This window comes from Capsicum annuum, chromosome 8 (genome assembly GCF_002878395.1).
Source record: "Capsicum annuum cultivar UCD-10X-F1 chromosome 8, UCD10Xv1.1, whole genome shotgun sequence".
Lineage (NCBI taxonomy): Eukaryota > Viridiplantae > Streptophyta > Magnoliopsida > Solanales > Solanaceae > Capsicum > Capsicum annuum.
The window spans coordinates 154,309,602-154,370,523 of record NC_061118.1 but is presented as its reverse complement, the minus strand read 5'-3'; the positions used below and the strand labels follow the sequence as shown (position 1 = coordinate 154,370,523).

General features: G+C 35.1%; 3 protein-coding genes and 2 long non-coding RNA genes across 13 annotated transcripts; 2 read left to right on the top strand and 3 right to left on the bottom strand.

Moving 5' to 3' along the window:
- Positions 1-12,353: 12,353 nt before the first annotated feature.
- Positions 12,354-17,472, bottom strand: LOC107839630. Of its 2 annotated transcripts, none has more exons than XR_007043626.1 (2): positions 17,074-17,472; positions 12,354-12,746 (listed from the first exon to the last, which is right to left on the bottom strand). It is a non-coding gene; the product is annotated as an uncharacterized LOC107839630 (long non-coding RNA). The 2 variants fall into 2 exon arrangements; XR_001665119.2 differs by lacking the exon at positions 17,074-17,472 and adding an exon at positions 12,974-13,610.
- A 1,873-nt stretch (positions 17,473-19,345) lies between these two features.
- On the top strand, positions 19,346-31,367 carry LOC107839629. Its single transcript, XR_007043625.1, has 3 exons — positions 19,346-19,641; positions 25,869-26,061; positions 30,514-31,367. It is a non-coding gene; the product is annotated as an uncharacterized LOC107839629 (long non-coding RNA).
- Positions 31,265-33,510, bottom strand: LOC107839628 (60S ribosomal protein L22-3). Its single transcript, XM_016683202.2, has 3 exons — positions 33,364-33,510; positions 33,006-33,276; positions 31,265-31,573 (listed from the first exon to the last, which is right to left on the bottom strand). The coding sequence occupies exons 2-3, from the start codon at positions 33,236-33,238 to the stop codon at positions 31,429-31,431; spliced, it is 378 nt and encodes a 125-aa protein (XP_016538688.1). The 5' UTR covers positions 33,239-33,276; positions 33,364-33,510; the 3' UTR covers positions 31,265-31,428.
- A 7,394-nt stretch (positions 33,511-40,904) lies between these two features.
- On the bottom strand, positions 40,905-42,657 carry LOC107839626. The gene is made up of 3 exons (XM_016683201.2): positions 42,328-42,657; positions 41,773-41,863; positions 40,905-41,268 (listed from the first exon to the last, which is right to left on the bottom strand). Exons 1-3 carry the CDS (start codon positions 42,398-42,400, stop codon positions 41,133-41,135), a joined length of 300 nt encoding a protein of 99 aa, XP_016538687.2. The 5' UTR covers positions 42,401-42,657; the 3' UTR covers positions 40,905-41,132.
- Positions 42,658-47,048: 4,391 nt separating this feature from the next.
- LOC107839625 (serine/arginine-rich splicing factor SR30) lies at positions 47,049-56,927 on the top strand. Of its 8 annotated transcripts, none has more exons than XR_001665115.2 (15): positions 47,049-47,198; positions 48,620-48,708; positions 49,588-49,653; positions 50,310-50,384; positions 50,478-50,589; positions 50,697-50,743; positions 50,843-50,900; positions 52,208-52,257; positions 52,364-52,420; positions 52,502-52,611; positions 52,687-52,770; positions 55,016-55,146; positions 55,547-55,580; positions 55,689-55,766; positions 55,856-56,188. XR_001665115.2 is itself a non-coding variant. In XM_047394715.1 (15 exons), exons 3-15 carry the CDS (start codon positions 48,625-48,627, stop codon positions 56,634-56,636), a joined length of 876 nt encoding a protein of 291 aa, XP_047250671.1. In that variant the 5' UTR covers positions 47,082-47,198; positions 47,302-47,338; positions 48,620-48,624; the 3' UTR covers positions 56,637-56,927. The 8 variants fall into 8 exon arrangements, 7 of the variants coding, with proteins under 7 accessions (XP_047250670.1, XP_047250669.1, XP_016538686.2 ...); XM_047394715.1 differs by lacking the exons at positions 55,016-55,146; positions 55,856-56,188 and adding exons at positions 47,302-47,338; positions 56,616-56,927 and having other exon boundaries at positions 47,082-47,198; XM_047394714.1 differs by lacking the exons at positions 55,016-55,146; positions 55,856-56,188 and adding an exon at positions 56,616-56,927 and having other exon boundaries at positions 52,699-52,770.
- Positions 56,928-60,922: the final 3,995 nt, after the last annotated feature.

Below are 60,922 nucleotides of genomic sequence, written 5' to 3'. Positions count from 1 at the left end.
GATAATAATGTCGCGGAGTGAATCCTGGCGCGTGCTCAGGTGACTCAGTAAGAGCAGAGAATTGCGCCTGAGAGAGCGGTGGGCAATTAGAGATATTTCCAAAACCTTCAGGAAGCGGAGGAGGAGGCATTCTGCTGGCCCATGCTCGGTGTAAATCTATCAATTGTTGCCTGAGCCTTACTACCTCATCATTATGTTCAGAACTTTCTTCCCTATGATCCTGATCCGGGTCAATGAGTGAATTTTCAATCTTCCTGCTAGCCATGGCGAGCTTTGCTTTGGATCTAGTGAAGTATGGGTAACTAGCCAGAGTGCTGCAAACCTACCACTGTTATCTGAAAGAACATGCTCATCAAAGACGACATCCGTCAGGATTAGGGCACACAACAAGCACGGGAATCACATTGGTAAAATTGTCCTAAATTCATGTTCATTTCTACCAGCTTTTGAGAGTAGCGAGGTCATTTTAACATCATCCTGATTTTTGTCTATACTTTTTTTTTACCTACACTTATTATTATTATATTATTATTATATTTTTTCATATCCATCTCTGCTCTTTTCTTTTCTCTCGTTATCTACCTTTATTTTATCATTCTTTATGGCTTTTGTTTTTCTTTAGAAGAGGAAAAAATAATGAAAAACAATGAAACAAAATGATTAGATCGAACCCAAAAGTAGGTTGCCTACGTATCATGTTGTACATGAATCAGATCTTGCGTAGTTCGGGCAGCATGTGCATAAACATTATCCTTTTTTTTTTTTATGAAAACGAAAATAAACAAACCAAGGAAAGACGTAACATCAAAACATTTTGAAGAAAGAAAACAATAAAACATACAAAAGTTTGGGACCACTTTAAAACTAAACAACAAATATGAAACCCAATTATAGACCCCTAAGACGACGTAGGTGAAATTACCAATAAAGACTCTAATACCAAAAACAACTTGACTTCAACTTAAAACAGATACCACCCTACAATGACAGACACATGAAAGACTCAAACTGAATAAAGATAAGAAGTGCTCTTTCAGACTGGTGCTCTGCGTGATGACCCTGGCTGATATGGACCTGGCTCTAAAGTTCTCTTTCTCCCATTTAAGCTTTGTAGCATATCCTATAAAGACACCCTGATACCGGGGAGGAAGCTTCGGGCCCGTATTCCTACTTCATGAGAAGTGCACTTAGAAAGATTATTTTGACACCTTTCTACCGTCTTGAACAAATCTGCTATCTAAACCCTCAGTGTTTCCACTTTGGACCCTACACTTTCATCCTGATGATCGTCTACTATGCATTCTTCCTATATTCTCCCTCTAAGCTGTGCTGGTAAGGGTTGACTGATACCCCGAGGGATAGATTGAAGCCAGACCTTATATCCCTGAGTGTGTCCCGAATCATCCGAACTTCCTTTGAGTGTGTCCACACCTATCTTTGTTGCATGCTTCCAAAATTGCTCGTACTTGCTCTCACCTAAGGCTTGGTCCTTGAAGTACTCAACATCCTTCAGAAGATCCACTGCTGGTGGCACGTCCTGCAGCCTACCCAACTGGCACATTACCCTAGAAGAACAGTATGGTCTAGCGCAATTGAGCCCTAACATAACTAAAGGGAGCTGCGTCTGACAACCCAACAATACTATTTTTGGGCAAAGCCACAGATAAGTCCACAAAACATTATCCCTGGTTCTTAACTCAAGAAATTCAATCTAAGCGTCGACTCCCATGGGTAACGAGAATTTATCCAAACGCAACATGGGGTCCATGGCTTTCACTCGATTGGGAATACAACGATCTAACACATCTGGTCTAACTAAAGAAGGCGCATGCAAACGCTCCATCATCCATAACTGCAATATCAGGTTGCTGCCCTAAAAAAATCTCCTTCCCCCTTTCACTTCGATTAAAGCCTTATATATTTCTATTAAGATCATGGGTATGAGAGTGAACCTGCCCTTTTGATTAATGCCCTTGTCGTTTTGATCCTTATGAAATAGGGCCATCACCACAGATTGCAAACGAGTATTAATACGTCTTTCTTCTAGTGAAAACATTAAAGTACCTAACAAAGCGAGGGTGAAGACTTCAAGACGCTTTCTCTCCCACTTCTCCTTAGTCACATGAAATTCATCCCAAAAGCAATCAAAACCTTCTAAGGGCCCGAATCTAGCAAACAAAAAATCTAGGGAAACCCACGAATCACTTAAGCAACCCAAACGGATACCCTTACTTTTCAAACCACAAGACTGCAAAAATCTCAACTAGAGGTTGTATATAACACGTGTACTACGAACTTGTTGTAGAAAGAAGGCCGGGGGGTGGACTCATGATGACAGATATAAAGCGGTAACACATAGGATAAATACTATAAACAAAGAGAACGAAAACGCACAAAAGTGAAAATAACACAAACAATAACCACAAACAATGCTTATACATTCGTAATGCCAAACAAAACTGATACGACTCAAAAATAAGCTCGAATTCTCATACTGTCCCCAGCAGAGTCGCCAGAGCTGTCACACCCCTTTTTTTCGTACTCCGGCTAAGGAATTCTGTTGACCGAGGGGAAGGTGTTAGGCACCCCTCGATCTCGTGGTTCAACCACGGTCGCTTGATAGAGTGTATTGATTATTTTGGCATTACGAAAGGTATAAACCACACAAAAGCACACAAAATAATCAAACAATAGACAAAACAAAACAATCCAAAAATATAAAAGTCCAGTCCAATTATACAGTCCAAAAATAAATAATGCGGAAATATAAATCTAGTCTACTCTAGACTACGCTCTACCGCTTCACCCGACGCCTCGGACCTTCACCACGAACATCTTCCAAGTACAAGATACTTCGGGGCATTCCCCGGTGAATAAATATATACAGATACTTCGGGGCATTCCCCGGTCAAATTAATACAATAGATGTCAATGTATAAATCCAAACCATTCCACAAACATTTCACCATTCAACAATCACAAATCCTACATCTTGCCTACCCAACCTACCTTTGCCTAAACGAATCTGCGTATCACGATACTACCAAGTTCAATTAGCGCTCGTTTCAAACTGAACACACAATGAAATCAACTAATCCAAATCACCAATTATATCAAATTTTAATTCTCGCCCCCAAGTCCACTTTAACCATATTTATATCTAAATCAAATTAAACCAAAAGTCTTTAATCAATCCAAATTCACCATTTTTATCAAATTCTCAATTCCGCCCCAATTTTTATTTTAATACTAAATTTTCACAATTCACCATTTCTATTTCAACGACCCACAATCACTTTTCAACGACATTAAACAACGAGTCAATATCAAAATAACAACCATATCACCAATCAAAACAACGTCCATTCATCACCAACAAGTATCAAACAACACCCGAAACTTAATCCAAACACCAAAGCATAGTAAACAATAAAATAGAAGAGGAAAAGAGTAGAATTGGACCTTTCGATAGTCGATTTCGTTGATAATAACATTTAAGAAGGCCCGGACTTCAGAACTTGGAACAGAACCTCAATAGTGACGAATCCCAACTTCGATATCAAGGACTTTGAAACCCAAAACTGGTCGAGATAAATAGAAAACAAAATCCCAAACCAGGAATGACAAACGATGAACCTAAAGCCCAATTTCGATAATGAATCACCCAGATAGACGAACCCGAATCTACAAAAATCCAAGAGGAAACGAACACTCGTACGACTTGAACCCCGGTGAGTTAACAGTGGCCAAAAATCGACGGAAGTAGGTTAGATTCTGGCAAGTCTTTGACGTCTTGATGTTTTTCCAGCTAATCGGTCAAAGAACACAGTTTCGGCGACCCCCTGGCATTTTTCGATCAGATTTTGGCGCTGATTCCAGTGGGATTACACCGATTTCGCCGTCTTTTCACCAAATCTCTCAAAATTTTCTCCATTTTTTACTCCGTTTCTTGTTATTTCTATGGAGAAGAAAGGGAATTTTTCCTTCTGATGTGCTATGAGTGGAATTATCGATGACCAAACTATAAAAAAAATGAAGCTTTGCCTTTGTGTTCCCCTTTTTTGTGTGTCTGTGAACCCAGAAGAAGAAGAAGAAGAAGAAGAAAAGAATGGTGTATATTGTTCTTCATGGTCCAAAATGGAAGAAGATGAGTCTGTGTATTGTGTATTTTAATGATGATAGAGTGGTTCGGTTTTTTTTTGGAGAAGAAAGGGAGAAAAAAAAATTTTGAGATGTGCTGTGTCCCCCTTTGTATTCCAGTGAAGATAAAAATTTAAAGGGGATTGGGTGGGGTAGGGTATGGGGGCATGGGTAGTGATTTGTTGTCCAAAATTGATAGGAGGAGTGGTTAATTTTGTTACAAAAGAATAATTGGGGATTAGATTTGTTAGTGGGTTTGTTATTTTTGTATTTTTATGGGATATAATTATACGGGTGAGGGCACGTGGTAAGACAGGGATAAAATGTGTAACTTGGGTCTTCGAGAGGGACAAAATTAGGTGTCTACAATGACCAATCTTGCCTTGTATCGCTCAATAGAGCCATCAGACTTATATTTTATTTTGTATACCCATTTACAAGGAATAGCCTTTTTATTGGGTGGAAGAGGTACAATATCCCATGTTTGATTAGCACCAAGGGATTTGAATTCTTGCAGCATTGCTTCCTGCCAGGCAGGGTATAATGTAGCTTGATGATAAAACTGAGGTTCCTGGATGTGCAGTTCACTAGATGGAAATTTTGAAGTAATAGAAGTAGATGTACAAATATATTCAGCAAGATGCGAAGGTTTGTGAGTTATTCTAGAGGATTTTCTATTAGGAAGAAGTGCAGGGAGCACGGATTGAGAAGGAGCAGGATGGACAGATGTGTCAACAGGTTGAGGAGGTGTAGAAGAAGGAGAGGTGGGTTGAGGTTGAGTTGAAGTAGGAGGAAGAAAGTCATCAAAAACAGGAGTGGTACTTGAAGAAAGTAAAACAGGAGAATGGAAAGGGAACACATTTTCATGACAAATGACATCTCTAGAAAAGAAAATTGAGTGGGAACTAAGGTCCAACAGTTTGTAGGCTTTCTTATTAGAAGGGTAACCCAAGAAAACCGATTTGATAGCTCTAGGTTGTAGTTTGTCCCTACAAGATTTAGGGGTAGAAGCAAAGCATAAGCAACCAAATGACCTTAAGTGAGAGTAGGAAGGAGGATGTCCATATAGTTTTTCAAGTGGAGAAATATTGTTCAGAATAGTGGAAGAAAGTCTATTAATGAGATAAGTGGCTGTTAAAATACACTCCCCCAGTATTTTATAGGTAGATTGGATTGAAAAAGTAAAGACCTAGATACTTCCAGTAAATGTTTGTGTTTTCTCTCAACAACATCATTTTGTTGAGGCGTGTGTGGGATAGTGGTTTGGTGAAAAATGCAATGTGTTGCAAAAAATTATTGACATGCATGGCTACCTCCTAGTTCAAGAGCATTATCAGATCTGATAATTTGAACAGTATAAGAAAAATGAGTTTTAATCATGAAAACAAAAGCTTGTAGTACAGACAAAGCATTACTCTTACAAGACAAAAGATATGTCCAAGTAACCCTAGTAAAGCCATCTACCAGGGTGAGAAAATAACGGAAGTTGTTGTAAGTTTTGGTGTTGTAAGGGCCCCAAATGTCAACATGGATTAGTTGGAAAGGCACAGTGGTTTTAATGGATCTTAAAGGGAAATGATATCTTTGTTGTCTAGCCATGGGGCATATTGGACAGATAAACGATTGTTTAGAAGAAAATTGGACAGGCAAGTTGGAGATTGACTTTATTTTATGATATGGCAAATGACCTAGCCTTTGGTGCCAGCATATGTTATCACTAACAAAAGGAGAAACAGGTAAACATGTAGTATTATTATGAGTGTTAGTGAGAAAAGTATTACAATGAGAATTAGGAGAAACAATGGAATTATTACAAATGGGAGTCAGATTATTGAAAGAACTATGTACAGTAGATGGAAATGAAGTATTGGCATGCTCTTAATGTAGAAAATATAGCCCATTTGCAGCTTTACCAATTTCCAGAGGCCTCTTCAGAGAAGGGTCCTGTAAAAAACAAGTAGAAATGGTAAGAACAATTGAACAATTAAGCTGAATAAGTAATTGATGAATAGATATTAGGTTGAAGTGAAAAGAATGGACAAGAAGTACATTGTGTAAAATTAAATCATGTCTGAACAGAAAAGATCCAATTGATACGACTTTCACTTTGTACCCATTAGGTAAGGTGATTAAGTGTGGTGTGGACAAAGGTTGAATGTTATGTAAAAGGTATTTGTGAGGTGTCATATGATTAGTAGCACCTGAATCTAGTATCCAATGACTAAAGTCATCTAGATGTGAAGTAGCACAAACAAAAGAATCTGTAGAATTTATCACAGAACTGTTAAGCATACTTGCAAAAACACTAAAAACACTACAATCACCAGAATTATCTGCAGTAGAGGGAGATGCATGATGAAAACTGAGAAGATATTAATAGTGCTGATACTGATCTTGGGTGAAACCAGGTGGGATGGTAGAAGATGATTCAATGTGGGATTTTTTAGTTTGAACAAAGGATGCTGAAGCAGAACTAGAAGCAGGAATTTTCTTGTTCTTGGAGAACTTAAAATCTGCAGGAAATCCATGTAATCTATAGCAATCTTTAATTACATGACCAGTCTTCTTGCAGTATTTGTATGAAACAACAGTGTTGTTGGAAAGATTTCTTACAGTTCTGCCAGTAGGTCCCATGTGATGCCCAAAATGACTTTTTTGGGGTCAAATTGGAACCTTTGATTATAACTGGAAAATTGACCTTTCTTATGTTGAGGATGAGACTGTAAAAGCAGAGGAATCACTGGAAAAACTCGGAGTAGTACAAGGGTTCTCCTTTTGGTGTTCATCATGCTGTAACATGGAATAAGCTTTGCTAAGAGAAGGTAAAGGGGACATCATGAGAATGTTTGTTTTGCATGAGGATAAGAGTCATTCAAGCCACTGAGGAATTGAAACAATTGTTGTTCCTCGAGGAGTTTTGGTAATGCTCCACAAGTGTAAGTGGGACCCACATAGGCAGTGTTTAGTTCGTCCCACAAACATCTCATTTTTGTAAAGTATGTTGCTATATCTGATGAACCTTGAGACACTCAGAATGGACCAAATGACACTGTCTCAACCAAGACTGACCCGGATTAATTTGTATATTTTGTATAGGCCCAAATTTCTGAATTTTCATTTTTTGATGTATTAAATAAAAGAATCACTGAGCTGATTGGACAAAGAAAAGAATAAGAAATAAAAATATCTTCAATCAAAGTTGATCGCAAACACAACCACAAAAGGTATCAAAATTTGGAGAAATATTACCGTCCTTCTTCGATAACTTGAAGAAGTAAAGCCTTGATCAACAAAAAATTGTATATTCACCAAAAAACCACAAAATTAAGTCGAAACGCCGGAAAACCAAAAGATCGCCGGAAAATTACGCCGCAGAAACCCTTCGAGGGTAGTATCGATTGGTAGAGGGCGTCGAGGACTATACATAACCTGTCTCTGATACCATGTTAGGCGATGAAATCGAGCAAATCGCCATGGATTACTCTGTGTAAAACCCTGATTGAAAATAGAGAAAGAACTAAGAAAGAGAAAGTAAAGTTGAAGATATTTTTATTTCTTATTCTTTTCTCTGTTCAATCAGCTCAATGATTCTTTTATTTAATACATCAAAAATGAAAATCCAGAAATTTGGACCTATACAAAATGTACAAATTAATCCGGGTCAGTCTTGGTTGGTCCCGTGTCATTTGGTCCATTCTGAGTGTCAACAGTTAGTGTAAAGCATATGATCATTTTTAAGCAAGTGAATAATATCTTATGAGTCGAGATTAATAACAAAGGGGGTTAGATTATGTTCATTGGCAAGGAAGAGTCCTCTTCTAAGTGTGCAAGCACTTCTGCAAAGATAGTCTTTGCCTGAGGGGTTGTTTTTTACAAGAGTCATCCATATTAAGGTTATAAGTGTGCCTATGGGCAAGGCGAATCTAGGGGCCTGGTTGGGGTTTTCAGAAAACCAGTAACTTTGTGTAAATCTAATATTTATATAGAGAAATCTAATAAATATATAAGAAGTGTAAGTTGGAAACTAATAACAAAGTGTATTTTTGATCTAGCGGAGTAAAGGAACTCGTAAAGTTTTATTGACCTTTTTGTGGTGGGTTCAAATCCCCTTAGTTAGTCTTTGATGTTTTATTTTTATTTAATATGAAAACACAGAAACTTTAAATCTTAAAGAGGGGTGGCTCCCACTTGATACTAATGCTAGATTTATCTTCTCTAGAATTAGCTTTGGTGTCAATCATGAGATGGTACGCAGTTGCTTGGGAGATAGTGTGTTCCACAATGATAGGCTCCTTGTTATTGAAAAGGTTATTATTCATGGTTAACCAAATGTTCCACAAAGAAGAGAAGGGATAAGAGTTCCTCAACGGGATTTGGCAAAGGTACTTGAGTGGGAAAAATGATACTCCCACGTTTATACTTGTTCGCACAACAATTTGTAACAATTAATAATCTAAAAATTATACTTGATTTTTGGTATTCATACTCAAGTCAATTTCTATTAAAAACTGTCTATCTTCACAAGATAAGGGTAAAATTGTGTACAAAGATATAAAAAAAAAAAAAAATTCCGCAATCAAGTTACTTATTAATAATTACAGAAAGAAATCTTAATAAGTATTATTAAGTGGTAATCTATAGGGAGAAGAATGTGAAAGAAAAGTTTAAGTCACGTATTGATACATGAAAAAATATTTACCAGTATAAGCACTTATAAGTTATATCAGATAATTATATATAGATATCTGTAATATGAATTGATGAAAATATAATAAAATAGCAACTAACTTATTGTAACAGATTAATAATATACAGATTATTTACATTATCATTATATAAACCGATATGACACACAATAGATTATAGGAGAAAGGGCGGATTCAATTTATCGAGTGCACATGAATTTACGGAAATTCATTAGTGTTTGCTTAAATCTTATATGTACCTATTATTCTAACTGTAAATTCAATTATATCGTATATCAATTTGAACTCGTTAGAATAATCCAGAGACTTTAAATTTTGAATAGTCGTTGTCTCTGTAGCCAAACTTTATAACAAGACTCCTATTTTCAAAAGAGAAGTAAATGAGAGACTGGCAAGAACATGATTAAAGGGAAGGGCACGTATGTATGTATATTGAATACACATACTGTATAATTGTTGATAATCATTATTCATGAACATGGCTAGGAAAAAAAACTATGTGCTTCATGAGCATGAAGCTGTCTACTGTGTAATTAAGAAGCAAAAAATAATTCTCCACTCCAAGTAGTATTGTCAAAGCCTCGACGTGTGTGCATTGCGTGTTCAAACATCAAGTAGTGAGTAGTAGTAGTAACTACATTGATTCCAATTTCTGCAACTACTCCTTTACTCTTCCCTCTTGTTTCACTTTTTTACGTTACTACTATAGTGTACTGATAAGGGTCATTCTTTCTTACCACTTAATTAACTTGATTTCAATTTCCAACAAGTAATGGCCCTATAGCAAAGAAACTTTCTCCAGTCTCCACTGCTACAAGAAAATCCCCCCACTTTTTTAGGCAAAATAACCCTCATCACCACTACAGTTTTATACATTCATTTTGACTGCCAAATCAAGTCATATATAAAATGATGACTGGAGGTGAGATGTGATAATATATACATAGCTGCTTACGCAAGCCTAAGAGAACTATATATTATGTGCATCATTATATATCCCTTGCACTGCAAATATGACAGATCCAAACGTGTGTCTTTGCTCATACACAGTCCGTACTCACCGCGGGTTCTGCTAATTCTCCCCGGCCACAAAATACCTATTGCCAATGCCACTCTGTCCCAAAACATGCCCTTCGTTTTTTTTCTTTCTTATAGATATAGTCTCAATTTATGTGACGTATTTTTTTTCAGTCCGTTTCAAAGAAGTAGATATCTTTCAAAAAGAGATTTTAAACATAAATCTCAAAAGTCTTCATTCTTTTTTTTTAATTTGTTCAAGTCAAATGATGTTACATAAATTAGGGCGAAGGGAGTAATACTTTGGATAATACTCAATTTCTACTATCAAATTCCCTCTGACTTTAAGGGCTAATTAACTTTATTCCTCTCTATCTATAATACGAATTCGAACTAATTTAAGATAATCGAGTGATTTAATGGAGTACAACTATGAGAATATGTATATGATTCGGTATTTTCAAGTTTGATTTTGATATTTTGCAATGTAGTAAGATGGTAATCGTAGTTTAATCGACTTCGGCTTATATATACGCTTGTTATAGAGAATTATAACTTAGAATTTTCAAGAAACTTCTCAATTATTATCATACAAAACCTTACACATACTAAACCTCACACATGTAGAATATCCAAAAGAAAATACAAGCAATCTCCTTCGTTAATCAGTCACCCAAAACCGACATTTCTATCAAGATAAACTGGTCAAAATTTCAACGTCTAAATAATTGGTTTTGTACTAATGCTATATATTTATATATTTAATAGTATATTATTGTAATATATATGAATTTTTAATGTAGCTATTGTGACACCCCAACTCAGGAAAAGGAATCTCACATCGGCAAAATACGGGAGGGATGTTGCGTATATAAGTAGGCATGTCTTACTCCTTAGTGACGCGTTTTAAAGTCGTGCGGGCCTGAGCACAGAGCGGACAATATCAATAGTGGGTTGGGGAGTTACAGGGGTTTCTTGGACCTTGATGATTCGGGATGCCCATCACGACCGGGGCCCGACTCGGATCGTGACAAGAATGGTATCAGAGCCGCTCCTGTGTCAGCCCTGTCGATGTGGGTCAGAGTTCAAACTAAGTGTAGGCGAATCTCGGTAAGGCGGGGAAAACTTGTGTCTCTGAGTCTAGGAGTCCCATATCGGCAAAACACGGGAGGAATGCTAGGTATATAAGTAAAAGTCTTTACTCCCTAGTGATGCGTTTTAAAGCCTACAGGGGTCTCTCGGGCCTTGATGGTTCGGGATGCTCGTCGCGGCCAAGGCCTCGGCTCGGATTCGTATCGCGATAGCTGGTATTTTGCATTTTGATATTCTTCAATAAAATCCGAATACCATATCGAATACAAAATATTTATTTAAAATGCTAACCAAATACTAATTTGGAAATATTGTATCTTCTATACCATGTGCGCTCACCTCTATTTGGAACAGTGGCACTTCGTTTTGTATTGTTGTATCAATTCACTTCTTATTCATTGTATATCTTCACTTTGATACAGAGCAAATCGTTACAGACACTAATGTATGTATATAACAGATATGTATAAAGCAAATCGATACATAATAAGACTGGATCAATACATTGTACCGCACGTTACTTGATAATTAAGGAGCAAAGTACCGTTATTTCAGACCTTTTCTCTGAAATTTTACTTGGGAGTATAATATTTTGAATATTATTGCAAATTGCTACTATTTCGCTTTTTACTGATAATTGCAAACTAGTAAAAGATAAGGAGTGGTACTTCTTGGAAGAAAGATTCTCAAGGAAACAGTAAGGCCAGAATTAAAATGAGCTGTTTTTTTCTTTTTCAATTTATATAAATTCCCTTATTGTTTTGTCAGTGGGAATTAAATTTAAATCATAGTTTCAATTTTCTAATGACATTGCCAATGTGTTGGTATATGTAAACACTGGCATAGGAACGTCAGCTTAGCAGGAAACTTTGTTTTATCTTGGCTAAGGTACGTACGAGGCTGCTTTAGATTTTGGTGGACCATGTAGTGCCTGCCCCTTTGAGTGTAACAAGCTGCTTATAGTACATACATCAATTCTGTGCTTTCCATTTTGGTTTTAAATGTTCCCTTCCAACAAAATCTAACAAAAGATACACTACTTTAAGGACCACCAGCAAACTCATCTTCAATATTTCTCCCAACTGTTAAATGTTAAAAGTTGAAAATTGGAGAATTTAAAGTTGTGATTTTGGAATTTGAAGCCGTGTTTGAACGTTCATTTTACTTGTGGGGAAAATTGAAGTTACATGAGTGGAAGTTTCAGATACATTTCAAAATCCATGATCAAACGCTTTGTTACTTCTGCTTATTTGGAATCAGGAAGTTTAGGCCTTCAATAGAAATCTTGAGTTTATATTAACTAAGAACTAGCCAATACATTTTCACAAGGAAAAGAGCTGAGAATTTTAACGAGCTGAAGTTCCAAATTGCAACCAAGCATTGAAATTTGGAATGGCCTTTGTGTATATAAGGAACATATTATTGAAGTGTTTATGTTTAACATCTATACATACAATTTGAACAGAGCGTAAATTTTTTTTCATAGGAGTACTATTTAAGTACAAGATGTAAAAATTCAAGAATTCACCATCATAGTAAAAATGCACTCAAACATAATGTGAAATGTCATATTAAGATGAAAACAGATGGCTATGGTAGCTAAGCTAGAGCCTAGACAGGCTGCTTTAAACCATGCTGCGTAGGACCACTAGCTCCATGTTTGGTCCATTTGACTTCATTGCCACCTCAAAACAGCATGACAAAAAGGACCCATAGGTCTATAGGTTTCCTTTCATTCTACACATTATGTTTAGTAACAGAAACTCCCACTGTCAATTCTCTATAGAAAGCCTGCAAAACAGAGTTGTTGATATTATACTAATAATCTAACCAAAAATTAAGCTACCGAGAAATAGTAAAATAATTTGCATTATTCTGTTTAATTAAGGGCATAGTCATGCATGCCATTATCGGTTAATTTTTTGCTTGGGATACGATAACAATAATTACGTCTCAAGTAGTTAAAATAAGTTGGGATTGACTATAATAATAGTTAGCTCGTCTGAATTGTTAAGAACCTTGAGAGAAGAGGAGGTAGGAAACTCAGGTTGGGGAAGCAGAACACGTGCAAGATTCATGCATGAAAAATACACATATCTTCAAATTCAAGAACTTGCACGTGCCCTGCTTCTCCAACTAGAGCTACCCACCCATTATTACCAACATTTTCATAACTAAAGCTAACTCTATAACTTAAACAACCAAAAAAAGAATAAGGTATTTTCTTGTGGAGGGAATTGTTCATTTTGAACTTGAGGTGATAATTAAGAAGCTTGAAGTAGCTCAAGTATTTATAGCTGGAAAAAAGATGGGATGGGGGTGTTAAGATTGTGGGGTGGGGGGTTGAACAGAGAGAGACAGAATTAAAGTAAGGAGGGACAAGAAGAGTTAAAGCTTGGAGTCTTGGAGTGGGCAAATCTTTAAAGACCCATGGGCTGAAGCAATCAAGTAAACAAGTGAAAAGGGGCTATCACAATATAATTGTCTTTTGGCTCATTGATTTTTCAATACCAATTTGATTCTGTGGAGTAAAAAGTCTATACATGACTTTGCAAGAAATTAAAAAAGAGACCATCCCATCCCCACTCTTTATAACTTCTTACCACACTATACTATACTATTACTACAATTTATTTACTAGAAAAGAAAACGATTGATGAGATTTCAAAACAGGGGGGGGGGGGGGGGGGGGGATTCACAAAGTACTATAGATGATTTTTATTTTTTGTTTTTTGCAATGGGATGTCCAAACATCAATCTCTTTTGATTGCAGCCTTGTTTGGGTGGACGTGTTGCATACGTTTACATGTCCAAAGTGTATGGCTTGCATTTCAAACCTATCAAAGCACGAAATATTATTAGATTTGACCTCTATTTGACACCTCCATTTTCCCCCCCACTTCCCTCAATTCAACAACCAGTGAAGTTAGTTTTAATTTCCTTCTTATCCAATTGACATTTGAAATTGAATATGACCACTTTCTTTGCTTTTCTTTGAGTGGGTGGGACAAGTTATTGTTCATGTTTACCCGATTTATGGACAAAAATATCAATTTGTCGTTTTAACATGCATACATTAAGGTTCATAATGGAAAACTTACTGAAAAAAAATGTAATACTAGCTAAATTATCATACTCTGGGTAAAAGTTAAATATTTCTCAAACTTAAGGGGCAATTTTGAAACTTTTTTTTTTTTTTTTTAATCTCTTTAATGGCTCCATTTGGTGAAAGATGGCAAAGGTAAATTATTTCATAATCACCGGGCAAATGTGTGCAAAACGTTTAACGGCGAAAATACTAGGGTGTGAAAATCAAATCGACCAATAAATTGAAGTGATAAAACCACTATTGATTTATTGTTATTGAGTTAACGATTTTTTTAATGGTTTTATAAAAAAAATTATTGGGTTATTGTTTCGGTTCTGTTTTTTCTTATATAGATAAATCGATAACCTAATAAGAATATTTCAAATTACACTTTATCCCTACTTCTCTCTATATATATAACCTACTCTATATTTCTCTTTCATTTCTATAAATCTATTCAATTTTTCGAAAACCTATTCATGTTTGAAGATTCTTATAAAATAAAACACATCATGTAAGATTTTTTCTGCAGCTAAGAATTCTTTTCTTTTCTTGTTAGTTGCTACTATTTCTATTTTATGCATATTTTCTTATAGGTTAAACCAAAAATCGAACCATTAAAGATTAAAAAATGATAAATCGAAAACCGATAAAAAATATTTTATTGAGTTGATTATTGATTTAACATATTTAAAAGCTGATAACCGATAAATCAAAACCGATAATACATAAAACCGAATCAAACCGACCGATGCACACCCCCAAATACTAGTGAGCCAAACTTCTCAAGGGTCGTTTGGTATGAGGTATAAAGGATAAGTAGTCCCGGGATAAAATAAAGGATTATTTTATCCCATGTTTGATTGGAGGTATTAGCTAATACCGGGATAACTTATCCCACCATTTATACCACAGTTATGGATAAGTTATCCAATATGCACGGTGGAATAAGTTATCCTGGATAATCCCGGGATAATTATTTCCCAAGGATAAATATTTTTTCCCCTTATTTTAAAACATGTTTGATAGAATTATGAGATAAAAAGTTAATTCGGTCCAACTAAAAACCTAATTTAATAGTAGATACCTTTGGTTTTAAATAAGGGCGTTCATGGTCGAAGCACTGGAGATTAATTAAAATAACTAACATCGTTACTTTATCAACCGTACTTTCGTATCTCTAATCAAATGAGATTGTTCAAATGTCAATTCTTTCTACAGTCAAATCAATACTAATTGCTCTCGTATGTTATCTACTAAGTAGGTAGTCAGTATAAAAATTGAGTAATCATACTTAAAAGGACAATTAGGCTCTAGCGCAGGAGGTTTAGGAACCAAATAGTACTAAAAATAGAAAACAAAAACCAAAATTTTGAAAAGGAGGAAATAAGAGGGATATTGAAGGCTGCAAGACTGAATGTTCCTGCTGCAGCTAAGCCTACAGTCTGGCAAACAATAATAAATATTTTGTTGCCACGACTGACCAAATTCAGAACTTCAACCGTGTCATCAAACAATTACTTATGACTTTTAATTATTATTAATTTTGACCAATTGGGAAAGAAAGTGATGATCGATGACGGCACACAGCACTCCACCAATGGACCGCAAGGTTAGGTGGGCAACATGAGCCCTACGTATTGAATTTGAATCGATCAAAATGAACTAAGTTAATAAATAGACAGATTATTAACTTCCTTGAATTGAGGTATGGACTAAAAAATTACTCACTATCAAATCTGTCAATTCTTACTAAGTTTAGTGTTTTTTTTTTTTAAATTCTGTTATCATTTGTTTAATTACCATACAAAACTAACAGGAGTATTTTTTTTTTTCTTATGAGTCACTGATACAAATTAACCCTAACTTTGTAGATTTACTAAGATTAAGCAGGTTAAAATGATTCAAAATTAAACAAATTATAATTTAATAGACAAATTTTATTTATGTGATTGACAAGATGGTAGGAGAAAGAAAGACATGTTGATTTTTGGAAGAAAGAGAAAAATGAGTAGCAGAATACAAGTCCTACGAACTGAGGTATTAGCAGAGTAAGAAAATGCAGGTAGAGAGGTTGCGTGTTCTGCGCGAGTCATTCACCTTCACTATTAATATTTGTGTAACCAAATTTTTGACAATGGGGGAGTGGAATTCCCTAGCCAAGGTTTAACTAATAGTTAGAGGTGACAAATAATTTGGTTAATATACATTTTAATTTTTTATTTTGAACAAAAAGATTAAATCAACTGTTAGTGAAATACTGGGAGAGACAAGATTAGTAATAGAGATATATGGGAAAAAGTTGGAGTAATTTGAGGATAAGATGCCGAGGTGGTTTAGAACATGTGAAGAGGAAAAACATACACAGGTTTGATATAAGGTATTATTTAATTTTGAAACTGATTTATCTTACAATTTATACTAAAATAATGAAATTACTATCCCATGAAAAGGGAGGGATAAAATAATCTCACCTCATGAGATATCCTTACCTATCCCATTAAATGTACTAAACGAACCTAGTTTATTCTCTAATTTTATTATAGTTACTACGATTTCTCTTTTTACTTGATTCTCGATATTTTTGTTTCTTTAATATTTCATCTTAGTTGTTTACTCGTGCATTTTTTATTTTTATTTTGACAAACATGTTTTGAAACATAATTTTTTTTTTGTATAAATAACATAAATATCAACTTTTTGAAAGTAATTACACTCTCTCCCACTTTTTAAATTACTTTATTCTCTCTATTAATATACATAACATAGCCGATATATACATAGCATTCTATGTATATGTTGGAATTTTTGTAATATATTTAGGCAGTTGAATTTTTTGTAATATTAGAAATATAAACTATGTATTTGTGTAATTTTTAGCAGTCAATGATTTATCAAAAACATTTACCCTACAAAGGTCCTGTAAGGTTCGTACACTCCATCCTCTCCACACTATACCTATAAAATTATATTGAAAATATATTTTATTGCAGTAAAATGAGACAAGTAAATTGAAATAAGGTAACCAACCATATTCATGAATGATTTTGGTACATGGTAAAGATGTAGTATCTTTTTCCCCCATAGTGCATAGCATGTTTTTGAGGAAGGCAGGGGGAGTTCCAAGATAGATATGATTCTCTAAGTTTAGCAAGGGAAAGGTTTTGCTTCTTCCAGTACACCACCTCCACAGCACTTTTCCCCCATGGATTCTGAGGGGTAATTTATGTCTTTTCTGTTCCCCACCTTAAACCTTTCATCACTCATCCTCAAATCTCAATGCTTCTACTCTTCTCTCTCACGTTAAATTAAAGAAAAAAAAATTGACAAATAAAAATAAAAATAATTGAAGAAACGAAAAGAAAACACCAATAGAATCGTCTTTACATAATTAGTTAAAAGAAAACTCTCATCACATATGATTTTTAAGTTATGTTTGGTGTTTGCTACTCCATGTAGATGTCGTGATATTGATTACTATTGGAGTAGCCGTGACAAAATTTGATACGTCTTACTCTTTCAAGTTTAGGCGGATTAATGATTCTGTTGATTTATTAATCATCGGCTCATTTTGATCTATTCAAATTAATTTTATTTGATAACTAAACAAACTATAAGAAAACAAACAAAAATCAAAATTTGGTAAGAAAGTTTATTTTGTTTGTCTTGAGTCCAAGTAACTTTCGGACAAGGTTAGACAATAAAGAATGATTTTTCTATTTATTCAATCTATTTTATCCAATCAAATACAATTCAAATCGATCATTTACACCCCTATTGAGTAATTGCGTATTTGATATTTCTATGTAATATATAAGAATCCTCCATTTTAATGATACATTACAATTAACTTTCTTTTCCCCTTCGAGTGAGTGACACTGACGGGACGTATCAATGTTATTCATAAGAAAAATTCTTAAGCAGAAGAAAAAACATCTTAGCGTTGAGACAAGGAATGAAAACTATTCTTAAGTTAATGATGTCTTAATTGAAAAATTAACACTTTGCTTTGAACATCTTCAATGTATAAGAAAAATTCTTAAGCAGAAGAAAAAACATCTTAGCTTTGAGAGAAGTAATGAAAACAATTCTTAAGTTAATGATGTCTTAATTGAAAAATTAACTCTTTGCTTCGAACATCTTCAATGTCTTTGCTTTGAACATCTTCAATGTTATTCATAAGAAAAATTCTTAAGCAGAAGAAAAAACATCTTAACGTTGAGAGAAAGTAATGTAAACAATTCTTATGTTAATGATGTCATAATTGAAAAATTAACGCTTTGCTTTGAACATCTTGGCGATGAGGATCATACGATAGCTCAATCTACTTGTTTTTTTGCCATGGTCACAGGCGGAACTAGATGTTTAGCTACTGATTTTGATCGAATCCAATAACTTTAGTTCAAATCTTGTATTTGCTTTAAAAAAATCCATTAAACATGCTTATAAACTGAACACAAAACTCAGCTCCTATACTTGATATCACTATCATGGAAATTAGAACTCATAAATTCAAATTCGAGCTCCGCCTATGACTCATATATAGCAATAATTCAATACGAGTTTGATCATAGGAAAGACGTGCTTTGGACTCGGTTTAATTTTTCTATACTTCTATTCTTTTAACTGCTTTTGTTGTCTTATTTGTTTAATTATGGAATGCATGCTACAACAACATACACAGTATATTTCCACCAAGTGGGATTTGGGAGAGCAAAGTTTACGTATTCCATACCAGTACCTCAGATGAAGTAGAGAGGTACTGAATGCATGCCATTATGGTTTAAAACTTTAAATTGCATGATGTACGAGTACATAATACGGGTCGTCTCGTTAGATCTTTACAGCAGCTCACATAAAATTAATCATTGATATATATGCTAATAACTTTCTTCATAAGACCTCACAAAACTACGTCACTATGAATTTATGGTGATTTCAGAATTTATCAAAGTAAAAAAGAGACTGTAAGATTAAAAACTAAATAAATTGAGCTTCTTATTTCTTAAGAGGTTTGATTAGAAGGGAGGTTTTTGAAAGAAAAAAAAAAAATTGGGGCAGGGGTAGAGGATATGGGAGGGGAATTACAATATGGGAATCAACCCCGGCAACAAGATGGAAGTTTAGACAATCAACCGACTGATCAACTAAGATTCCCCGCAAAGGTAGGTTGTATACTAAAAAATGCTTACAGGTTACAACTAGCGCTAGACGTCGAAATTGTGGACCCAATTGGATATCGAAAAAATGAAGAAAATTAGAATGTGAGACGGACAAATTTGAATTCTACAATCAGCATGTTCAAAATGAGTTTGATCTTATTATATGTATACGTACATTTTAATTTTTCTCACGCATATAAATACATAAATTCAAGCCGAAAGCAACACGCTCATCACCGAACCTGCTCTTGATCCGTTTGTAATTTGAGATATACGAGCACAGAATAACCCAAGATAGCAAGTCAGTGAGCTGTATGACTACGACATACAGAGGAAAATCCAGACTATTAAATATATATATTGGAAAGCAAGCAAACTCTTAAATGTAATGTTGCTTACATTAAGATTAAATAGTACAGCAGAGCAGACGAAACCAGTAAGGCTTGTGTTTCTTCCTTTTATTGTCTTTTCTTCAGTTAAGTCCCTTTCTAATGAATTTACTGTCTCCTTTTCCCTTTTTTACATTCACCTGAACCCTGTAATCCTTCATGGAAATTTACCTCTTAGAGTTATTGTCTGTAATTGGAATTTTAACCCACTGCTTGTCATGATAGCTAAATTTTTGTTTTTTTTTCTGAAGTCTGTGATCCATTCATTTAATTAGAGAAATAATACAATTAATTAAGTAATTCATTTGAATACTCGAGCTGCGGCGTCGATCTAATTGAGTACATGAACACATGATACACTGTTCCTATTAGATAGGAGTACTTTTTTATGTGTTCAACTTACTTATCTACGTAAAGAACACTTGTGATCATGCACAAAAGATCTTCCAACACTCAAACTGTTCGCGTACTCAATTGGAACAAGTTACAATTATTTTAGTGTCTAAATGAAATTTATTAGTATTAGTTTAATTTGAGCGGATGTCGATGTATCAAGAAAGGAAAAGGGAAATCTGTAGGCAAAAATATAGTTTGAGCTACATACATCCACTGCTTATATGTTGAACCTGACCTAATTAATGGGAGCCATTTGTCACGGGCTCATTTTTCAACGTGTCAGCGGCACACAATTTTGCCCGTGCGGCGCCCATGATTCCCCCAACTATGGGCCAGTCTTCCTCATTTCCCAGGTCTTTAGCACGATCCTGTGCCTATGGGAAACTCGCCTCAGAGGCTTGCCCCCTTTGGTGCCGCTCCTTCAACATGTCGGCTGACATGGCCAACGTATAAGCAACTCTTCTGGCGCACCTTTAATCCTTGGATCTCGTCCATATACGCCCCTGGGGATTGCTACGGACATACTCGTCCCTCACCTTGGCCTGAGCATTGCCATCGCATGCACAGTCCTATCCTCAAGCTTGACACTGCCTCGTGCATGTGCACTTGGCCTTTGCTTCGCCCGAATAGGGCAACCCTCAATCCTTGGCCTTTGTCTCAAGCATCTTTCTTAGATATACCCTCTCATGTCTTATGGCATAGCCAAACATAGCCCACGCAACTTGCATCCAACTTTCGTAGCACAGTGTCGCCCCACAACTGCGCGTCTAGGCCAATGGACCCTTGCTCGCTTGGCTGAACCTTGACCAAGCTCACAAGTTAGATCACGAGTCTCTTGGGGAGAGTATCACAATTGCTCTATAGGCTTGGAGGCATCCTTCCATCATTTAGATAGCCCACGGGGCTTGTCGGTTCATATAGCGAACCTCTAGCCTTTTCGGCGCCCAACGCTAGTCCACCCGACCTTGCGTTGCCCATAGGGTTCCCGAGCCCTATGAGTACCTTGCGCATTCCTTTGACATGCCAAGGCACGCCCTTGAGGTTGTCCCTCAAGGCAGCACACTTGGGGTGGTCATCTGTCGACACACCCGGGGGAGGCTGGTAGGCTGTCACCATTCATACCCCCCTTATATATGCTTAAAATAAATAATCCCAATGCCCGCCTCTAGACATCATTTTGCCCGAGAATCATACTGGGGCTTAGATCATTCATCCGACCTTCAAATCGGGTGTCGTTTGTTCCTACTCCTTTCTCTTGACTTCCTTCACACCTCCATGAAGTTTCACCCCATTCCCATACACATGGAACGAGTTATGGCCTTCGGACCAATCAGCAAATTACGACAATGTCACTGGACTTTGGCCAAGTCAAGCCCCTATCCAAACGGACTCCAAACGACCCCAATTTGGTAAGCATACATAAGGTACCATCAATATCAACTCTCTAAACCGGAATCCTTAGATTCCACTTGTAGCTCAAAATGGCACGGCGCTGACATCGAACACCGCAAACGATCCTCACCATGCCTCTGCCCCCTTGGGCTCACACCAAGCCCTCTCCAAATCCCATTGGCACTCTTAGGCCATGTCATGCAACATATATAAATGCTTGTTGCCTCATGTTATACCCCTTTGCCTCATCTTCGACTTCAGCATATTCCCTCAGCACATGCCGCCTGCATAGCTGACAAGGTTGCGGCCTAGTTGGCACGCACAATCTTGGCGAGTGACAGGCCCCAAAACTTTAGGGTGTCACACTCTCACACACCTGAAGTAGTCATTGTCCTCAATGACATGCAACACCGACGACAACCCGAAGTCTGCACCCTTGGGGATTTACATCGCAGCCTCAAATCCTTGTGTGTGGGAACTCTTGCGAGCTCCTTCTTAAAAATAGAGTCAGGCCCCTTGCGCTTCTCCCCCTAGTTTTATCCAAGCATGCACTCCGCACTTCTGCTCGGACGGTGTCTCCATACCTGCACCCTCTGGTGACTAACTTTGCGATGATCTTAAGTTATATCTGTACCATGCTCCTCACGGCCTTCATCTTGTCCGGGAATCTGTTTCCACCATGTCGATCCTACTAGCCCATCCATACCTGGCATGTCTAGCCCTTCGATCCTTTGCCTCTGGTAGACAACCTCCTAGATTTCTGCCTTTTTAAGCGCAACATAGCTAGGTAGGCATCCCTCGATGTGGCATCTTTGCCAACCATGCCCTTATGGTCCTTATCTTCTTTCCTCGAGCGATGTCACTGGCGGTAGCCTAAATTACGAACTTTGTTCCAATCATCATTCACAACAACCTTTGGAAACCCATGCTTCACCATGGCACCTTTTGGCATCTCGTGTGCTCCGCGCCCATAGGCACCTCACACTCTCTTGGGACGTACCCTTTGGCAAGTACTTCTTGTCTCAAAGTACCGGCATCTGCGCACTACTTTGTGAATTAGATGCTCCGTTCAAAACTCTCTCTTTCCCTTCGTAGTCCTTCGACGTTTAGGGTACCCTTGTACCTATAGCCTATGGCGAGAACTCCCTTGGTTTACCCATCTGCGGCCTCCGACCCGCTCTTCTACTCTTGTAAAGAACCCATCCTAGAACTGGGAACCCAATTCATTTTCAACGCTTTAGCTAATCCCACTTTGACGATTTTCCTTACCCATAGTACTTTGGCACAACACCTCTCCATGAAATGGTTTGGTTTATGCATGTTACTCACACACCTGATGGTTTTACCTCCACCTGACTTTAACGCTCATCTTCCCGCAAAGAAGCCTGCACTCAGGTCCTTCTTTACGTTGTCGCAGCCCATTGATCCGCTTGGTGCTAGCCTGGTTCTTGCCTTTGCATAGCACTCTCTCCAACTGCAAGCTCTGCTCGCCCATGCTGTAGGCTTCGCTGCCCACTCATCCTGCATGGCTCTCTTCTGTAGGGACTCTCCTGCCACTCCTCGCAACTCATTGGATGGCTAGATTTAGGGACTCTCCTGCCACTCTTCGCAGCCCATAAGGTGGCTAGGTTGTCTTTCCAACCCTGAGTCCGACTTTTATTAGAAGGACCCCTTCACATGCCCTCAGCAAAGCTCAAGTCCAACCCTCTAGGTGGACACTCAACTTGATGCCTTAATTGCATCCATGGAAATACCTAAGCATGATCAAGCCCAATGTTTATAGTCTATGGCTTTAACTCTCTTGGAACATGGTTGCACGGCCTAGCAGACATGGCTCATCCTCTTGACCACCCGACTTATCAGCATATCCCCTTCTTTAACTCAGCCTAGACTCTTTCATGGCTGACAACCCTAGCTCGTCGCTTTGCATGAACAAGCTACTTGACTGACAAGCTTCTGATGCAATTCGCCAACCTTGCTTGACGTCCTTGTCAAGTCTATGCTCTTTTCTGACCATAGTTGCCAACATACCGCTAACAGAGTTTCTGACGAACTGACGGTTCCCCACAATCAAGGACATTTGAGCACTTGCTATCCGATTGTCCAACTTTGTGGTTCCACTCAAACAGCATCACACGATGACCACACATGTTGGCCCAACGTGCCTCTATAGAATCCCTCTGCATACGATGCCCACTGATTTGAAGCCATCCCTTGAAGGTTTGTCAATCACTCTCGGATGTTTCGAAGATGAATCAACCCACACAGACGAAGGCGGAATCAACGGCTGTGACATGGCGTGATTCTAAAATGATGGCCCTTGGTTGACATAGCTAACTCAAGCGTCTCAACATACAACCAATTCCCTTCACAAGGTAGCATCATCTCAAACGATCTTCATGAGCACGACGAATGTCAATCTATGCTTTGACGTGATCGCTGCAATAACATTCATAATCTGCTCTCAATTCTATGTTTTGATACCACTTGTCACGGGCTCATTTTTCAACGTGTCAGCGGCACACAATTTTGCCCGTGCGGCGCCCATGGTTCCCCCAACTATGGGCCAGCCTTCCTCATTTCCCAGGTCTTTAGCACGATCCTATACCTGTGGGAAGCTCGCCTCAGAGGCTTGCCCCCTTTGGTGCCGCTCCTTCAACATATCGGCTGACATGGCCAACGTATAAGCAACTCTTCTGGCGCACCTTTAATCCTTGGATCTCGTCCATATGTGCCCCTGGGGATGACTACGGACATACTCGTCCCTCACATTGGCCTGAGTATTGCCATCGCATGCACAGTCCTATCCTCAAGATTGACTCTGCCTCGTGCATGTGCACTTAGCCTTTGCTTCGCCCGAGTAGGGCAACCCTCAATCCTTGGCCTTTGTCTCAAGCATCTTTCTTAGATATGCCCTCTCATGTCTTATGGCATAGCCAAACATAGCCCATGCAACTTGCATCTAACTTCCGTAGCACAGTGTCGCCCCACAACTGCGCGTCTAGGCCAACGGACCCTTGCTCGCTTGGCTGAACCTTGACCAAGCTCACAAGTTAGCTCACAAGTCTCTTGGGGAGAGTATCTCGATTGCTCTATAGGCTTGGAGGCATCCTTCCATCATTTAGATAGCCCACGGGGCTTGTCGGTTTATATAGCCAACCTCTAGACTTTTCCGGCGCCCAACGCTAGTCCACCCGATCTTGCGTTGCCCATAGGGTTCCCGAGCCCTATGAGTACCTTACGCATTCCTTTGACATGCCAAGGTAGGCCCTTGAGGTTTTCCCTCAAGGCAGTACACTTGGGGTGGCCATCTGTCGACACACCCGGGGGAGGCTGGTAGGCTGTCACCATTCATACCCCCCTTACATATGCTTAAAATAAATAATCCTAATGCCCGCCACTAGACATCATTTTGCCCGAGAATCATACTGGGGCTTAGGTCATTCATCTGACTTTCAAATTGGGTGTCGTTTGTTTCTACTCCTTTCTCTTGACTTCTTTCACACATCCATGAAGTTTCACCCCATTCCCATACACATGGAACGAGTTATGGCCTTCGGACCAATCAACAAATTACGACAATGCCACTGGACTTTGGCCAAGTCAAGCCCCTATCCAAACGGACTCCAAACGACCCCAATTTGGTAAGCATACATAAGGTACCATCAATATCAACTCTCTAAACCGGAATCCTTAGATTCCACTTGTAGCTTAAAATGGCACAGCGCTGACATCGAACACCGCACACGATCCTCACCATGCCTCCGCCCCCTTGGGCTCACACCAAGCCCTCTCCAAATCCCATTGGCACTCTTAGGACATGTCATGCAACATATATAAATGCTTGTTGCCTCATGTTATGCCCCTTTGCCTCATCTTCGACTTCAGCATATTCCCTCAGCACATGACGCCTGCATAGCTGACAAGGTTGCGGCCTAGTTGGCACGCACAATCTTGGCGAGTGACAGGCCCCAAAACTTTGTGGCTTCACACATTGCTCTATAAATTAAATGATATTGATGGATCAATAAAATCCTGGCAGGATATTTCACATAGAACAGAGCTTACAGATTCACTCTATGTAGAAATTTCGGAGTCAAATTTACCACCATATGTTTTACGTACCTAGAAGGAGAGCCTTGGAGTAACTGATAAAGTTGCTGCCATGTGACCACAAGTTCAAGCCTTAGAAACAGCCTCTGACAGAAATGCAAGGTACGGCTGCGTACGATACATCCTTGTGGTGGGTCCCTTCTCCGGACACCGTGCATAGCAATAGCTTTAGTGCACCGGGCTGCCATTTTTATGTTTTACGTACCTAAATTCTCATTTGATTTCACACAACTAATATGCAGTAACTAAAATATATATAATGGAGTACTATATTTTTTAGGATATAACATCATAAAATGCATATATAGTTGTTACACATTCTGTTACCTTTGCCAGCCATTGTGTTTGACATTGAATTTTTTGCTTTTCTCAGGACTAGAATCATAACCTTGTGTCAGGACCTAAGGGCCAAGGGCAGTCTCAGGTAGACAGTTATTATAGGTATAGGTCTTCCAAAAGATAAAAGAGGTGTGCAAATGTTTCCTCGGGCCAGAGAAGATTGCAGCTCGAGTGCAAAGGTAGAAGGGAGTTTGATTGCAAGACTCACCCATGAGTAGGACGAAAGGGTAAGCTTTATTCAAAACAAACAACTGAGGGCGAAGCATGGATTTTACTACTATATATAAGGGAGAATCTTAAATTTTGGTAGTCCTCACAATGACATTTTAGGTATTTCACTTCTTTAGTTAAGTAAATTAAATTATCACACATCGTAATTGATGGTGTCTTTTTGTTAAATATTTGCATTTTTTGCCCTTATTATTTTTGTTAGAATCATTTCCACTTGTGTGCTTGTAATTGGTTTCTTCTTGCTACCTAATAGATGACCTTTTAATTAAAACTCTATTTTAAATTAATAATCACTTTAGCTCAAAAAAAAATATTTTCAAAATAACTTTAATACAAAAATAAAGTTTGAAATAATTTTTAATTAAAACCTTTATAGTTCTTTTAGTATTTTTCAATTCTTAAAAATCATGTAATAAATAAGGTAACGTAATAAATAATAAATGACACATTATTTTTATTATTTTTCTGATCAGTGGGCTCAGTGGGCATGAAAAAGGATAAGTAATAGTTAAAAGAGGATGAATAAAATATTCTTTTATAGTGAGTGTAAAAGATAAACACGACAAGTAAATGGGCCGAATGAAATAATTTATTAATTTAATTTAATTATTATTTAATATCCTTATAGATCATCATTAAGTTAATTTGAGTAAAGGCTCTAAACTAAGGTCGTAACTATTCTTATATATATTTGAAGTCATTGAAATATTTTGTTGTATAAGACAAAAGAAAATGAATTTTTCAAAAAGTCTTGCCACATTAAATTATGAATGAATTAAAACTCAATAAATACTAAAATAAATTTATTTATATCTATAATTAAGAAGTTACATATCCACAAATTCATAAAAATACCAATATTTTATATTTATAATCTTCACCAGATTGTAATTATTAACATATTTTAAATCATGTTATTTTATAAAATATTGAATTACTTATGGTATATTGATTTATTCTAATTCTTCGGTAATACTTCCTTCCGTACAAATTAAAGTTTTATTTACAAATATCCAATTATTTGATTAATAATTTTAGTAATTATAAATTGACCTGAAGAAAACATGCTTAACATGTTCGTCACTAGATTATGTTAGTTATAAAGTAAAAAATAATATGATATAAATTATATTTAAGATTTTAATTATTATTTTTATATTTTAAGTTTGCGCCCGGGTTTAGCACGGATTTCGTGAAACTAGTACCTTGATAAACTTGGAAAGTGGATTCTAATTACCATGATGACTATAAAAACAAAGGAATCTTTATCACACTCTCTGACTAGCTCAGAATTGGTGTAATCAAATGATTAACTACACTGGCAAGTGGCAACCCATGCCAGAGGTGGGAAAACGGATCATTGCAAAAACATAAACAATCAAGTTTGAAAATCTTTTGGGACGTATTATGAATTTACCTTGAACAAATTGAAGTTTGAAATTCTTTTGGACATATTCCTCGCCTATCTTAAAATTTCCTTTTCCATTGTAGATCTTATTAGGTTTGGACGAAGAGGAGAAGAAGGAATTATGAAAGGTTTTAGATGAGGTGGTGGGGAGCACCTCGAGCACTGAGAAACTTTTCGTGGGAAGGAATTTCAATGGGCATATTGGGTCTTTGTCGAGAGGGTATGATGATGTGCATGGCGGTTTCGGTTTTGGTGAACAGAATGAAGGAGGAGCTTCTCTATTGGATTTCTCTAGGGCTTTTGGGTTGTGGATAGCAAATTCGAGCTTTCCAAAGAAGGAGGATTACCTTTTTACGTTTCATAGTTCTGTGACCAAGACTTAGATAGACTTTTTTCTTCTTAGAAAAGGGGATAGAGCGCTATGTAAAGACTGTAAAGTCATATCTAGCTAGAATCTCTCGACTCCACATAGGTTGTTGGTGACGGACTTGTTTATCAATAAAGGCAAAACAAAGTGAAGTGGGGAGGCACGGCCCAAGATTAAGTGGGGTAGCTTGACTTTGACTAGTGCTTTGAAGATGGAAGAGAAGTTGAAAAGTAAGGGGGCTTGGGAGAGTAAAGGTCTGGATAATATGTGGGAGACGATTGTCAGTTGCATTAGGGAGACCGCTAGAGAGGTGTTGGGTATCTCGAGAGATCGATATGGCAAACATTGAGGAGACTGGTGGTGGAACAAAGAGGTCAACAGAAAGGTGGAGTCTAAGAAGCTGGCTTATGCAAAGTTGGTTGGGAGCAAGGATGATGAGAAAAGGCAAAAGAATAAGGAAGAGTATAAGGTAGCTAGAAAAGAGGCTAAGTTAGCGGTTACGATGGCGAAGACAGCAGTTTTTGAGAGTTTGTATGCGACTTTAGAGGAGAAAGACGAAGATAAGAAGTTGTATAGGATGGCTAAGGCCAGGGAGCGGAGAGCTCGTGACTTTGACCAAGTGAAGTGCATCAAAGGAAAGGATGGTATAGTGTTGGTTGAGGATGCTCTCATTAGGGAGAGATGACAGTCCTATTTTCATAAACTTTTGAATGACGAGGGGGACAAAGGTTCTGTGTTAGGAGACTTACAGATATCTGAGGAGGGTTATGATTATAGTTCTTGTAGGCGTATCGAGGTTGAAAAGGTCCAGGGAGATATTCGCAGGATGCGGCGGGTAGGGCGACGGAGCCAGACGAGATTTCAGTAGATTTTTTATAGAGCACTAGCGGGGCAGGTCTGGAGTGGTTGACAAGATTGTTTAACATTATTTTTAGAGCTGCTAAGATGTCTGAAGCGTGGAGGTGGAGCACGATGGTTTCAGTGTATAAGAACAAGGGAGACATTCAGAGTTGTAACAACTATAGAGGTATTAAGTTGTTGAGTCATACTACGAAGGTTTGGGAAAAGGTGGTAGAGTTGAGGATGACGAGGAACATGACGATCTCTGAGAATCAATTCAGTTTCATGCCTGGTCGCTCTACTACTGAGGTCATTCACCTTGTGAGGAGATTAGTAGAGCAGATTCGAAAGAGGAAGAAGGACTTGTACATGGTGTTTATTGATCTAGAGAAGGCATATGACAGAGTTCCCAGGGAGATTCTGTGGAGGTGCTTGGAGGCTAGAGGGGTGCCCGTGGCGTACACTAGGTCTATTCAAAATATGTATGATGGTGCGAAGACTCGTGTGAGGACGGTAGGTGGAGATTCGGAGCACTTCACAGTTTTGATAGCGTTGCACCAGGGATCGACTCTTAGCCCGTTTCTATTTTCCTTGGTGATGGATGTTTTGACACGACATATTCAAGGGGAAGTGCCTTGGTGTATGTTATTTGCAGATGATGTGGTTCTGATCGACGAGACTCGAGGTAGAGTTAATGATAAGTTGAAGATTTGGAGACAGACGCTTGAATCTAAAGGTTTCCGGTTAAGTAGAACCAATACGGAGTACTTAGAGTGTAAGTTCAGTGATATGTTGCAAGAAGATAGAGTGGTTGTGAAGCTAGATTCTCAGGCCATCCAGAAGAAGGAGAGTTTCAAGTATCTGGGGTCCATAATTCAGGGTAATGGTGAGATTGACGATGATATCACGCATCGTATTTGGGCAGGGTGGTTGAAGTGGAGGTTCGCTTCGGGAGTCCTTTATGATAAGAAGGTGCCCCCGAAGGTTAAAGGTAAGTTCTACAGAATGGTAGTCCGAATGGCTATGTTGTATGGAGCGAAGTGTTGTCCAGTTAAGAACTCCCACATCCAAAAGATGAAGGTGGCAGAGATGTGAATGTTGCAATAGATGTGTGGACATACCAGGAAAGATAGGGTGAGAAATGAGATTATTCGGGAGAAGGTGGGAGTTGCCTCGATGGAGGATAAGTTGCGAGAAGTGAGGCTATGTTGGTTCGGGCATGTGATGAGGAGGGGCCCTGATGCTCCAATGCGGAGGTGTGAGACTCTGGCTATGGATGGTTTTAGGCGGGCTAGAGATTAGACCGAAGAAACATTGGAGGGAGGTGATTAGACATGATATGGAGCAATTACAGCTTACAGAGGACATGACCCTTAATAGGAAGGTGTGGAAGACGCGAATTAAGGTAGAGGGTTAGGGGGTGGGAGCGCGGCGGTAGTAATAGGGGAGTGCTCCTTTGGGTCTAGAGTTTCTGGTTCGTAGTGTTGTGGCTGTAGTTTTTGGGGCTAGTGGTGTTGACTTTTTTGCATCCCGTACTAGTTTATTATGCACTTATCTTTTGTGTTTGTTATATTGTTAGTTTGTTTTGTGTACCATACTAATTTATATGCACTTATTTTTTGTATTGGTTATACTGTTATTGGTCCTAAGCCGGGTGTCTATCGAAAACAGTCTATCTACTTCTCTTGAGGTAGTGGTATGGTCTGTGTATCCTCTACCCTCCCCAGACCCCGCTAGGTGGGAATGAAATACACTGGGTATGTTATTGTTGTTGATTGTTATTGTTGTTGATTGTAGATCTTATGAGAAGAACGCTAATTTGTTGCATAACAGGTCGCAGATGGAATGCCACACATGCCTGGGAATGCCAGTATGATAAGTAACGGAGAGTTTCCACCTTTACTTGCCCTAGACAAAAATCAGAAGCTTAATAATTGGCATTGGCGACTCAAGTGACTGTTTTCTTACACTAGAAAATCAATGTGCAGAATTATACACCATAAAAGCTTTATAAGAGACTGCGCTGACGGGTTGACATTACTAACAGTTGAAATCCCCAGAGCAGAACCAGTAAAGAAAATAAACACAGTAAGCATGTTTTGATGCTGTAGATACAAAATTACTGTAGTTCGATGCATTCAGCAGGAAACTTATAGGGGGGAGGAGAAGCATTAATAGGAAAACACAGGAAACCAACGTTTTCTAATATTTTGATAGTGATTGTTTGGTTTAAGCTAAAAATAAATTTAACTTCCAAGCTTGTATTCATTCAACTCTTAATAGAAGAAAGGAGCCATCACATTGCATACAAAAAAGTTAATTTAAGCATCCAAGATGATGTCCTCACCTACAACTAATTGAGACCTCAAGAAATAGCAACTTAGAGGGCAACTTTTTACACCAACCAAGCTGACTGATAAGGCAAATTATATTCTGGCAGAGAGGGATCGTGCAAGCAAGTCTGCAGGCACCTCTGATCAGATGAAATCTCTAAAACAGACAATGTTTGGAAAACAATGGGAGTAGATTGATGGTAGTTCACCCCTAAAACATACAATGTGGAAGAAATAAACCGACTGAAAGATAGCAAACAATATTCTCCATTGAGTTGGGCAAAAGTGCAAGGTTTTGATTTCACTGACAAAATTGTAAATAAAGTCTCACAAGGCAAATAATATCAGAAATAAGAGAACTACAAACTAAAGTTCAACAACGGGTGCTCTATTAAGATCGACCAATTCCAGCTACTCATTCTTCCTCCTCGGCGTCATTGTCAGCAATGTTGAAGTACCTCAACTCATAAACATTACGGTCCTTGTTGGAAGAAATAACTCGGAGCCAATCACGGACACTGTTCTTCTTTAGATACTTCTTAGTCAAGTATTTCAAATACCTGCTCAAACAAGCAAAAATCATTACATGCAACACGATGGATGAAAATAAATTTATAACACACGTGCATCAGACAGCAAAATATGACAAATTATAGCAGTCAGAATATTCAAATTACAGTGGAAAACAAGCTCACAGCAAGTTCTTATGACAAAGGAAGCCAAGAAAACCCTTGTACCGCAAAATAAGCCTAATCTGAATAACAACAATTGGATAAACCAAGCAGCAGATTTATGATTAAAATGAAACAAAAATAAAGAGAACTTTATCTAACACAATTAGATTCACTAAAATGAGCCTAACAAGCAAAGAGGTTTAACCACAAAAGAAATGCAAGATGATAGGACTGTGATTTTGAATTGCCAAGAAAGTTTCCAAATAAATGAATCCAATGACGACGTTTCTCTGCACCTCAACGTTCCCCAAATAACATCACCTCCAACTTTGTTGTTATTAAAGGCCAGTGAGGTTAAAAAGACTAAATTATATCCACTCAAACAAAAACGACTTTTCTTTATATATCCTACCCTGCACTACTATGAATTGATTTCCACTACTGCACGTTGAAGCAAAGGCACCCAAGCACAATATTAGCTTCGCACTTAAGCCTCAAATCACCATTATGCCAACAAACACTACATCCAGTCACCCTACTAACTTCATTTACACAAGGAATTTAATACTTTCTATCATTTCCACATAATTTCTATTCACACTTTCCATAAATCCGGATACAGAAAGAAATATAAACCAAACCACCAGTTATCATAATCACATTTGACACTAGTATTTGTTATTCATCAGGTACCACACACAGAAAATTATTATCAATGGATTGATCATTTGAATTCATACACTGAAACTGTCCATATATCTCACATCAGCATCAAATTGCATCACCAACATACAATAACTTCACAATCTGTCCTCGCTACAGCATTCAAAACAGTAACAATTCTGCCGTTCCTTAAAGAAATAGAGGAGACTGCGCTCTCTATTGAGGATTTAACTCTTTCTACAATTTCCACATAATTTCAATTCACATTTCTGCCGTTCCTTAAAGAAATAAAGGAGAGTGCGCTCTCTATTGAGGATTTAACTCTTTCTACAATTTCCACATAATTTCAATTCACATTTTCTATATGTCTAGCACACTCGCCAGCAGAAAAGCAAAACGGTGGAGTCAATTATGGATAGAAGTATAAACCAAAACACTAGTTCTCATTATTCTTCATCAAGTACTACATAGAAACCGTACATGTTTACTATAAATATTCCTCACTTCAACATCAAATCTAAATATAAAAATCATAATAACTCTGCAATCTTTCCTAACTAGAGCATTCAAAACAGTAACACAGTTGTGCAGCTCTATACACAAATAAGAGTAGAGATAGCATAGCGTAGGTCAAACAGCAAAGGCGAAATCTTACCGCTTGGAGAAATTGGTCTCAGTGGTGACAGTGATCTTGGTTTTGTCACGAGTAACAGTGACCGAGTCACCAAGAGCTCCGGCTTTTCCTCCAACCTTGATACGCTCCTGCAGAAACTTCTCCAAAGAGGCAATTTCCATGATGCTATCCTCAACAGGCTTTGAGCAATCAATCACAAAAGTTGCTCCCTTCTTCTTTCCACCCTTGGTGGCTCCGCTGCTTCCTTTACTCATCTTCTTCTCCTAAATTTACACAAACAAATACACACTACCTACATTTCCATCAAAGATAAATAAGTATTCACATCGAAGAATCGAACTGTGAAACGAGAATTGAGAGAGAGAGTGAGGAAACTGACCTGGAGGCTGCGGCGATTTGGGAAGAGCAATGAGAAGAGAAATGGTTAGGGTTCTGAGCGTGGGTTTATATATGTCTTTGTGGATCGTCGTAAGGGTCCATTAGTATTATGGGCTTATGTTACGAGTCCATTCGCGTAGGCCCATTATTAGTAAGAATCTGGGTTGCTTGTTATCATTATTTAACGGCATAATAATACATGGCAAATCGTGTGAGATGCACGTATTCTACATGTCAAATTATGCTGAACTTGTTATGTAGGATGCGTGTTTCAACGTGTTCAATTTTATGATATTTTAAGTGACTACATTTACATATCTAAAGTTGAAGGACGTAAATAACAATTGAGATCAAGTTAAATTACAAGTTTAAATTATGTCTTGGTTAATGCTGTACTTTGGAGGAAATGAATAAAAGGAGTAATGTCAAATAGAGATGATTTAGAATTTCCTTCCCATGAATTGGTCAAATTACAAAAGAGTGCGCATTAAGGATGACAAAAGAGTGGTAGAAAAAGTAAATTTGTCAAATCATAATAATTTTATCTAAAAATTACTTATATACACAAGTTAAAGTTACATAATTACATTAAATCCCAAATTGGTAAAGTATTTACACAAATCTCAAAATAATTACAAAAATCCTCTTATTTGGTAATTTCTCTCTCCTTAATATTATACATCCAAAAAAAAGGCGGCCTTTTCCTCCCTCTTTTTCTCTCCCATTACAAATCAGTTTATCCTCCATTATTCAATCCCTTTTTTCACGCCTAAAATCAAGCAATCAGACTTAGAGTTTACCATTAGAAGTTTTCAAACATTAATTGAACTTATTAATTTCATTCATTAATTTTTGAATTTTTTTTTTTCAAACTTCACCAAATCAGAAAGTCATGGACTTGTTTGAGAAAACAAAGGTAAAAAAAATGGCGACAAATTATCAGAAGCTTCTAAAAATCTCAATTGGGTCAGCAGCAGCAGCAACAGAGCACAACGGGGTGGAACATGCCACGAAAAATGAATCCCCTGAACAGAGCACAACGGTGTTTATTCAAACGATTGAATCAACAAAATCACTTACTCAATCTTCTGTAAGAATCTAAATCCTAATTATTTGATTGTTTAATATTTGTTTATATTATTCTATTTCTAAAAATAAATGATCTTGCTTCGTTTTATATTTTTTTAATACTCTTTCAAAGATTCTATTTTGTAATATCAAATTCTTTCAATATTCTTGGATCTAACTTTATGTTTCAAAGATTCTATTTTATATGTTTCAGTATTTTGTCTAACTTTATGCTTGTTTTTTGTTGAAACAGGCTAGCTTTGTGGTTGCAAAGATAACTGCAATTTGTACACCGAGACTAATCAAAAGAATAAATGATTTGCTAAGATGGGAAAAAATTACTCGTCATCGCGTCCAAAGATGTAGACTTTATACATTACTTTATTTAACACACTTATGTATAATGTAAGTTTTTGTATATATAGAAGAGGCTGTTTTTGTATTTAGTCGGATTATACAATTATAATCTATGAATTTTGTATAAGGTTACATTATACATTCTGACAAGTCTATAGATAGATAATGTATAATGTTAACATTTTATATGTATGGTGTAACATAATTATCCCACTGATGTTGGCCGAGATTTGCAAAAAGACATCTAAACTTTGAATTCGACCTATTACCCCACGATTCTTACTTAATCCATTGCAAATACACCATTTTTCGCTGAATCTCAGTCACAAGAAAGAGAGTGGATGCACGCACTAATTAGATGCTACCACGTGTTAAATATTTTAATTTCATATTTTATTTATATTTTTTAATAAAGTTTTTCCTTTTAATTTATTTATCACCTCACCCCCTCTCCCCCACCCCCACCCCCACCCCGTCCAATATCTCCCTCCCCCATTCCCCCCGTCTAGCAGGTTCCCCGCACCCCATCAGTTTCCATATATTTTTCTTTCTCTTTGGATTTCAATGTTAGTTTTTGTGGTTTCCAATTTCATGTTTATTTTAATTTTGTATTGCTTCCTAATTTTGTACCATCAAAACTCTATTAAAATGGAGTTTTATAGTTCTTCTTAGGATATATATTGGGTTTTATAAAATTGTTCAAAATGTAAAAAAAATTGAAATAAGAAGTTGAAAATTGAAGAAAGTAAACATGGTGATGGTAAAAAATGAATAGAATTATGGTGATGATTGAGAGATTGAAGAGAAAGAGAGTTATGGTGATGATATTGTTGTTGTTGTTACTCTAATTGATGTTTTTATTGTTGTAATTGATGTTGTTGTTTATGTAATTGATGTTTTTGCTAAGTTACAGTGATAAAGAAGAAGACAATGGGGGAAGAAGACAATGGTGGGCAGGGGGTTGTGGGGTGGGGTGGGGGTGGTGTATGAAATAAATTTAAAAAATAAATAAATATTAATTTTTTTTTAAAAAAAAGGATAAATTATATATCAAAATTTTTACACGTGACAATTTTTTATTGGTCAAAAAAATCAAATTTGAGCCCTTTTACGCGCCTGTGGCGTGTGTATACACACAGAGGTCCAAAATGATGTATTTGTAACGGAATAAAGAAGAATCGTGGGGTAATAGGTCGAATTCAAAGTTTAGGTGTCTTTTTGAAAATCTCGACCAATATTAGGGGGGTAATTATATTTTTACTCAAGTTTTTATTTGAAAGTATAAGATATAATATATCAGACATTGTACATTAGTTATTTTGGAAGACTAATGTATAACACAAGTCTAATGATATATATTTTCAATATGTTATATATTAGAAGTTCTTATTACATTAGTTGTGTTTTACGTTGTATTTTACAGTTAAAAAGTCTTATTTTTGTATAATTTTTCATTATACCTTTTGTCAAGCTTATAGGTCATACTTGTTTAAAGTAAAAAATTTAGATGTGTAATATGACATTGTTTCAATTTATTTTTAAAATGTATAAGTTGCCCTTATACTTATTCTAAAGTATAATATAAGTCTAAAGATATATATATATATTTTAATATGTTATACATTAAAAGTCCTTATAAGATGCATTTTATGTTTTATGTGGTATTATACCGTTAGAAAGTCTTATTTTTGTATATATTTTCATTATACCTTCTGTCAAGATATATACGTCATACATGTTTAAGGTGAAAAATTTAGATGTGTCGTATGACGTTATACATTACTGTAGTTTATTTTTTAAATGTATAAGTTTTCCTCATACATGTGAAATTGTTGTGTATTGTACTTCAATTTTTTTACGAACTTCGTCAATACTCAATTCCATCGCGATCGTAGCAATCAATTTCAAAAAGTTAATACTTTTCGAAATAATAATTGCATCACTTTTATATAATTGATAAATGATTTTCAACTCCCAAATTTCGAAATGACACAATAATATGGGGATGTTAATATTTTTTTTGAGAATTGAAGAAAGACGAAGACGACTTTTTTTTTTCAAAAACGTCATTAAAAATGAGAGAAAAGTAGAAAAAATTTTATGTAATTAGTTTCAGAATTTATGTTGTTCACACTAATTTTATATAGCAACGCCAACAATACATATTAAAAAAGCTAATCTCTTTTTTTTTTTTTTTTTTTTAAAGTAAGTGAAACATATTATAAGGAACTAAGATATGGGATGGTCATTACCAAAATTACCATTAAATATCCCTTAGGTTAAAATAATGACAACTTATAGTCAGTCACCTCCATGTCTACCCCTCTTGTCTCTTTCCCTTTCTCTCCCCCTCCCTCTTGTCTCTTCCTCCCTCTCTCATGTCTTGCCTTCTCTTCTCTCTCTTATGCAGGAGATCTCTCAGACCAAGATCTTCAAGCTTGATGAAGACGACCATGGCACCAGAATTATCACTCTAGCTGAAATCAATGTGGGAGACAGCATGCCTGGTGAGATGGACGAGAAAGCTGGGATCCAGAGGAACATGTGGCTTTAGAAACATACCTGAACAACAATTTTCAGTCCATTAACAATTCCATCATGTTGGGTGGGAGGCTTGTAGCTGTTGTACAAATGACCCTAGTGTTCAGTTGAATATGGACGAACGAGTCTCAACATCAAAAGGACATGAAATGAAAATAAGAGAGGCAAGAAAAGCAACTCTCACTATGACCATTTAGAATAGTTTTATACCATATTCAAGAAAAGTTCAATCATGTATCTAATACAATATGTATATGTATCAATGAAGTTCTTATTATAATATGTGTATAAAAATTGTATATTCATTATATAATATATGTATTTGTATAAGATTTTTAAAGAAACTGTATAATTATTGTATAGAATATGTATCTAAATAATTAGGCAAAATGGTTCGATGGACTCCTGCACTATGTTGGTTTTGTAAGTTGGATACTTCTACTTACATGTTATTCATCTGGACCCCTGAACTCACTAAAAAACAACATCTTAAACACTTTTTTTGTGAGTGTAACACATTCTCGCCACGTCGGCTGCCATGTCAGCTTCCACGCCTTCCACGTCTGTCACGTCAGCCAAGTCATTTTCGGGTATTACATTAAATTTCATATTATTTTTAAAATGATACATAAGAAATCAAATATTAAAATATATTTAATTAAATAAAAAAATTATAAATTGTAGAAAATTTTAAATAATCGTGTTTTTATTTATGCTCACAAATTAACTATTAAATTCATTCCAAATAATTAAAATTCTTCTTCAACTAATTTAAAATTTTAACTATAAATTCATATATACAAACATAATGAATTTTTGATTTTTAAATTTGAATATCTTTAAAAATTTCACAAAAAACTTTTAAATTTTAATTCCAAAAAAATATGAAAAGATTTCAAATTTAAATTTTAGTTCAAAAAAATGAAAAGATTTGAATTGAGATTTTTTGTTTTAAACTGAAGGTGGTGCTGGGAAGGAGCTGGGGGTGGGGGACTGGGTGGGGGGCTGGGGGATTGGGGTGGGGCTGGGGTGGGGGGCCTGGACGGGGCTGAGGTGGGTGGGTGGGGAGGGGCTAGGGAGAGGCTGAACGGGGGGAGGGGTTGGGGAAGGGTTTTTTTTATTTATTATTTTTAAAAATATTTTAAAATAAAAAAAGATAGAGGAAAAAAAGGACCTTTTAAAATTTTAATATTTTTAAAAATTTTAAATTATTTTAATATAAAATTGATCAAAAATTGACCCTCACTCGCATCCTAGGCGCATGCACGCCTTGTCTTAATCAGCCCTTTTAATGCCACATAGGTCTGATCAACGGTCAAAGAGTTTGAAATATTGCTTTTTAGTGGGTTCAGAGGTTCAGATGACAAACATGTAAGTAGAAGTGTTCAACTTACAAAACCAACATAGTACGAGAGTCCATCGAATCATTTTGCCAAATAATTAGTACAGTTAAATGTTGTATAGTATGTGTATATAAATCATATAACAACTGTATAGAATATATATATTTTTATAAAAAACTGATAATATATATATATATATATATATGGGGGGGGGGGGGGGGGGGAATAATTATTGCAGCTAAAGATTGTATAATATTTATATAGAAATTGTATAATTTTTGTATAAAATATGTATCTTTTAGAATGTGCATTAAAATTATATTGTTATTGAAAAAAATGTATCTATCACTCTTGTATAGTATTTGAATATATGTATCAGGTTAGTATCTATATTCCAGCATTACCCTTATTTTTATTGAGGATTTTCAGTTATTTTTGTCTTTCAAATCTCAAGTAATGGCATCTCTACTTTTAAGAAGAGTTTCAGAATAAACAAAGGGATTATAGTAAGTTACTAACCATTTCATATTGAGAAAATACATCATTTCATCTTTCATCTTTGAACTTATTCGCATAATTTATTTTATATCCTAAACTATACGAATAAATATATATCTCCTTAATAACTTTAAAGTGAATTTTATACCACCCTAACAGATTGGCGATGCAAAAATTATAAATATACCGAGTTAAGGCAAAGAAAAATTAGGAAAAAAAAATGTGTCCCACTTCTTATTTTACACCTTCATCTTCCTCACGCCCCATCACCCCCTCTCTTTTCCTTCCTCTCTTCTTACCATCTCCAATCAAATAAATACCAAAATATTTTTTCATCCCCAATCAAATATATATCAAAATATTTTTTTCATGTTATTTTTTACAATATACAAATAAATCTTCAAGAAAAATCTATTTATTCTATCAAAATCAATTTTCCTTAACCACCATAAACTGACAACCACCACATCAAAATCTTCACTTATAACTTTTTATCAATTCTTCATGGCTCCAAATCATTCATTTTTGGTGTATCTGATTCTTCGAAAATAGTAGAAAGTCCAGTATCTCTAATTTTTCTAAGTTTCATCTTTAATTGTTCAATTAATTCTTGATGTTCCCACAACGTTTTCAATTTGTTTGCATCTTCATTTATTGATTTGATATTTTCTGAATCCCCAAATTGTTTGTATAAATCATTCACAAAAATTGAATCGAACAATTTTTTTTTTTCAAAAATGACAACCACTCCAAATTTAACAAAAAAAAAAAGTTTCACTTTTTTCTCTATCTCTAATTCTCAAATTGAAACTCGAAATCTTTCACACTATAGTTGTAGTTTTTCAAGAAACAAATTCCAACGATTTGAGTGTAGAATCAAATTGTTGAACCTCAAAAATGGTGATTGTAGAATTCGGGGGTGGGGTGAGGAGGAAAATAGTTATTTCAAATGAGAAAAAAAATTAAGGGATGAGGTGAAGTTGAAGAAAAAGAATTGAGATTTTGGTGGGAGTCGAGTTGCAGATGAACGGGTGGGGGAGTTGCAGATTGGGTTGGTGGGTGTGGAGAAGAAAGAATATATATATATATATATATATGAAATTTTTTTTTTAAAATAATTTATTTACGTGACTCCAACGTGATGCGTGTGTACTGCACTCTCCATAATAAAATGGTATAATATTTTTGGGTGGTATAAAATTCACTTTAAAGTTATTAAGGGGGTACATAAGTACCCTTATAGTTTACGGTGTAAAGTAAATTATGCTAACAAGTTGAGGGGTTAAATGATGCATTTTCTCCTTCATATTAATGTATTTAAATATCTTTGCTAACACCATGTTTGAATGGTTATTACGTATTATTTCATAATGTATCATATTATATTATATTGTATTGTACCTTATTATATTATTTTAATAATACAACGTTTGAATAGACTGTATTATTTTTTGTCGTTACATAATATCACATGTCAATAATTTGAAGAATACACCTACTAAAACAGTAGGATGCAGGGTAGTGCAATTATGAAAAAAGTAGGATAAGGAATAAAACAAGAGTACTAAACAATAAATAAATATAAAATGAGAAAAAAAAATACAAGGTAATGAAGCGATCCCACCAAATCGATAGTTATATAAAATGAGTTTTTTCATGGTTGTATAACCACGGAATCAAATTATACCATATAATATATTTTAAATAACAATCAAAACAAATATAGTATCTATAGTAGCCATAAAAAACAATACTATATATATTTTGACATTTCTTAATTAACACTTCGATTATAAAAGACAAGCGAGCAAGCTAGCACAGGGCTTGCGTTATCACAAAGAATTTGACAAAGGTAACCCCCACAAAATTTACAAAAGTAGAATAATGTTTACGAATTACGATAGTTAGATACATTGTTGATCATTAATAGTCTATATAATATGATGAAGCTTTATGTCTTGGTTCATTTCTTCTGCTCAAATGAATTCATGTTGATGAATCTGGGATAACGTTCGGCATTTTTGGTAGTTTTATGATCATAATACTCAACTGCTGCAGCACCAGCTAGTGCGGCGAGTGTAAGTGCCTGTGCGTGCAACCTAATTTCACATCAACAAAAAATAACAACTTATATGGCAGTACTTTGCTAGACAGAACTTGTAGCAGAGTCTGTTTAGCTTAGAATTTAAATATTAAATAGCTTAGTATGTAAATAATAACATGACTTACTATTAGTTATATTACTAAGAAATGTAGGGTTCTATCCCAATCTATATAGAGAAGACATGACTACATAATGAAGTTATTGCCTCACAAAAAGAATTGTATTCTTACGCTCAATATATTATTCCGTAATCTTCTTCACTACTAGTATATGATTTATTTTTACCACAAAGCAAAAATAACGAATAAGAACAACATATATAACCTCTAGTAGTAAGTTTAATTTGTTAATATAAAAAAAAAAGTTCGATAATAGTTTAAAATGCAAAAATAATATAAAAAATCATTAGACTAATCCTAAAGATGTGAGCACCATGAGGGGAAAAAAATGTTAGCCAAAAATCAATAGATCATAGTATTTTCATCAAATGAATTGATACCTAGCGTGTATGAGCCTGACACTGGTTTTCATGTTGGGTTTTGACCAATTATAAGCCACGGATCCCGTTATTCCACTTAGCCACAAAGATCCTTCAGAAAACATCCACGAAAATTATGATTAATCAGTTATTATTAATTGGACAATCATGTAACCATTGAAAATTATTTAACACGATAAAAAAAATGCTACAAGAAAATCTAAAACATATGTGATGAACAATTAATTCAACTATACGTAGAACTCTAATATTTTAGTGATCGTCATTCGAAAATATATAAGATGTGCATGAAATAAATATTCGTATACCGAATCAATAGTCCAAAGGTGACTCTCTTCTCCACATTTATTTTTTAAGACAAAGTCACCCCAAAACGAGATCTAAGCGATTAATGGTGTTTCAATATGATGAAAAATATTTTACTCGCAAATATTTTTCTACAAAATAAAATACTATCAAGAGTAATTATATATAATACTTAAGAACAAATAGATTTGAAAAAATGGAAGGAATTTATTTGTGATAAATAAAATAGTAATGTAAAAAAAATAATACCAACGGTGCGAAGTTTATTGTCAGAAATCCATTCTCTAGCATATTGAAAGGTAGATTTTTGAGATCCCTCCATCTTTGAAGCAGAACAAAGTTGGAGAATCTAAGTTTTGTATGAGAAAGAGAGAGTAGGCAAAATCAATAATGAAATGATAAAATTGTACTCTGACTTCCAAATTAGTTTTAGTAGCATGCTTTTTATATTTGAGGTCATGAGAAATAGACGGAGAAAGAAGAGGCGAAATTTGCCAACATAAGTAGCCAAGGGGTCCGCATTTTTTCAGCGTGTGGAAAAAAGGCTGCCCTCTTTCAATACGCCACGGCTTCTGTTCTACTTATTCAAATTTTACTCCTGCCGTCCAACGTACTTGTATACTTGACACAAATATTAAAAAATAATAAATAATTTTACTATATTATTCTTTAAATATAATAAATTAAGGATTCATTTGATCATAAATATTTTATTTTAAAAAAAAATTATACTTTAGTAAAAATTAAAGTATTTGACCATCAAAATCTAAATTCAGTTTCAATTTCAACTTTATTTATTATTACAAATATTTTATTTTCTTTATTTTTACAAGAACACTCTATTAACTTCAACGAACCACCAGAGTTGAATGCGTAACTATTACATACAAAACACATATTCCAAACTAGATATCAATAAAATACGAAAAAATGTACTATAGATTAAAATGAATAAGTAGGATACATGCAAAGTAAATACACTCCAAACTTCATGAATAATTTGCCTTCTAATTCATGAAGAACTCTCTACCACTGTGAATAAGAGCTGGATGTTCTAAAAATCATTGTTTCCTTCATATTTGATTGTATCTTGTAAATAAATTGGTTAAGATGAGTGATTTTGATATTTTTTAAAAATTGAGGGTATAAAATTATATTTGAAAAGGTCTTTTCAAAAGTCTAAGAAAAAATTTCAAAAAAACATGCTCAAACACAATTCCAACTCTAATTTCAACTCCTAACTTCAATTTTTTTTTTTTTATGGCCGGACACCTACTAAATGTTTTGAAAATGCATGGATAATGAATAATATTTAATAGTAAAAATAAAATGAATAAATAATACTCCCTCCGACTTATTTTATGTGTTATAATCTGACCGGACAAGTAATTTAAGAAATAAGAAAAGACTTGATGATGCTTACTATATTGTTCTTATATACTATTACTATATTTAATTAAGTAAGTGAGACCAATAATGATAAAAGTAGAACTGTGTTTTAAAATAATTATCAAATAAAGAAATGTGATATCTTTTGGAGACGAACAAAAAATAAAATGACGAAACATAAAATAAGACGAATGAAGTAATAAATTATCAATTAATTTTCAAATAATATTATTGGATATTTAATTTTTAACATAACAGATAAGTAAAAGATGTATGAAGGGAGTAATAATCAACAAAAACTAATCTCTTTTTTTGGGTGATTGAAAATAAAGAAGTGGCTGACAACTTCACATATAATTTATGAGTTTAGCAACCAGTTTTTTTTGGAATTATAAGAAAGACTGCGTTTTAATTTAGTTGTCAAAAGAAAATACTTAGAAATTCTTTTGGTGGTTTCTCATCCGTGGCAAGTGAAGAAACTCATTTTTTAGAACAAAAAATAAATAAATTCAGGAAGCTGAAGAAGAAATAGCGGAGAAGATTACAAATTGGAAAATTAAATCTCCACAATAAAATGAAAATTCGAATAATTAATCAACTGATCTATAAAAACTTCCAAGTTGACCATATTGCCTTTTGCTTGACTGCTTATAAACATTTGGATCGAGTTGGGAGCTCAAACCGATTATGAATTGTTTGATAATACGGAAAAGGGCTTAAAATGTCCTTCAACTATGTAAAATGGTGTAAAAATATTCTTCGTTTATTTATTGGGCCTAAAATACCCTTTCCGTTTACCCATTGAACCTAAAATGCCCTTCTCACTTATTTATTGGGTCTAAAATGCCCTTCACATCAATCTATTGGGCCTATTTTGCCCTTTTACTTAGATAGATTATATGAAAAGGTCATCCATAAAACTTAATTACATAAATAATAGTACTTTTTCGATATTAAAAAAAATAAAATATTTTCTTCATATATAGCGATTTTAAGAAATAAAAAATAATGATTATAATTCTTAATCTAATGCAATAACTAATTATCAATTCACCTTAATTTAAGAGATATATTTTCAATCTTCAAATTAAAAGTAGAAAAGATAATCTTTGCTTTCAAATAATTTTCTCTCTTATATTCAAAATTTGTATAGTTTTAAATAAATTAAGTATTTCATTATTTGCTCGTGTATGTTTCATTTTATTTTCATGTATGTTAATCATCTAGTATTATTTTATTATTATGTATTTTTAATTCTAATGTAATGGGTAACCATAATTTTTTATGGATATATATTTATGAAATAAAAATTATTTTGTTGGAAGTAAAGATATATCACATATTTTTGTTGTATAAATATAATTAATGTAAAAGTCAAATTATTATTATATTTTTTTTATATAATTTATGAGATAAATATTCATGATACTTTTATATAATTTTTGCACCATTTGATATAATATCAAATGGTGCAAAAATTATATAAAAATATAATAATAATTTGACTTTGACATTAATTATATTTATACAACAAAAATATATGATATATCTGTACTTCCAACAAAATAATTTTTATTCCATAAATATTTATTCATAAAAAATTATGGTTAACCCATTACATCAGAATTTAAAATACACAATAATAAAATAATATTAGATGGTTAACATACATGAAAATAAAATGAAACATACACGAACAAATAATGAAATACTTAGTTTAGTTAAAAAAATTTAAATTTTGAATATAAGAGAGAAAAATCTTTAAAAGCATGGATTATCTTTTTCACTTTTTTATTTGAAGATTGAAAATATATCTCTTAAATTAAGGTGAATTGATAATTAATTATTGTATTAAATTAAGAATTACAATTATCTTTTTTGATTTTTTAAAATGGCTATATATGAAGAAAAAAATATTTTTGTAATATCGAAAAAATACTATTATTTATGTAATTAAGTTTTATGGATGTCCTTTTTCATATAATTTGCCTAAGTAAAAAAATAAAATAGGCTCAATAGGTAGATGAGAAGGGTATTATAGGCACAATAGATAGGTGAGAAGGACATTTTAGTTCCAATAGTAGGCATTTTAGGTCCCATAGATAGATGAAGGATATTTTTACACCATTTTACATAGTTGAAGGACATTTTAAGCCCTTTTCCATTGATAATATTGTAATCTCATTACTTGCTTCTGCAATCTTATTTATCTTTTTATTAAAATTTATCAATCAAATTAGCAACTTAGAATAACAATTGAATTTATAATTGAAGACCAGGGGCACACAAATTAAAATAATCAAATATTCACTTCTAGAATTTTTAGGACTTGAGATAACAATAAGACAAATTATTAAAGATGAATTATCAAGTAGTAGAAAGAAAAGAAAGATCTTATATCGTGTTTTCTTCAGCGTCATGGACTCATAACGATAGTAAGAAATTTCGAGTTTGTTATAATTTAGAACTTATAAAATGTTTACGAGAAAAAACAAACTAATTATAGGTGAAAGAGAGGAAACTATTTATAATCTAATATAAGTAATAACTTCTGTTTTACATGTTGAATTGCTTAAGTGAATTTCAAATTTCTCGAGGTTAGCTTACTAAGAAACTCATCTTCGATCATAAATGAGTTATCAATTACTTTATTTCGAAGCAAATAGACCTAATGGTACAAAGTTCGGAGTAAACTCGAACCGTGTCCAAAATATGTCACACGACTACGACCTCAAACTCCAATCAAAGCTATTTTTGTTGAGTTAAATTCGACTAGACTCAAACTACTATGGCTGTAGTCAAACTTTGACCAATACAATATTGGTCATTTGGTTGGGAAAGATTATCTCGAGATAATTAATCTCGGGTTAGTTATTCCAAAATTAATTATTCCATTATGTATTTAGGATAACTTATTCTATTATCTATGATATAAATGGTGGAATAAGTTACCTCAACCTTGACAACCAAGTGATAAGCTAAAATTTTTATCTCAAAATTATTATTTTATTTCAGAACTATTTAATTTAGTACCTCGCACACCAAACAACATTAACTCGGCTATTCCTCATTGATAGTCGTGAGAGCAAAGCTCTCTAGTAAATTAATGTCTTTAAGCCAAAAGTTCTTTCTGCTAAAAGCTTAACTATGTAAATTAGTTATTTCGAAACATTAATTGTTTGACACAATTTAATGATCAAATCAAATTTATATTTCTAAAATAAAATTAATATGATAAATTTTAAAGAATAAAATTTCTAATATATATATATATATATATATAATTTTTAAATCGACAAGTCAACAACGATCAACTATTTTAAAACAGTAAATTTTCACAAGAATTACCAAATTATCCTTTAAAAAGTGAAAGGTTTGGGGACCAATCTCCAAGTGTCATTTACTATCTAATTTTGTTGAAAAAATAACCACCATTTGAAATGTCAATTTTATTTTCCTTTTCCTTTTCCTTTTTCTTAATGATTCCCATTAATTTTTCTGTCTGCTTTTTTCTCCTGAGTTTTAATTATTCTCAAAGCGTCGTAGGACAGATGTCATGTACTTACGTCTTTAGATTTATGACAAAATTTCCAGATGTAGCGTAAGATACCCACACTTCTCCCCCTTTACCCTTAATATATATATATATATATATAAAAGTTCCTCTCATAATCTAATGCCATTTGTTCTTGTTTCGTCTACTAGAAATTCTCTCGTCTCGTATCTCGTTGGTAAGCTGTTCCTCCCTTCCTTCTCCTTCCAGTTTATTATTTTTTTTTTCAAAAATTAATACATATTTTTAATTTTTCACCTGTTCTCTGTTTTGGTATGCAGAACTCTGTTTCTCTGTTTTAACAGAATTTTTGATTTGGTAGGGTTTCTACTGTTCGTCTGCTTTTATTTTTTATTTTTGTAATTTTTTTCGATGCGATCATATCCAGGTACTTATGAAAAAACTCGTTAAAAATATCAAAGGAATTTATATCAGTGATAATTTGGTTAAAGTTCTGGAATTTGGCGGTTTACATGTTTTACTTTTACATGCATAGAGTTGAGGAGAGGAACAAGGTGTGTGTCTTGTATGAAGTAGTATTTTTTTTTTTAATGGAAAATAATTTCCTTAAAAGAAGTTTTTTGGTGTTCTGGTGCGGAATATTTTCCCCAAAAAATTAGTACCCCTCCATCTCAAAATAAGTGTTACTTTAGTTCATTTCACACCATTAAGAAAAACAATAAATGCAAGGTATAGTTTATTAAGCTATCCCTATAAATTATGTTTCTTGAAAATGGGCTCTACTAAGTACTAGTAGTTATTTAATTTAAGGGTATAATTGTAAAAAAAGTACTTTTTTGTGCTGAATTTCTCAGATGACACTTATTTTGGGACAGAGGACGTACTATATATTGAAAATCAACTATAATATTAACAATTTTGGTATTGTTCTGATGAATTTTAGTATATACATATATTGATAATAATGTTCAAGTGTTCCAAGCGTTAGTTGGATCTAGTGATATGAAATTAGAAGTCAAAATTAGTGTAAGAAAAATGATTTCAGTCCATAAATGGCCGAAAGATATTTCTCCCTTTTTGATAGAATGTTGGAACATTATCAGATAACGTAACACCAGCAAATGACTGTCGTCGTACAATGCACACTGGAAAGAAAAAGAACTTTTGATTTTCTCTATGTATCTGGTGTTTGATGTGACTACTATTGCTGACTAGCATTATCTTTAAAAGTGATTTAGGCTGATGATTTTATGATTTTTTCTAATCTGGTGCTTATTCTATGACTTCAGTTTGATTTTGGTGGTTGTAACATATTCTTTGCGTAGAAGAGTTTCTTTAACAAAACAAAAATTGTTATAGTTCCATGTTATCTTCTTGCATTCTGTTGTGATATTACTTTGACTTTCGTCTTTGTGTTACTTTTCATTAGTTTAGTTTCATGATGAGCTTCAGTAAACTCTTGTAATGCCCTTCTCCATTCCGGTCAAAAAAAAAAAGACAAGAAAAGGAAACTCCTCGTTTGCATTTCCGACTGTCCACATTACCAGTTAATTTTTACCTTATATAATAAAAAATTTGTCCACATTACCTCTTCCAATGTTTGAACAAGCTGCTTATTCTTTTGGTTAATGGTTTCAGGCAATATGGGTCGTCTAAGTCGGACTATCTACGTCGGAAATCTTCCTGGTGATATTCGGGAGAGAGAAGTAGAAGATTTGTTTTACAAGGTTATTTAGATATATTACTAGCTGCTGGAAGAGACATATTTTCTCCAATTTAATATGCTTGCTGCGTATCACTAAGCTATACATTTACCTTCAATTTTTTTTTCCTTTTATGTTAATGTCACCTAAAAGAGCCCCAATATGTTCCATGAGAAGTGGTACTTTTGGGTGGATTGGAGGAGGAATGAATTTGATTAACACAGAGGGAAAGTTAGGGATTAAAAATGCAAGTTTTCATTCTAGTAATATGGCGTATATCTTGTTGCATCCGTGTAAGCTGTTAGCCTAAGTGGATTAGTAAACCCTGTACCTTGTCTATCTTTCTCACATTTTTCAGGTTTCTTGCCTCTCGTATAAAACTAATAAAGCGATAAAGAGGTGTATAATCTAACTTCACGTTCTGATGAAATCATGGTCATCTATATATTTGATTTTCTAGAGAGTGCAAATACTTGCTTTTTCTTTTCTTTAGCTTAATCTTTTTAATGGTCCGGACTTACCCAGTGAGCTTCTGTTACTGTCACAGTACCTATTTAGCCATTTAGCTTTCCAAGTAGCTCCTGAAAGTCATCTAATTTGGTACTTTTGGTGTTTTTTCCCTAATGGGAAAGCCAGACAGCTTTGTAATATGAAGGGATGACACATGTTTTAAATTTATTGCTAGAGGTTTTTTTTTTGTCATTATATTTGTCTGTAATGTAATTCCTTTTGGTTAATCTCTAAGATGGTTGCCTGAAGATATATTAAAAGTTTATGGATTTTTTTTATATGTATTGACTTACCTTTTGGTTGTTTGGACTAGTTTTGTGCCTATGTCTCCCTCATTTTTTTGTTTCCTACGCAAGTGCTAATCTTTTGACTTTTTTTGGTAAATTCCTGCAGTATGGGCCCATTGTGGAAATTGATTTGAAAGTTCCCCCCAGGCCACCTGGTTATGCGTTCGTAGAGGTGAGTTCTTTGCTAGGAATTGAATCACCAAGATGATAGCTTTCCCTTTGGCATCATTCTGTTGGGGTTTAGGAGATATAATCTCCACATAAAATTCAACATTAACTAATACACTGTTTAGTTGTTCCTTTTTGTTTTCCTCATTGATAATACATGAATGAGTTATGCGGGGAATCTATGAATTGTTTTATGTGGGATAAAATGAGAAATAAGACTGTGGGTATTAGGAACACATAGGATTAAAAATTCCAAAATTATCCTTCATAATAGTTAAAAGAAAATTGTTTTGTTTAAAAGTAAGCATATATTTTAATATATATATGTATACTCTTAATATGTATTATCATCAAACTAAAGATCCAACAAGAAATAATACTTGCATTATGCAATCCTTGTATTACTAATCTTTGCATTGCTAATCCTTGCATAACTGGTCTCTAGTATTATCATCAAACTAAAGATCCAACAAGAAATACTACTTGCATTATGCAATCCTTGTATTATAAATCTTTGCATTGCTAATCCCTGCATAACTAGTCTCTAGAGCAACAATCCATTATTTCATCTGGCAGATAGTTCAATTTTCTGCACTAGTTTCTTTATGCTACAGCATGTCTGATAGATCTAATTGGTGTCATTCTTTTGTCATGTTTCAGTTTGAAGATCCCCGTGATGCTGAGGATGCCATCCGTGGGCGTGATGGCTGTGACTTTGACGGACATCGTTTGCGAGTTAGTTGTCTCGCATCTTCCTCCTTTTGGTGAAGTGGTGATGTTGGAAGCAAATTATGTTCACCATTTTGTTGTTTATTATGATCATTGTAGGTTGAACTTGCGCATGGTGGGCGAAGACCATCATCATATGATCGCCACAGTAGTTATAGTAGTTACAGTAGTGGGAGTCGTGGTGGACTTTCTAGGCGCTCTGACTATCGTGGTTTGTCTGATTTTGATAGTGTTATCATGATTTTTGTCTCCTTGAAAGATAGGCTATAGGCTATTTTATATGGTTACAATTATATGCTAAAATGTAAATATTTTCAGTAATGGTGTCTGGACTACCATCTTCTGCTTCATGGCAAGACTTGAAGGTTAGAATTTGTCACAGTTGGCATCTTATGATCAGTAAAAATTTTGGGAACTTGCTAGAGTTTTGGATCAATGTGGTTTCTTTTACTTGGTCTTGCTAGGATCACATGCGACGAGCTGGAGATGTCTGTTTCTCTCAAGTTTTCCGAGATCGTGACGGTTAGTTGGGTTTATTGTGGCAGTTTTTATGGTTGCATTTATTCAATTCTTGATGTTTATGATTCATCCACATATGTTCCCAAGGATGGAAATGTACATTTGTTTCTAATTATACTCCCTCCGACCTCCGTTTATCTTAAAAGGAAAACAACATAACAATCCATTCTTCAATGTCTTTGACCATGTCCTCAAACCACAGTTTGTTGGTATTGTTTGTATAGGGAACAGGTTAAATCAAATCTTAATGGATATTTATTATTTGTTCGACTTTAGATACCTGACAGGCTTATGTTTTAAACCAAGAAGGAGAATGTTGATTTTCAACAAAAACCAAGGGCTTTCGCAGCTCAATACTTCCATTTTAGCTCCTTTATTTTATTTCCTGAATATTTTTTTTCCCGTGATTGATCAGTAGAAAGAAATATTAAGCAGCAAATGACGATGTTTAATCTGGTTTCTTCATTCAGCTTTAATGTATCAATTGGTTATTTGCAAGTGGGGATTACATGTTTTTTTTCACACACAACTATGTCTTCAAAACAAAGCTTTTCTGAAAAATCCTAACACGTGCATTGTTTTCCAATAGCCAAACTTATACCATGATCGAAATTCAAAGATCGCCTTAACATCATGAAGTCCTCAATCAATCGAATCAGGATGTTATTGGTAAGTAGTTATTGGTAAGTAGTCTGTAGAGGGGAGAGGATTAGATGACCGAGATTTCCAAATTTTCTAAAATATCGTTATGCTGATCTAGTATTATTTCGTATTGTTTCAGTAGTTCCATTATTTTCTTAAACTTCCAATGACAACAAGGCTGAGATAAATTCAGAATAAAGCCTAAATTAATGAGAATTACACGAACCAATAGGGGGAAAACCTCTAGGATGTAGGATCACTTTCAAGGCTTGTAAGCTGTCTAACCGAAAGTTCTGCTTTGCTCTAAGATACAGTTAGTGAAAAGAACGTTTACCGAATGAGACTCTTCAATAGCATCTAAAGGCATTTAAAAGATATTCTTTGGCTTCCAATGCCTTTAACTCAATTTAAATAGAAGTTTTAGCGGGGGGAAGCACTATAAAGATCAGTTAGCAAACAGTTTCCTAATTAGACACTGTATGGAGTAGATCTCTGTACATCGCCTCATGCCAAGGCTTTTGACAATTAAAGGAAAATGTCTATTACCAAAAAAAAAGGAAAATGTCTACTCTTTTTGTTTTCCATTGTTTCTAGTCAAGAGCACAAAATTTTAAGGATGTGTAAACATTGTAATGGAAAGTTGATGTTAACTGCTTGTATTTTTGCAGGTATGCGAGGGATTGTGGACTATACCAACTATGACGATATGAAATATGCGGTAGGCTAATAAAATCTTTAATTTTCTTATTTGATCTATAACATCATCATGGTTTTTTTCTGTCAGCCTCTTCACGTATCTCTCTTTCTGTTTCTTTCCTTTGCAGATAAAGAAACTTGATGACTCTCTGTTTCGCAATCAATTCTCTCGATCATATATTAGGGTCTGTTCTCTGTTGGTAGTATAAATCATGGGTCCAATGCTGTGATTGTGCACCAATTTAACTCAGTTATCTACTATTTAGGTGGACAGGTATGATAAGAGGCATAGCTATTCCAGGAGTCCAAGTCCATATTATTCAAGAAGCAGAAGTTACTCAAGAAGCAGGAGTCCTCGACTAAGCTATAGCAGAAGGTTTAGTTCCTGACTGTCTTTTCCATCTTTGCAGCTCCAGAAAATTTAGCATGTTTACTAACAGTCAGTTGGCAGTGTATCTCCTAGGGGTAGATACCATCGTCGCTCTGTCTCTCTCTCACCCTCAAGGTCTCTTTCCCCTGCTCGCTCTTTCTCAAGGTAATTTTTTGTTTGACATCTAGGTCTATATATTTTTTTTATGCTTCCGAAATTATTATGCGTTCATGTATTTTTTGGAGCTAGTTTTTTTAACAGTCCTATTTCATGTTTGATTGCATATAAGCATGTCCTATTGGATACTTTCTGTAAGTCTGCCAGATGCAATCTACCTTAATTGCTAGATGTTGTGTGCTTGCTAATGTTCTTCTTAGGAACCTTGTTTTCCTTCAATTGAGCATTATATGATGTTTGATTGAAATTCTGCATGACGAATGATCAGTTTAACTGTACATTGGAAAATCTATCTTGAGTCGGGAGTCTCTTTGTTGTTTACTTCTTTAGCTCTTCTTATTTCCGCGGTTTTGACTGGTTAAAGAATTGGCACCTTTGTTGAAGAAAGACTACTCACAATATTCTGTACAATGGCTTCTATTCTACACTTCTTGCGGCTCTGTCTGGTTAGCTGACTCTTCTCTTTGTTTACATTTCATTTTCTGGATATATGTAGAGTTCGAAAGACCTCCTGTAGTATCACCAGAATATATGGAGAAGTAGACATCTACCGTCTCTCTTTATCCTTCTTGATCTACAGAAGGATATCATAATTACTGGAAATTTGTAGGAATTGCAATGACCATATAATTGTATAAATTTTGGGGAGGGGTATGAATTTGGTACTTATCGCGCAGTAGATAGATGAGGGAATTGGAAATTGGGAATTTGGTGCTGTTAGAATGATGAACGAGAGAAAATTATAAGTTATAGAATGGTCTGTTGTGTGGGAAGTTTTGCAGTACCAAGTTATCAGAGTCAACTGACTCCTTACGGGAAGGGAAGTTATATAAGGATATATCCCTCTTTTAGAATGAGACTATGAGATGACCTTCCTCTCTTTTGCTGAAGATTGATGGATTTGTACCTTCTATTTTCCTAGAGCTATGCCTCCACTTTTATTAATCTGGAAGATTTCAAGTAGTGGAAGCATAGGAATGCTTGGATTTACAGTTACCAAGTACATCTATCTATTTGAATAATTTTTTTGCAGTCTTCTCATACGTTTTATTCTTTTCTCGATGTTGTTAGAGGCACTTGAGGTTTGAAGTTAGGTGAAATGCTGACGGTGTATGTTTCTTAATTGTGCGTCTTAAAGTCTTTTAACCAAAACCAGTCAACTAAATGCTTTGGGATAAAATCTTAAGTTATTTCATAAGGCTCTATCAAGAGGATATGTCTGTACATTTAATTTAGTCCGTAAAGTGATACTAAAGAAGTGTCATGAAAGAGTTTGAGGTTGATTAAATATAGGAAATTAGAAACTTAGTGTTAGAAGCAAGTCACTCAAGCTTAGTTAGATATCTAAAACTGAATACTTATTTGCGTCTAAACCGATTTTATTTATATGACGGGTTTTGAACTTGATTACAGGGTGTTACTTTAACTTCATTTATTTCAATTAGTTGCCATATATTAACTTTTTTTAATCTGTATAATTGGTTGCATTTGGTGATTATTATGTCGTGCATTATATGTATCCAAAGGTAGAGGAATGTTTGTGTACTTCCTACCTTCCCCAGACGCCACTTGTGGGATTACACCGAGTTATTATTGCATTGTATCCAGGAACCATGTATTTTGAAGTTTCTGTATAGCAATTCTATTGTACTCTGCATATCAACTTCTTTTTATTAAGTAGATATTGCCAGCTTTTCCTTTTCTCACAAGGCAATACACTCTCCACAATGTAGCGTTGTGACTGAAAATGTCCTGTTTTGGGGTGTAGGGTATGGTTAAAGGAGATAACAGCAGGAGAATTTAATGTTTTTTTTTTTGTGTGGGTGGGGGGTGGGGTGGATGGAGTTCAGGGCGCGACCATCATGACTATTTCTAAATGAATATTTTCTGGTTGTCGTTGAGTTATGAGGAAGGACTTTGTAAGTCTGGCCTCTCTAGTTAAACTATCCGATAGACTTGTTAAGAATGACGCAATTTGGTTTTCCAACTAAAAAATTGATTTCCAGACTCACTAGAGAATGGCAGGCATCTTGAAAGAACTCTGAAGCAATAATATTGGTCGATGACTCTAAATTTTGTTGTCTAGTTTTCTAAAATTCCAGGAAGAATTGAGATGCAGTTTCCTGTTTCTTTTATTCTCTTCTTCCTCTGCGCTTTTGAATGGGGTTACTTCAGAGCGGACCAGTTTTTGGTTAGTAAGATGATTACGAAGATTGCCTTTTTTGTTTTCTAGATCTGGCTTCCGCGATCTGGGGATTGCTATATAAGACAGGTGATGGTTAATGGTGCTCAAATTCAGACAAATCGTTTGGATGTGGCTGTAACCTGGTTTAGTGGATGAGCACCTCTGGCAAACTTTGGATGGTAAATTGCATTTTAATATGTTATTAAGGTGGATCCATCTCACATCAATATATCAAATTGTTTTTGGGCTACTCTGGAGGGGGCTCTAACTGCAGGACCACAATCCAATAGACAGAGAAAAATTAGTATTTGTTTTTAGCGCGTGGGGCTGGAGCAGGCATTTGTGTTGTTATGGCTCTCATAAATTGGACCTGCAACCTCCAGGAATTATGTTGCAAACGGTTTTTTGTTTCAATTTGATCCCGTTAGGTGATTGGTGTTAGAGATTGCGGCAGCTGTTGCTAACTCTATGATTGTGGACATGGAAATAGCATGGATTCATTTGGAAAGGTCGTTCTGCAACCTTTTGGCCACACAATTTTACTGATATTAACTAGAACTCTTTCTGGGGTTTTTGCAGATCCATATCAAGATCCAGATCTCCACTTTCACCTGTAAGTAGCACCAGCTTGTCATCTCCTCTTATGGATATCAGAGTTCCACTGTGCTATATTAAGTCATTTCATGTGTGTTATGCTTTCACAATCTTTTCTGCCTTGTAGCCGCGTCACCGGAGGTATGCAAGGAGCCCCAGCCCAAGCAGGAGCCGGAGCAGGAGTCTCTCCTATTCTCGCTCTTCGGTATGTCTGAATTGTTTTAGTGTGGTTGTAGTGTTCATTTCGTCATTGGACCTATTTCCATGTTCCTCAAATGAGGATGTTATATGCAGGAGATATCCTACTGAGACTTCTACAGAAACAAAGGGCAGACTGTAGCTAAAATAAACTGCATCCAGCAGACGTGCAGGATGTTAAGGAATTGGCTTTTAGCGCTATGTTTAGTATATAGCTAATTTCTTCAGTTGTTGTAACATTGAGAGACGGAGCTTTGAACTCTAGCTAGCTAGTTAGTTGCACGTTTTAGAAACTTGTTCTATGTTACTCGCCATGTATGCTTTTCGAACTGCTAAGTCAAAACTTGAGGACGTATATCTGTTAACATTTGGCCCGTGAATGTCATTTGTTGCTGACTTACTGCTATAAGCATGTCAGCTGTTATCAAAGTTTCTTATCTAAGCCGTGACATGTGGAGGAAAACAGCCATAATGTTGTGGGAAAACTGGCAGCCAGGTGATGCCAACAGGATTTTTTGACTGCCTTTGAGAATGAATAAATAGAAGTTTGTCTAAAACACGTCAAGCAGTTGAAAAATCTCTCAAAATGATATAATCCTGTCCGTAGTACTTGTTTTTTCCTTTGTTTTATCTTTAAAATATCGTTTTATCATTAATAAAGGAGGAGCAAATAGTTTTGGTTTCTTTGGTTTCCCTCCGGTGTCTGGTACCCGTATTGGAGCCTGACTAATTCAGATTCGCGCCGGGTAGGGTCTTATTTGGGGATAGCACTCCCAACAGAGTTTTTTTCATGTTCAGTGTCGAATTCTCAACCTCTGGTAAAGAATAGTTTTGATTTTTTTTCCTTGCTAAGCAGGGAAGAGGACAAAGTAAATAAGCAAAGTTGCTCGGAGTCAAATATACTATTTTGGAGAATTCGATAGGCATTCTTCAACATTTTTGAAGAATCGGAGCAACATACAACATAGCAAATAAGTATATCGAATGGGTTAATGTGGCTCTGCATTAACAAATTTGTCGTGTTGCCAACAACCGTGTGTCTCTACTCAAAATCATCGTTAGAGGATCTGTTGTTATAAGCAAACATCCTATAATTATGTTTCATGGTAATATTTATATTTTATGCTGTGATCCATTTTTATTTATAATAGCATCCTCACAATTATAATAGCATTTTCTCGTAGACCGTCATTTACAATGTTCTTACTCAAATATGTGTGTGTATTATTTCATAAATAACTAAGAAGCAATATATTAATTATATTTTAGTAAAGACACAACTTTAATAAATTTTATGAGTTTCAATATGGAATCTGGAATGTAAAAACTCTTGTGAAGGTGGAATAATGAGAAATTAAAAGATGATGTTAGGGTGTGGTATATGTAGACATCCAAAATTTGTGGACTCTTCAATAAGAATCTAAATTCTATTAGAGTTCTAGAAGGCTACTTTACACTAAATCTCGCCTATTTAAAGGGTAACATGTTCCCTGAAACAGGCATCTTGAATATTCCATAAGCTGATGGGTATTCGTAAAAAAATTCGGGATCTCCAATATCCCACAAAAAATCATGGGATATTCATAAAAAAATCATCCTATATTCGAGAATAAGCCACTAACGGCCCTCGAATTATGGAGAAAATCAAGGGAGGAACAGATTTGTAACCACAATCGTTTATCAATAAAAAATTCTTGTTTCTTTATATTTTTGTTTGTGGTTAAAATTTATTTACAAATCTGTTCTCCCTTGATTCTTCTCTCATGATTGTACCATATTCGTTATTAATAAAATGTTCTTGTTTCTTCATTTTTATTTGTGATTGTAATTTATTAATCATTGTAAAATTTGTTGCAAACAAATTGGCACGTCCAGTGGGACCAAATCTGCCCTTCATCTTTTCTCTTTCTCTCATAAATCAAATATGCAAATCTGTAGCCACATGATCGTAAAGATGGAAGCGGTACTTCAAGACTCGTCTTTGAGTTTTATCAAGTCTACACTCCGACAAACCTTGAAACAGAGGGCATTTGTAGACATTGAAATTTGTGGATTCTATAAAAAGAGTTCAATTTTGGTTAGAGTTCTTGAGGGCTACTTTACCCTAAATATAGCTTGGTGGCTACTCTACCTAAACCCTAAATTACGCCTATATAAAGGGGGCAAATATCCTTTAAAAGGCATCTCCAGTATCCCAAAAATTTATGGGATATTCACAAAGAGATCAAAGATCTGAAAAGTCCCAATAGATTCTTGGGATATTCATAAATGTCAAAACCCTCCCATCAAGAAGACTAACCCTCCTCTCATGGAAATCAAATCAAAATGTTCCTATGTTCGAGAAATACGTCATTAACGGCTCTCGAATTACGGAGAAATTCATATCTAAATCTTCATACATTCGAGAAATATGCTACTGATGGTCCTCGAATTACGGAGAAAATCAAGAGGGAAGAATCAAGATAGGAACAGATTTGTACTCATATTCTTGATCAATAAAATTGTTGTTTCTTCATATTTTTATTTGTGGTTAAAATTTATTGTCCATGAATATAAATTATGTTGCAAACAAATTGGCACGCCCAGTGGGACCAAATCTGCCCTTAATCTCTTCTCTCATAAATCAAATCTGCAAATCTGTAGCTACCGCATAAAGATGGAAGCTCTATTGGTACTTCAATACTCGTCATCAAATCTACACTTCGACAAGCCTTGAAGTAGGGGGCATTTGTGGACTCTTCAATAAGAATTCAAATTTTACTTTACCCTAAATCTCGCTTATTTAAAGGGTAACATGTTCCCTGAAACAGACATCTTGAATATCCCATAAGCTGATGGGTATTCGTAAAAATATTGGGATCTCCAATATCCCATAAGCTGATGGGTATTCATAAAAAGATTGAAATCTCCAATATCCCACAAAAAATCATGGGATATTCATCAAAAGATCATCCTATATTCGAGAATAATTCACTAACGACCCTCGAATTACGGAGAAAATCAAGAGAGAAGAATCAAGGGAGGAACAAATTTGTAACCACAATCGTTTATCAATAAAAAATTCTTGTTTCTTCATATTTTTGTTTGTGGTTAAAATTTATTTTCCATGAATTTAAATTATGTTGCAAACAGATTTGCCACGCATTTCACCTTGTATTCGTTCATCCAATTTGCTAATTATTAATCATCGTTTGTGTTAGGGGTGTGCAAAAAACAAATCTACCGATACCGAATCAATAAAAATATTATTGATTTACTATTATTGGGTATGGTTTTTTAATGATTTTATTAAAAAAATTTATTGGGTTGTGGGTTCGTTTTTTTTCTTTTTATTGAGTTATTAGGTAAATCGATATCCAATAAGAAAATATACGCGCGCTCGCACACACACATATATATATGACTTATTATATATTTCTCATACTTAAATATTCTTGTAAATTAAAACACATAATGTAGGATTTTTGATTGCAACTAAGATTTGATTTTTTTTCATGTTAGTTACTACTATTTCTAATTTATGAGTATTTTCTTATCGGTTAATCTGAGAATGAAATCGTTAAAGACTAAAAATCGATAAATCGAAAACTGATAAATTAATCAGAATTCGAGGAAAAAATTAATCACATAAGAGGCGCGAAACACTTAAAAAGAGATTAGTACGTTGAAGATTTAAAATTTCAAAAAGTGATTGTACGTTAGATTGAACCCAATACGCACGCTTAATCAGAATCAACAGATCCACTCTTATAGGATGTGGAACAGAGTGGAACCACTTGGACCCGCCCAGTTAATTCCACAGACTTTGGGGCCCCCTCGAACTTTAACCCCAGAACCATTTTTGTAGTGGAATGCTACCCCAGAACCATTTTTGTAGTGGAATGCTACCATTTTTGTAGTGGACCCGCCCAGTTAATTCCACAGACTTTGGGGCCCCCTCGAGCTTTAACCCCAGAACCATTTTTGTAGTGGAATGCTACCAGCTAAGTTTTAGCTTTAACCCCAGAACCATTTTTGTGAACCATTTTTGTAGTGGAATGCTACCAGCTAATTTTTGTGAACCATTTTTGTAGTGGAATGCTACCAGCTACCAGCTTATTTTTGTAGTGGAATGCTACCAGCTTATGTAAAGTTTGCAACCATTTTTGTAGTGGAATGCTTTGGGGCCCCCTCGAGCTTTAACCCCAGAACCATTTTTGTAGTGGAATGCTACCAGCTTATGTAAAGTTTGCAACCATTTTTGTAGTGAAATGCTACCAGCTTATGTAAAGTTTGCCCAGGGAATGCTACCAGCTACCAGCTTATTTTTGTAGTGGAATGCTACCATTTTTGTAGTGGAATGGCTACCAGCTTATGTAAAGTTTGCAATCATTTTTGTAGTGGAATGCTACCAGCTTATGTACCATTTTTGTGAACCATTTCCCTCGAGCTTTAATTTTGTAGTGGAATGCTACCAGCTACCAGCTTATATTTTAGCTTTAAAGCCAGAACCATTTTTGTAGTGGAATGCTACCAGCCCCGAACCATTTTTGTCTCGAGCTTAAAGAGGCCCGAACCAACCATTTTTGTAGTGAAATGCCCAGAACCATTTTTGTAGTGGAATGCTACCAGCCCCGAACCATTTTTGTCTCGAGCTTAAAGAGGCCCGAACCAACCATTTTTGTAGTGAAATGCTTGGTTCGGTAGTGGAATGCTACCAGCTTATGTACCATTTTTGTGAACCATTTCCCTCGAGCTTTAACCCCTACCAGCTAATTTTTGTGAACCATTTTTGTAGTGGAATGCTACCAGCTACCAGCTTATATTTGCCAGAACCATCGGTGGTGGAATGCTACCAGCTTTCTTTAAAGCCTGCCAGCTAATTTTTGTGAACCATTTTTGTAGTGGAATGCTACCAGCTACCAGCTTATATTTTAGCTTTAAAAAATACTACTACCAGCTTATGTACCATTTTTGTGAACCATTTTCCTCGAGCTTAGTGGAATGCTACCAGCTACCAGCTTATATTTGCCAGAACCATCAGTGGTGGAATGCTACCAGCTTTGTTTAAAGCCTGCCAGCTAATTTTTGTGAACCATTTTTGTAGTGGAATGCTACCAGCTACCAGCTTATATTTGCCAGAACCATCGGTGGTGGAATGCTACCAGCTTTCTTTAAAGCCTG

What these genes read in the sequence shown, in the direction of transcription:
- LOC107839628 (XM_016683202.2), bottom strand. Translation starts at nt 33,238, where the DNA reads ATGAGTAAAGGAAGCAGCGGAGCCACCAAGGGTGGAAAGAAGAAGGGA. An exon ending in GAGACCAATTTCTCCAAGCG is followed by an intron (nt 31,574 to 33,005) that starts GTAAGATTTCGC and finishes TTGTTTGAGCAG; the next exon opens with GTATTTGAAATACTTGACTA.
- LOC107839626 (XM_016683201.2), bottom strand. Translation starts at nt 42,400, where the DNA reads ATGGAGGGATCTCAAAAATCTACCTTTCAATATGCTAGAGAATGGATT. An exon ending in CAATAAACTTCGCACCGTTG is followed by an intron (nt 41,864 to 42,327) that starts GTATTATTTTTT and finishes TGTTTTCTGAAG; the next exon opens with GATCTTTGTGGCTAAGTGGA. An exon ending in GTCAGGCTCATACACGCTAG is followed by an intron (nt 41,269 to 41,772) that starts GTATCAATTCAT and finishes ATGTGAAATTAG; the next exon opens with GTTGCACGCACAGGCACTTA.
- LOC107839625 (XM_047394713.1), top strand. Translation starts at nt 47,144, where the DNA reads ATGCCATTTGTTCTTGTTTCGTCTACTAGAAATTCTCTCGTCTCGTAT. An exon ending in CTGGTTATGCGTTCGTAGAG is followed by an intron (nt 49,654 to 50,309) that starts GTGAGTTCTTTG and finishes GTCATGTTTCAG; the next exon opens with TTTGAAGATCCCCGTGATGC. An exon ending in TCTCTCGATCATATATTAGG is followed by an intron (nt 52,421 to 52,501) that starts GTCTGTTCTCTG and finishes TCTACTATTTAG; the next exon opens with GTGGACAGGTATGATAAGAG.